Raw genomic sequence first — 52,111 nt, forward strand, 5'->3', positions numbered from 1 at the left:
CCATAATGTAGTAAACACCATTCCGTAGAGCCTTCGCTCTTCTGCAATCTTGGGGAAGACGTCTTTCTCAATTGAGGAGTGGGTCAATTCAATGCGATCAAAGATCGAGGGATTCATAACGTAGATACCGGTGTTGATCGTGGTACTGATGCCGGTTTTTGGTTTTACAAAAAATTTCTTCACCCTCCCAGTCCCCTGCTCCAAAGCCACGACTCCATATTTTGAGGGCCCATATACCTATCAGCATTAATAACTTACTTAGAAGTTTCTAACATGAATCCTATAATTGAATGATAAACAAAGAAAATTTGAATTACCTTAACCATTATGGATGCATCTCTGTCATAAGCTTTATGGAAGTGAATCAGTTCTCTTAGCGGATAGTCAGAAATAATGTCACTGTTCATCACCAAAAATGGCTCCTCGTAGCCATTAAGCAACGGTTCTTTTGCAGAAGCAAGTGCACGTGCATTTCCAAGCCGCTCAGTCTCAGGCAAGACTGTGATATTGATACCATGCGTATTTCCAAATTGGATCAGGGAATCCAATATCACCTAGAGATATACAAAATTTTAGGTGCCAATTGATCTTCGTGTTAAAAAAATAAAAATTCCTAGCTTATTTTACCTGCTTTGATTGGTCGACGACTAAAAGAACCTCCGGTTGGTCATTGAAGGCCAACAAAACTTCAGTTATGCCTATGTTTTTCAAAGCTTCTATCTAAAAAAAAGGTAACATATGCCGTTCAAAAATAAATAATAAAAGGAAACACATAAACAACAAATGGTTAGTATATAGAACTTGATCCAACCATAAAATAAAACTAGAGCATTGTGGTCCAAAACAGATTATTAGACTCAACATTACTTTTAATTTTCAGTTTTGGACTCACAAACGGTTCTTAAAATCCAAGAATAAACATAGAGCTTGGACTTTGAACACACAACAATGGTTTCGAAATATACCTGGTGAAGGATCAAGGGTTTGTTAGCAAATTCAACGAATCCCATGGGAAGGGTAAGTGTTAATGGATCGAACCGCGTGCCAAATCCTCCAACAAGAATGAGCGCCTTCATGGTGAAAATACCTGTAGATTGAACAATGTGATCTGAATCCTTCACCTGATTGCTCTTCACTTGTGAATGATGACGGCTAAAAATCACTCTATTCCACCATTTCTAAGTCCCTTTTTAGGGGAATATATAGATGATGAGAGCATCATGTGATTGTGCCACGTAGCTTAATGGATGGTAGAAATGGGTTATACGTGGCAGTGGATTGTGAGTGGGAACGGTCTAACTGACAGATAGTGGTTGGACCCAGTATTAGTGGGGGTTAGGTTGTTATTGCACCTTCAGGAAATATTGCATTCCATACGAGCGATTCCTTCTCTTGTTTTTAAACTTTGACTCTAAGCAAAGTGAGGATAAGTTGATTCGTGGGTTAGGTTGTTATTGCCCGGCCCAAAAATCATTTCCATTGGTTGATCCTAACCCTCCTCCTATCTATAGAGGGACTGAATATTAGAGGGTTAGTATCAACCTATGGAAATGATTTTTGGGGCACAACCTATTTAGGCTATGGCCAATTTAATGGATGGTTTGGTTCATCCTATGGTACGGGCCATGCCGTACTTTTTAATATAGTAAGGAGTGTGATCATCAAAATACGGTAGTGGTGATATCATTTCCCTATAATTATACCTTCACCCTTATGGATCTAGGGTTTTGTTTAATATTTTTGGGTCTAGATCTCTTTACCTTTGTGAAATTGGTCTTGGAGCTTTTTTTAATAGATGTTTTGATAGTATTCTTTTTATATCTTTTCTTGTCTTACTTTCATTTTCCATCCTATCCCAGTGGGTAAAATCTGAAGATAAAAGCCCATGTATTCTTCTAAATATACTCTAATATCTATTTCATTAGTTATGAATTTCTCATGAAATTTTCAAACTATGTATGAAGTTGACCAGTTATTCATAAAATTTGCATTTAACTCGGAAATTTTGTAATTAATTCAAAAATATTGTAATTTTTAATGGCTACTGACATTTGCACTGCCATGTTTTAATAATTACACAAAATCAGCTTGTCTTTTCTTTTTAAGTGGCTTCTGAGAGCTTTTTGGGAACTCTAATCACCTTTGACAGCTGTTTAAATAATAAAAGAAGGGATTTCTGTGTGTGTTAGTGTATCAAAATGTGGCTGTTTGAATTTGTTGTGTTTTTTTTAATTATTCAAGACTTTGAAAAGTTCAAAACAGCCCACCAAAGATTCCAGATATTTTTCAAAAAAAATTCAATTATTCAGAGAATTTTCCCCGAGCACTGATGCCTCGCTCGTACTGAGCCCTTTCAAGTCAAGAAGATGGTCTTGACAGTCAATCTCATTTGAAAGTTTTTAAGCATAAATCAGACCATTTCATGAAAAATCATTTAATTTATTTCAAGGGTGACTCTTTTTTTCTACAAAGAAGGGCCTGTAAAATGAAAATTAGGTAAGACCACTTATATGGGCACCACCATCTTTTGATAATGGGCAGAACTCACCTTTTCTTTTACGGAAAATTATTAAAAAAAATGCAAAGTTTTTGTTAAATTGTGAATGAAAGGTAGACATTTCAAAATAATGACAGAGGGGTTGTCAGGTACTTTCAGGGACGGGAAATGACAAAAATACCCTTGTCTATAAAAACCTCGAAACCGTTCATTTGTTGGGCCGCGACGTAAATAGGATGTCCCCCACCGATCATCTCCACGGAATGATCATAACCCTCCCTTTTGTACAACAACTGTACATTACAGAAACCTCGATAGATCAGAAGGTTAGCATCATTATATCCTGTGGAGATGATATGTTGTGTACAAACTATCAACATTGTGGCCTAACAAATGAACAGCTTCAGATTAGAGCCCAAAAAGATGGTGGGAAAAAGCAAGAGGGTATATTTGTCCTAAAAGGCATATTTTCGTACCAGACAACCCCTTTTTTATAAAATTGAAATGTCTCCCTTCATTCACAATTTAATAAGAGTGTACATGAGATGCTTGCTCGAGATGGAACTTAGACCAAGCCGGTCACCTGATTATTTTCTACAAGATCAACGGTCTTGATTTCACGTACATACACATCTATGCCAAAAAAAAAATTTGTCTTTCACCACTGATCATAAAAAGTGACTTTCTGCGTTCATACAGAACACTTATTGGATGGCTGAGATTTTAATTGCACATTGGATCTAAAGTTAGTATATCTAGATTGTCCACATAGTGGGCCCCACTTAAGTCATTTTTTTTTGGTAGGCTAGCTGAATTGAACCTCTGACCCCAGAGTTGAAGAACAAACCCCCCCCGGCCCACAAGCCCAGTCCCCCGAGATCAATATGAAGAAGATTGTCAAGGCATGGGCTATCTTTGTCGGGGCCCAATAAATGAATGGTTTAGACCACCCAATAATGTGGGCCCCACTGTAATAGGTGAAGACAACAATCAAATCATCCTCATTAAGCATGTGCAATAATACCTTTGATTTAACAATTTTGGAATAATACTCGCTACAAAGTATATGTGTAGTAGGAATTATGTGGATTGCCCGTGGGTCAAATATCTAAATGGGTGATCTATTCGTTGATCTTGGCTCAGTCGTAATGTTCAATGGTTATGATTATTCGATCTGGGTGCTTTTTGGGCTATAGCAATCTGGGTAGGGCCCGCCAAGTGGTCAATCTAGAATGGATGATGAAAAACAAACACATGTCTCCCTTTAGTTCCATCTCCCATCATTCACACTCTTGGAACCACCGCATTCACTCTTGGAACCATAATTTACACTCTTGGAACCACTATGTAACCTCTTGGAACCACTAAATTGTGGTTCCGAGGCCTACGTAATGGTTCCAAGATGTTTAAAACGACAACAATATAGTCATGACCACTTTGACAACCAAAAAAATAGTATTAAAATATAACAACCACTTTGGAACCATAATCTACAATCTTGGAACCACTATTTAACCTCCTCGGAACCACTAAATTGTGGCTCTGAGGCCTACGTAATTGTTCCAATATGTTTAAAACATTATTGATACAGTCATGATCACTTTTGCAACCATTTAAATAGTATTAGAATGTACCAATCACTACTTGGACTCTTGGAACCATAAGTTACAGTCTTGGAACCACTATGTAACCTCTCGAAACCACTAAATTGTTATTCCGAGGCCTACATAATGGTTCCAATATGTTTAAAACATCAATAATACAGCCATGATCACTTTTACAACCACTAAAATACTATTACAATGTATCAACCACTACTTGGACTCTTGAAAACCATAATTTACACTCTTTGAACCACTAAATTGTAGTTTTGAGGCCTACGTAATGGTTCTAATATGTTTAAAACACCAATCATACAGTTATGACCATTTTGACAACCAATAAAATAATATTACAATGTAACAACCACTTTGGAACCATAATTTACAATCTTGGAACCACTATTTAACCTCCTCGGAACCACTAAATTGTGGTCCCGAGGCCTACGTAATGGTTCCAATATGTTTAAAACATCAATGATACAATCATGATCACTTTGACAACCAATAAAGTATTATTACAATGTAGGACTTTTAGAACCATAATTTACAGTCTTGGAACCACTATTTAACCTCCTCGGAATCACTAAATTGTGGTTCTGATGCCTATTTAATGGTCCCAAGAGTCCAAGTATTCATACGATGTCCATTCAGGCTTCTCTCTACACACACACAGGGAGAGAGATAGAGAGAGGTCAAGATAAACATGGTAACCAAACAAAGAGGCTGGTAGAGACTATGAAAATAAACCAAAGCACAAATAACATGAAAACATGAAAAGAAGATGTAAAACCTATTCAAGTAGAGGAGAATAGACCTACTTGAAGCTATGTTTATCACCCAAGTAGAAATTTGTGACAAGTAATGTTTTTTTTTTTTTTTCAAAATACAATGAAAATGGAGCTTGCAAAAGTATGGCAATGGCTGATTTTCACGTTGGAAGGGTTGGCGAAGAAGAAAGAAAAATGTGAAATGGGTAGGTGAAAATAACACATGGATTAGAGACTAAAAAAATTGTGGGAAAAAGCGAAGGGGTTATATTTGTCCTAAAAGGCATATTTTCGTACCTGAAAGCCCATTTTTTATAAAATTGAAATGTCTACCCTTCATTCACAATTTAGCATAAACTTTGCATTTTTTTTAATAATTTTTCCTATCTTTTATTATTTAACCAGCTGTCAAAAGCTATTACAATTCCAAAAACCTCTCACCAGCCAATTAAAAAAGAAACAACAAAGTTGGTTCAGCGAATTATCAAAACACGCCCTATCTATACAAGATTATTTATCATTCCTGTTTAATGGGGCAAGGTGCGGCATGAGACAAGTTTGGAGTCCAACCCGTTCATGCTGACAGGCTTGAACAGGGATAGTAATCCTCGTGGTGAACAGTAAATATGATTTGTTGACGATAAACTTATCCAAGTGGGATAGCCAAATCAAACGAACAGCTTATCCAGGCGTAGCTATCCCCATGCAAAACAACCTCTTCAGCGAATACCGTATATGTAAAGATAATCCAAACAATTCATCCACCCAAGCAGACTAAAACTGCTTTCATGTCAAATACTTTGATAGTGAAACACCTTACCTTTTCACACCGGGCCATACCATCCCCAACGTAAGTAAAAATAACATTTTTATTATACAATTACTATCCCCAACACAAGCAACAGAGAAAGACAGAGATTTGAAATTACTTACAAGCCTAACATAGTAACATTTTCCCTTCTCTCATCTTCTTATTGAGTCTCCACCGTGTTCCTACAATCTAATTCACATCATTGAAACAACCCCTCCATGAGATTTGGAGGTGCTTCTCCCCCCACTTTAGATGTCCCACGAGCCTTTAGCCCTTCACCATTACCTCTTCTTCAGATCTTTTTGTACTGTTGCCCTGCATATGCTCTACACCACCAGTACTCCGAAACGGCAAGGGAAACCCAGTTCATTTCATTTAAACAAAAACCCACCAAATCAAACACAAGGGTGGCCCTTTTTTTTTGAATTTGCTGTTGAGAAATTGATAATGGCAGCTGAACCAAGAGAGAGCCCTTACCACCATAGGGTGGTCCCCACCTATTTCCATATCTTGACGGATTTGTCATGGCTCGCAGACGCGACCATCCCAGTAACTGGCGACTGTGCCAATGCCGCAATCACACCTTCGTGTGCAGCAACTGTCATTTTCTTGTTCTCTGTTATGTTCCAAAACTCCAAAGACTGCAAAAATTATTACAATAATCAGAATCAGCAATTTAGCATAAAACTTAATACAAATTCACAAGGTAAACTATCATTTTTTCCGTGCTGGTTATGAGTTCTGACGTGTTTTCATCAGGTCAGTTGGATGCTTACTAAATAAGTTTTTTTTTTTTTGAAAGGTAATGCTTATTAAATAAGTGAATATACACTCCGAGCTCATCTATCCATGGTAAGAAACGAATTTGAGGGTTTAGCTGAAGTAACTTTCATAAACATATTCTTAGATAGATAGCAAAACACCGCATACATTTATATGCTCAATGCAACATGACCACTGATACCGAATGGATAATTCCCACTGATGGGTGCATGCCAAATGAAGGATCTAGTGCCGTATTACGGAGATCCTCCAAGTTCAAAAATCCTAGAATACGGATATGGTAAGGATCCAATATGTAAGTGTGGACTACGTGCAAGAATTCTTAAAGAGTATTAAAATAGGGTAAAAACTGAATGTGGTTTAAATTTTGAAAAGCACATGCATCTCTCCCTTACAACAAATCAGCACCTCATTTCCTCTCTCTCTCTCTCTCTCTCTCTCTCTCTCTCTCTGGATTCTTGTTTGCTTGATGATGCAGAAGCTTATGATTCTCGTTCCCTTTATGATGAGGAATATTAAAAAAAAAAAAAAAAAGATTTATGCTCAAAAGGTCATCTTAGTTTTCTCTATATATATGAAAGACAAGAACGGCAAAAGCAAAATCCAAAAATAAGGATACGGATCAGATGTATCCACCCCTATCCCACACCCTTACGGTATCTTGAGTAGGGTATTATGCCCGTTTGGAAGGATCCTGGTTTCATAGGAGGTTCCCAAAGAAGCTAAAGATCTAGTGTATGACATAATAGGTTTGTTCACTTGTTGGTGTTGGGAGACTTGACCAACTGACCAAGTAACTTAAAAAACCCAGTCAACTAGGTCTAAATCCATAATAAGGTCGAGTAAAAGGTGTAACGTAGTTTTATTGGCACCTAAAAGGACTTAATAAATCCTTGGAAGAACTCAAAAATGACAACCGGGTGTGTTGAGCTGAGCAATAGATCTTTTATTATAGCTCTACACTCATGCAAGGGCCACTTGAGCTATTTCGGGGAACGCATGTTTGACTTTGGTACTGTTAAACAAGGTTGCCAGAGCGGGAATCGAAAGCTCCCAGAATGGTCGGAAGTCGCCGGAGAGTCGCCGGAGATTCGCCGGGAATCATTGGGGAGTTGGGAATCGCTAAGGAATCTCTGGGGAATCGCCGAAAAATCGTGTTTCACATAACATTAAACTGAGGTTCCCAAAAGTGGGAATCGTGTTTCCAGGGAATCATAAACCGTGATTCCCAAAAGTGGGAATTGGGTTTCCTGCGAATCCGAACTGGGATTCGAGAAGATTCCAGTTTCGGATTCACAAAACGGGGAATCGCGGTTCCCCACTCCCAAAGAAGAATCCTGCTTCCTTGCTATTAATTGCACTTAGGTGGGGTAGGCTGAAAGCTCCAAAACCACCATGGTTTGAAATTTCGGTTTCGGCAAAAAATTCGGACCTAGCCCAAACCGAAATTTCAGCCGAAACCCCGAAATTCGGCAAAGACATGAAATGTTGATTTTTTGGGCCGAAATTTCGGAAAGGAATAAAAAATTAATATATTTTTTTTCAAATTTCGCCGAAATTGATGAAATTCCGGAAATTTCAAATTTGATACGTTTCGCCAATTTCGGTTTCGAAACGTTTAGGTTTCGGTCTTGACTGAAATCCAAAATTTCGGATTTTGGACGAAATTTAAAACCATGTAAACCACTCAATTGACTACTCGCAGAATGAGACTGAGAAGTAAAAACACAACCGGGTGCACAAAGAACTCAAAAAAGGACACAATCAATTCAGAAAATTGCCATTATGATTCTCACCCAGGCCAGCCCCTTGTAGTGTAAAAGGAGAGTCATTAATACACTAGAGGGGGTGGCCCGGGGAAGAAAAGGGGGCAAATTTATCACTTCCTTTTTTGTTATCATCAGAGTGATTACCTGGTACCCTCCAACAACCAGAAGGGCAGGATGACTTGGATGGAAAACACAAGAATAGAACTTGTTCCCATTTGAGCTGAGCTCATGAATGCATTCACCTCTCCCCGCTAACGACCATACCCTCACAGAGTCCTGGCTAACAGATGCTAAATAATCCCCATTCGCATCCCAGCAAACAGAGTGCACCTCTCTGGTATGGCCCTGAAAGTAATTAGAATTGTGAGATAAATTCAAAGTAGAGAATCAATAACATGTTCCACGAAAGTTGGTTTGTCTCTGAACTATAGGAAATGCTGGGAAAATAAAAAGAATGTGTTGACAATACCTGTAATGAGTGAGTAATTCTATCTGTCTCAACGTCAAAAATGGATACCACTTTATCTGCTGCTGCTGCCAGTAAAAGTCCGACTCTAGGCTGAAATCTCACTTGTGTTATACCACCCTGTTCCATCAGAAATACGGATTTCAAAACAAGATAAGACAACAAATTCCAATGCCAAGAAGGCGAAGAAGAAGGAAAAAGGATCAGAAACCAGCCTTGGAAACACGTGTGGATGAAGGCTGATTGACATTCCAGAATCGAATTTCCCCGTTACCATCAGAAGAGCAGAAAAGATCTGTCTTCTTTGGATGGAAATCTAGTGACATCACATGTGATTGGTGTCCAGTATATACATTCAAAGAATATTTCGGCTGCAAAACATAAGTCAAGTCACATGGCCAGTTTATCAGAGTCCAGTAATCCAGAAATTAGAGATGCATTTATCCGTTGAAGCCAATAAACTTAATTTCTCTATATTCAAAACTCTATATGTGCATAGAGTCAAGGACCCAAAATAAGCTTGGGTGAGTGTGGGAGTGTACCAGGTTGATTGGAAATTGCTCATATGGGTGTCAGAGCAAATGACAATTGGATTTTTTCTCACACACAAAAAAAAACTATAAACCTTGGGTCTAGTAAAGAAAATAGAAATGAGGTTAACTCTCCACCATATAAACTTCTGAATACTGATCAATGGGGGAACCTTTTAGTGCCTCTTGGAGCCTTGGGCAGGATGATCACATCTCGTACTTGTTTCAGAAACCATTGATTTAGTGGCACCCTAGCAACCCGGTTAATTCATTCCTCCAACATTAGTGGTAAGACACACTAATAGCATTCATTGAGTGATTACTCATAAAAAATATGATTTGAATTTAAGGCATGATTCATACAATTCCTTGTTCTTGGCTTTCAAACATCAAATTTGAAGTCATCTTCAAAAAAAAAAAAAAAAACATCAAATTTGAAGCAATTAGTATTGTATTTTCTTATTAGTTTATTAAGTGAATAAGTAGCATATCATTTTCATATAATATGCAGCCAGACATAGATCCATTAGTAAGAGGGAGAAATAAAGTTTTTCCAGGGTTTATTACGGCATGATAAAATCCTTTTGTAGTTGTTTTCCTTGCCTAAGAGAAAAGTGGCCTTTTGTCCTTCTACGGATGATACTTACCAACCCTAATCCCAAATGGTAGCCAAGGGTCTAGGTAACAGCCTGGAAGCCGAGGAGACCTCCTGAATTGACTACACATCAACATATAGATGAAAATTACTTGCTTAGAGACTATAGTTATCATAAAAGGAAGGTAAATGGTAGACATTTAGGGTGTTATTATATCAATTAGAGGGTCATTAATGGCGTATGCCTCAAATTGGAAGAAAATGATGTCAAGGCAGAACTAATTAACAATCCACTTATAAGTGAAGTTATAACTTAGAAGGCATTCTTTGCAACTAACAGTAAGTAAACATGCCTTGGGCTTGAAGTCACCACAGATGTATAAGATATAACTAGAGAGAAAAAGAGAGTAGAAATCATTACGTCTGATGCACTCCACAGACGCACTGTCCTATCAAAGGAAGAGGTTGCTAGTTGAGTTGAATTTGGCATGAAACGAACATCTGTAATGATAAAACTGTGCTCTTCTGAAGTGCTCACTGTTTCCAACGTGTCCATGTTCCAAAGAACAGCCTGGTAACACAAAGAACAGATTAATATGCATCCCCATCACCTCTAGCGGCATTCGGCCCTGTTCGTTTCAAATTATGGCAACCGATTGTCAGCCCTAAACCTATTATTGGACTCAAATTTAGATGTAATTTTGAGTCCAATAATAGGTTTTGGAGTTACAATTGGTTGTCAAAATTTGAAACGGACAGGGCATTAGCAAGAAGAAACTTCAATCTTCATTGAAGACATATCGTCTAATACCAGCTTCATAAATAAGTCTGTATAACTTGAACATAAATAGTGTGTCAGTATCCCATACTGACACAAAGTGTCACAGAGGACAACCCCAGCAATCAAGTTATATCAGTTAGATGAGAACAAGGAATGATATACAAATATAAAAACCAATATAATGCAAACTGAAAAGGAAGAATACATTAAAATTACATTTGGTATATAAATAATACTAATTGAGAGGAAAGGAAAACTATTAGGGGCCGTTTGGATACACGGATTTTCGAATCTTGGATTTCCTAAAAATCCTGGATGGGAGACGAGAGGAGACCCTCTGTCGTTTTCTGATTTCTCGCCCTTCTTTCCGTCGAGCGAGAGTGTAGGAGATCATCCCGTTTCCAGGTTTTAGAAAACTCAGGATGGAGGAGAGATTTCTAAAACCTGCGGGAGAGATTTCTAAAACTTGGATTTTTTACTTAAAATCCAGGATAATGGATGGTAAAATCCAGAATTTTACACCGCTTTCAGACTAAAACCTGGATTCTAAAATCCACGTATCCAAACAGCCCCTCAAGGTATTGTCCTAATTCCCATACACACCAAAAGAGTTTGGCATGGCAGTAAGTCAAACAATTGAATTTCCTTATTACATGGGCTATCATGCACTATTAATTGACAGGAAAGGAAAACTATTAAGGTATTGCTTTGATTCCCATACACTCCAAAAGAGTCTCTGGCATGGCAGTAAGTTAAACAATTGAACTTCCTTATTACAAGGGCTATCATGTATTACCTTCTTCTCATGTCCAGCACTAGCTAACAATTTTCCATCTGAAGAAAAATGGCAGCAGACAACTTTGCCATTGCTTGAACGCGTACTGCCAACTTCACTAAAGGTAAAGCCTGACATGGAGAATATGAGCATGGCTTCAGTTATTTGCACAACTACTGTACAGAATAGATTGATAAGATCTTAGATACCCTTTGAAGACTCTTTTTTCTGCTCCGTCGGACTTCTTTTTAATGTGCCAAACAGGTCCCTTGCATCTCCATCATCATGCGATGGAAATGATTCCACATTATCCTCTAAGGAACCGCCATCTGCAAAATGTTCCATGTCTTCCTGCCATATGATACATAAAGTGATGAGTAGGCCATGTTGAAACTGTGCGAAGAGTGTTTCCAGGGACTGTAAATGGTGTGGCAGGAGGGGGGGAATAAAAGTTACCAGCTGATTTGAAGATGAAGCAAGTCCGCCTGTTCCATCTGAACCATAAATCATTAGACTTTTTGGCATACTATTAACATGTTGCAGACTTCCTGTCATGGCCACCCCATCGCCAGGTGTATGACTGGACAGAGTTGATGGTGGCGAATTAGGAGAAGGACCCACTGTATTTCCCGTACCAGTACTGTTTGCAGCTCCAGAAGAAGAAGGTTGTTTCCTTTTTCTGTTATTCTGAAATTATAATAAACAACAACCAAATAAAGAAAATAATTAGCTTAGAGAAAGGAACATTAGATAATATTGCATAGCCTGAAGTTGCTATAAACGAAAGGAACGCATATCAATGTTTTCACATAAATATTTTACTTCCTAAAATTTTGGTAGCAGTCATGACCCAGACCCACGTTATGGTCTGGTTTATCAACGCCCATGTGTACCTGCTGGACAGGCTAGAAGATCTAGAGGATCTGCTTAACATGCGCCTTCCTAGTTTGTTTATTTCATGCCATGTGTAGTTCCCTTAGCTTGGTTGGTTTCCCTTTTAGAGTTTATTGTTTTTGAGACTTCTACATTAGTTGTTTCCTTTTGTAACTCTCTCTATTTAGGAGAGATTGTTTCCTTTTGTAACGCTCTCTATTTAGGAGAGAGAGGTTGGTCGACATGACAGATTTTCTTCAAACTTTGGCTTAGCAGACTGGGTTCCCTCGAAGAAACCATTATAATCATAATACAACTCAGGAACCAACCTTGAAAAATATAAAGAGATGTCATGGAAATATTTCTACACAAGAGTACAACCTGTTGTAGTTGCTGCTGCTGCATCTGGTCCTGTTGTTGCTGAGACGACGACTGCTGCATCTGGGCCATCTTCACCTAATTACAAACAAACCCATGAGAGGCTCGGAAAGATTGCAATACAAATACAAGCAAAAACCCTTTTGACAACCAATTTAGGACACACAGTCACTAAATGTTAGCAAAATGAGACGATCAATCCAAGAAACTTGTAGAATTCTGTGACTAGAAAAGATATCAGAATTTGATGAGCTAATAAAGCCACAAAAGAATATAGAATTACATGCATATTCTGTAAACATGTTCACAAAGTGCTTAAGGACATGCATATATAGATGCATTTCCTTGTATGTATACATATTACATAGTATGGCATCATGTATATGCAACACATTCATAGCTATGTAGATGCCTACATATACATATATATGTGTACACGCATATATGAACATTCATATAAAAGTGCATGTGTGAACAGTTGCATCAATTCGAACAGAAAGAAGCACTATAGATTCACCATAATTATATTTATTACTTCGAAAAACTGCACTAATCAGCTAATCCATAGCTATCAATTTCCAGTTCTTTTAGGATCCCATGTCAACCTGACCCATCAAGACTGTCTGGGAAACAAAATGTTTCCAGTTAATTAGTCTCTATGTTTGAAATTAGTTGTTTTTTTTAATCAACAAAGTGATATATATGAGTCTCATAAACTAGAAATTCCTTTTCATTTTTTCTCAATTTCTAAAACAAATGAAAAAAAGCACTATATTTGAAATTGGTTGTTTTTATCAACAAAGCGATAATACGTGAATTTCATAAACTAGAAAATGCTTTTTATTTTTCTCAATTTCTCAATCATACGAACAAAAGGAATCCCAATGTGACACATCAAAAAACTAACCTTCATGAGATATTCTGCTTGATCCTGCGATGATATTCTGACCTTTGGTGAACTTGATTGAATTGGGGAACCTAGAGATCCATCATTTCCTGTGGGCTGACCATCTTTCACATTCAAACTGCCCCTTGGTAAACCCCTAAATCTCCGGGGATCCATATCTCCATAGTTAGGTGAATTCCCTAGGTTGCCTTGTGCCTGAGCCTGTGCTAGGAGCTGTTGTTGCTGCTGTGGTGTCAATAGCTGAAACTGACTTGGTGTCTGCAAAAAAGGCTTCTGTAGTTGTGGGCCTAAATTTGGGCGTAGATGGTCGATTCCCTGTATAAATTCATATATATTTGAAATCAGAAAATATGTGATCCAAATTAAAAGATGCCAACACTCGCACCTTCAGTTCAAATGAATTTCAGTAAACAACTTACAGTTAAAGGCCAACCCTTCAATGGAAGACCACTGACACCTTGGTTTAACCCTGATTAGAAAGACCAGGCAAAGATATTAACTTAAAGTAAAATCCCTAGAGGTAAATTAGCAAAGGGGTGACTAGTGCATCCCTTCTTATTAGAGACCACGTGCCGTTATAGTTGTAAGGCTGGATTAAATAGTATAGCACTCGCATATTTCTATTTTGAGCCCGATCATCTTGATCGGGACTTTTGTTTCTTTTGCTACCTAATGAAACTCTGATACTCTCATATAAAAAAACAGATAGTGTAACAAAGTTGTTTCTCCAAAAATTATGCATAATCATGATCCAATTTTAAAACTAAATTTTGTGCAGATGTGATTCCCATTCATGTCAATTCCATGGCACTTCCAAACAGATTTTCATGGAAATAACTGCTAGAAATATTTCCTTGCATTAATAGCCTTAAATTGTTTTCATTACTATTACAACATATTATCTCATGCTTGAACATTAAGTCGAAATACAACATAAGTGAGCTAATAAGGTCCATGACAAGCTGTGTTTGTCCATTTTTCCCCATTTTTCCCTCCACTGTTACATGGGTTAGGATGATCCTATGGGGCTGATTTTTTGTGGACACCCTATCTAGGTAAGGGCCTTTCAAATGAATGGTTTGGATCACCCCAAAAATGTGGGCCCCCACTGTTTTTAACCCGACCGAGTAGATAAGCTTATCTACTCGACCGAGTACGCACACCTTTCCCATATATATATATATATATATATATATATATATATATATATATATATATATATATATAGAGAGAGAGAGAGAGAGAGAGAGAGAGAGAGAGAAGTGTTCCTACACAATCATCTAGATAAGTTATCTACTCCGTCGGCTTAAAACACAGTGGGCCCACATTGTTTCGGTGATCCAAACCATTCATTTGATAGGTCCTCACATAGATAGGGTGTGCCATCAGTTCCATAGGATCATCCTAACCCTTCGAACTGTGGAGGTAAAAAATGGACAGATTTGTGAAGGTTTATACCCGTCCATTTTAACCTCCACAAATCGAAGCGTTGGGATGATCCTATGGAGTTGATTTTTTGGGCACACCCTATCTAAGTGAGGGCCCATCAAATGAATGGTTTGCATCACCCAAACAATGTGGGCCCCCACTGTATTTTAAGCCGACGGAGTAGATAACTTACCTACTTGATCTTGTAGGAACACTTTCCTCATATATATATTTGAATAGTGGGTGTTAATAATACTAGATTTCACAATGAGCAAACTGATAAAATATGAAATGCATCTTATGTCACACACAAGCTGCAACCAAGAATCCTAAGAAAAAGAACTCTTAAAAAACTGAGGCCTAAACATCTTTATCCCTCCTTGGAACAAACCAACATTTTCAATCTCCTCCACTTCCTGAATGGATGTTCCAAATTGAGCTCTATCAGATATTCAATAAGTAGAGTCAAAGCAGACGATTTGTAAAAATAAGCCTCCCAAAAGAACCTAGAATAGAGAAAGTAACCACCTAGATTTAGGCAACGAAGAAGGAAGATACATACGATAACTAAAAATAAAAACACCAATATCATCGCTAACCCTGCCACAATAAATAATCGTACCTATACTACATTATAAAGTGAGAGTGTGAGACCATCCCTCCCCCCCCACCCCCCACCCCCTCTTCCTACTTCCTGGATGGAACGATCATCGACCATTTAAGAAAATATAAAAAATTTATTACATAAATAAGAGAGCAACATCAGTAAATCAGATAGAAAGAGAGACGCATGAAGAGACGTGTTTCCATGAAAAGCAAAGGCATTTCCACAAATCAAATGTAACGCTAAATAGCAACCTTCCGTCAAAAATAAAAGCAACTCACTTCCTTCTCCCCAGTCTTCTTCCACAAATGGTTTTTCGATTCGATTTCTTTTCATCTCAATTCCCTTTCCAAAAGAATGATACAAAACCAAATGTAGAAACAAAAGGCTGCAATTTTCCTACAATTTTCTCCAACAAATAATTAAGAACCAGCTTCTAATTCAATTGTATGAAGTAATGATAAAAAATGTTGAGAAAATCCGCCGGGCAAATTAGATCCAATCGTGCAGAAATAAACGGAAAAGTAAATAATAAAACCAAGCCACGGGATGAACACCGAGATTTTACATGGTTCGGCCAATGCGCCTACATCCACTGGCGAGAACACAATCTTCACTATGAGGAAAACATATACAAGGATTACAATGGATTAAACCCAAGCCTACGAACCCGCAACCCTTTCCTTGCCCTCTCAACCAAGACCGTACACAAGAGATAACCCGAGAAAAAACCCAAGAGAAAACACGGGAGAAAAACACAAGAGAGAACCCCAAGAAAAGCCCTTCTTCTCCTTCTCTCTTTCTCTGTCTCTCACTCCCCAAATCATAGCCTCCTCTTGCCCACCATACAAGACTCACTCCTAATGGGCTTTTAAACTTGGGTTTTAGAAACAAACTAAAATACAGAATTTCCATTTTTTTGCCTTCCCACTATTATTACTGTTGGAATATGTAACTTGCCTAAGGGCATTTAGGACTTTATACATTCCTTTATGTTTTAGTATAAAGATATGAGTCAGGGGGAGATAACCCAAACTCATTTATTTTCTCTGTCTAAACTTTCGTCTAACATGGTATCAGAGCCTTAGGGTTTTCTGATCCCTAGGGTTCTCTAGCAGCCTCCATCTTCTCCGCCACCCCCCTCGCCGCGAAACCCAACTCCGGGCCAAGTTTCATCGGAGGCAGACCGGCACCACGTCTCTCTTCCCCTGCGCAAAGCTCCTGCTCCTGTACCCCCGCGCAGCAACCACCACCCCACATTTTCCACCTAGGGCGGAAATTATTTTCCAAGAACGAGGATTTGCACCCTCCCAAAATTTTCCAGGAAAATATTTTCTTCCTAGCTTGGAAAACTTTTTCCAGGACCGAGGATTTTGCACCCCCCAGGAAAATATTTTCTGACCCCCCCCCCCCCCCCCCCCCCCCCCCCCACAAAATCACTTTCCTGGAAATAAGTTTCTAAGGCTGTGTTTCACCTCGCATCAGATTTTTTTTTTCCAGCCCCAATTCCTAGGTTTGCTGATAAGCCTCACACCCCAAGTTTTTCAACCCACATCACTTTTTTCGCCTCTTCCTTTCATCCCTTGGTAAACCCTACCACTCTTTTCTCCCTGTTATTATGTGTTAGATCTTCATCTCTTACCCTACTTTGATTCTTGTTTGTCTTTGCGGCTCCCCTCTGTGTCTCATGGCTTCCCTCTTGTCAAGCTTCGTCGATGCCCGTCATTCTTGGAGCCGCGTCTAGCTTTCTTGGCCTATCCTAGTTTGCCCACCTATTCTGTTATCTCCTGTTATTCGTCTTGGTTTGGATTGTCTGTTTCTTTCTTGCTTGTTGTTATGGAGGAGGTGCTTGACAATCCTTCCACAGGAGTGGCTCCTGGTGTTCGTCCGACACCCTCTTTGGCGTCGTCATCATCTCTCTCTGTGGATGGATCATTCCCACATATCACTACTGTTAAGTTGGATGGGGCAAACTATGTTACTTGGAAAGCAGCCGTCGAGAAGTATCTTATTGCCCGTGGGAAAGCCCACGTCATTCGTCGTGATCCTCCTCCTACGACGGATCCCACCTTTGATCGATGGGAACAGGAGGATGCTCTTGTTTGCACCCTTCTGTGGCAGAGTATGGCCCCTCATGTCTCTGGGCCCTTGATGCTTCTGCCTACTGCGAAACGGATATGGGATCAGTTACTCTTCTTTACTCTGGCGTGGCAAACATTAGTCAGATCTGCTCTACCTATTCTGAGTGGGTGCGTTTCCGCCGTGGTGATCTTCCTCTTGCCACCCATTACAGCCAATTCGTTGGCCTCTGTCAGCAGCTTGATGTTTACATGCCACTTACCACGGATCTCACAGAGGCTGCCCGTCAGAGGGATCAGATCCGTGTTGTGCAGTACCTTGAGAGTTTGGGTCCAGAGTACATGCATCTTCGTCAGCAGATTATCGGTTCTAGCGCTATTCCTTCCCTTACTGAAGTTTACTCCCGCGTCCAGCAGTGCTCTCCTGGTGATCCAGTGATATCTGTTCCTATTGATGGTTCTGCTCTCGCGACCTATAATGGCAGTACTCGCCCGCCTCGTGGTGGAGCCTCCTCTGGTCGTGGTCGTACCGGCCGTGGTGGTGGTCGTTCTGGTGGTGGCCGTGGCCGTTCTTTTTGTACTCACTGTCAGCGCGAGGGACATTATATTGACCATTGCTATACCCTGCATCCCGAGCTTCGTCAGGCACGCTCGGCTCACATGGGTGCTGCTACAACTTCGGTTTCAGATTGCGCTCCCTCTGCTTCTGTTCCTGCACCAGCTGATTCCACCTATACATTATCCCGTGCCGATTATGAGGAGTTCCAGCGTATGCGGCTCAGTTCTCGTCCTCCCTCTGCAGGTTTCGCCCAGCCAGGTAGTTCACCCACTACCCTTCTATCTAGCTCAGGGTCATGGATCATTAACTCTGGGGCATCCAATCACCTGACTGGTAACTCTTCTCAGCTTCATTCTTTTCGCTCTTTCTCATCTCCCTCTTAGTCTATCACCCTTGCTGATGGGTCCATTACACCTATCACTGGTGTTGGTCATATCTCCCCTCATCCTGCTCTTACCATATCTTCTGTTTTATGTGTTCCAAAATCACCATTTAGTTTACTTTCAGTTAGCCAAATTACTAAATCTCTTCATTGTTCTGTCTCATTTTTCCCATCTTACTGTTTGTTTCAGGATCTCTCGACTGGGAAGATGATTGGAACGGGTCGTGAGGTAGATGGACTCTATCGTCTTGACTGCCGGCCGCCTACTGTCTTACATAGCTCTATGGATACATTTCAGTGGCATTGTCGCCTGGGGCATCCTGCGGCTGCAGCAGACTTCTCTGGTTCCCGGTTCTAGTTTTCAGTGCGAGTCCTGTGAACTCGGGAAGCACCGTCGTGTGTCGTTTCCGTCCCGGATCATTTGTCGAGTGTCTAGTCCATTTGAATTAGTCCATTTTGATGTATGGGGACCCTCTAGGATCGCGTCTAGTACTGGCTTTCGGTATTTTATTGTGTTTATTGATGACTTCTCACGCATGACCTGGTTATATTTACTTAAGAGTCGATCCGAGGTGTTCTTTGCTTTTCGCATATTTCATTCTGAAATTAAGAATCAATATAATTGCAATATTAAATGTCTTCGTACTGACAATGCTAGAGAATATTTTTCTGATACTAATAGCTTTCAATCCTATCTCTCCCAACATGGGATTTTACATCAGTCTTCATGTGCGTACACCTCTCAACAGAATGGTGTTGCTGAGAGGAAACTTCGTTATTTGCTTGAAGTAGGTCGCACTCTTCTTTTTCAGATGAGTGTTCCTAAGGCATACTGGAGTGATGCCCTTCTCACGGCGTGTTTCTTAGCAAATCGTCTTCCTTCCTCTGTCTTAGAAGGTGCCTCTTCTTTCGAGATTTTATCTCCTAGTAAGGAACAGTTTCCTCTGACACCCCGTGTATTTGGATGTGTTTGTTTTGTTCATCACCTTGGACCTGGCCGTGACAAACTCGATCCCCGGTCTGAGCGTTGTGTCTTTCTGGGGTATTCCCGTACGCAGAAAGGCTATCGTTGCTATAGCCCACATCTCGTACGAGATCCCGTTCCACTGCACATCCTATTTCGAATTTTGTTTCTTATGATAAGCTCACCAGTACCTTCCAGAGCTTTGTTTCCTCCTTGTCTTCTATCTCTTTACCACAGTCAGCGGCTGAGGCTCTTAACCATCCTGACTGGCGTGATGCTATGAACCTAAAAATGGGCGCTCTTCATAGTAATGATACATGGGATCTGGTTTCCCTACCCGCTGGTGCCCGTCCTGTTGGTTGTCGGTGGATTTTCTCCATCAAATACCTCCCTGATGGTACTGTCGAGCGCTTAAAAGCACGGTTAGTCGCGAAAGGATACACTCAGACTTTTGGTGTTGACTACACTGAGACATTCAGTCCCGTTGCGAAAATTCCCTCTGTCCGTGTGCTCCTGTCTCTTGCTGTTAATCATAGCTGGCCCCTTCATCAGCTGGATGTGAAGAATGCTTTCCTCCATGGCGACCTAACTGAGGAGGTGTATATGGAGCAACCACCAGGGTTTGTTGCTCCGGGGGAGACTTCCTCCTATGTGTGTCGCCTACGCAAGTCACTATATGGCCTCAAACAATCTCCGCGTGCGTGGTTTGGGAGATTCATTGAGGCAGTCAAGCGCTTTGGCATGAAACAATGCGCAGTGGATCACTCAGTCTTCAGTTATCACTCTTCAGCTGGGTGTATTTTGTTGATAGTTTATGTGGATGACATAATCATCACAGGGAGCAATTCACAAGGTATACAACGTTTGAAAACCTTCTTGCAAAAGGAATTCTCTACTAACGATTTGGGTCAGCTCAGGTATTTCTTGGGGATAGAGGTTGCTCGTTCCTCTAGAGGCTTGTTCCTATCACAGAGAAAGTGTGTCTTGGACTTGCTAAAAGAAATAGGCAATCTTGGAGTTAAACCAGCTTCTGCACCCATGTATCCTAATGTGAAACCCGTTCCAGAAGAAGGAGAGTTGTTGGAGGATCCTGGCAGGTATCGCAGGCTTGTCGGTAAACTTATATATCTCACGGTTACTCGGCCAGATATTTCATATGCTGTTGGAGTTGTCAGTCAGTATATGAGCTCTCCACGTACTTCTCGCTGGGCTGCAGTGACACAGATTCTTAAGTATTTGAAAGGGGCTCCAGGGAAGGGATTGATGTTCAAAAGACATGGCCATATGAAAGTTGAAGGCTTCTCTGATTCAGATTGGGATGGATCCCCAGCAGATAGACGGTCCACCACTGGGTATTGTACATTTGTAGGTGGCAATCTTGTTTCATGGAAGAGTAAGAAGCAGGATGTTATAGCTAAGTCAAGTGCAGAGGCTGAATACAGGGCAATGGCACAGACAAGCACGGAACTTATTTGGCTACGTTCACTTCTTTCTGAAATTGGCTTCATTTCATCTTCTCCTTCGCAGCTTTATTGCGACAACAAAGCTGCAATATACATTGCCAACAATCCAGTCTTCCATGAGCGCACCAAGCATATTGAAGTGGATTGTCATTTTATCCGTCAAAGAATCCAGAAAAGAGAGATTTGCACTGTGTTTACTCGGTCAGGGGACCAATTAGCTGATATGTTTACAAAGTCCTTAAATAAGTCAAAATTGAATGATATATGTAACAAGTTAGGAATGTATGATATCTACATTCCAGCTTGAGGGGGAGTGTTGGAATATGTAACTTGCCTAAGGGCATTTAAGACTTTGTACATTCCTTTATGTTTTAGTATAAAGATATGAGTCAGGGGGAGATAACCCTAACTCATTTATTTTCTCTGTCTAAACTTTCGTCTAACAATTACCATGGGAAACAAGGCAACTTTCCCAACAAAAAAATTTCAACATGTTTTGCGAACACTCACAGGAATGTAGGTTGAATAGCATCAAACCATTTATTATGTAGAATCAAACCACGCTGGATTTGAGCAGCACACTCACATAAGTGAATCTTATTCCAAAAGACAAATTTTAATTAAAAATTTAAGGAAAAAAATAAATAGATAGCATCCCCAATAAGCTCAATGTAACCAAGACCAATCCTAGCTCCTACACCTAGCCCTTGATCAAAAGAAGTATTCAACAATAAAAGGATGTTCCCATACCAAGTTACTCCTAAAAATTAAATCCAACCCACTCTTTTCAGCTCCAAACCACTGTTTTGGGCGGGTGGGTAGAAATGCTATGCAGTTGGATTACATTTGCATGGTGAAGTGAAGAAAACCTTGTTATCTATGTAAGGGGATCAAGCTCATAGGCCCAACGATCTGGGGTGACTTGATAGCAAATTTTGGGGGAGTTCTATGAGGATATCAGCCTCAACGGGAGCATTGGTGCCATGTTTATCTCACTTATTCGATTAATCCTAAGCAGATGCAGCTGAAAGTTTGACAGATTTTCAGTTGATTAGTATTGTGGGCTGTCTACAAGGTGTTGAGAGAATGTTCTTGTGGATTGCTTCCTTTCGGTGCTTGGGAGTTTGATTCCAAAGACTCAAAGCGCCATTATTCATGGTAGGCAGGCGCCTTTTTTCATGGTTGGCAGATCCTCGAACGTACAATGATCGCCAATTGAGTGTATGGACTTCTACCACAAAAGCAAAATCAGTGACATCCTATGCAAGGTGGATAAGGAGAAATATTATGAAAGAGTGGAGTGGGGCTGCTTAGATTACCTGCTAAAGCATATGGGTGACGAATGGAGTTGGAATGGTTGGATGCAATGCTATGTGTCTTCTGCATGATGCTCATGGATCACCTAGATGTTTTTTTAAAAGCTCCATGGGGTCAAGACAGAGCGACCCACTTTCCCCATTTCTTTTAACCACAATGGCAATCACTTGGTGAGATGATCAACAAGGCAAAGATTTTTGGTCTCATTGTGGGCATCAGATGAGTTCTACAATTATGGAGATAACTCACTTCCTGTATGCAGACGACACTATTCTCTTCAGTAGAATGAAGAGACTATTTGTTGATCATGAGGTATGCATTAAGGTCGTCATGAGGTATAAGGAGGCAGCCTCGGGTCAATAGATCAACCTTGTCGTGGGTTATGAGCTATGATTTGTGGACACGGAAACGAGTGTCACAGGTCGACATGGACACGAAGTGTCCGACGCGGCAAACCACCAAAATTTAGAAATGAGGGCAAGCCTAAAACTGAAAGTACATATAATCATGATTTGTGGATATGGATTCGTGTGTTGAGTTTCCACACGGATACAGGTTGTCTGATATGGCAACATCTAAAAATCTAGAAATGGTGATTCGTACGTACATATGAAATTACTTATTACTATCATAATTTGTAACAATATAAATATGGTATTCCTTTAATAAACTAATAACTCTTAGAATTAATCAACTGTAATCTAAAACAAACATGAGATAATCAAATAACAACACATTCATCAATTTAATCTAGTTATCTTGCGTCTCCAATATACAATTAACAAAGAGAGACCAATATGATATGATGAATATATTATTGGAATAAGAGTTTGTTTAGGATGTTAAATTTAGGAGAGGGGATATAACAACAAATATATTTTTTTTTGAATATTAATATAACACCAAATATTAGTTAAAGAAGAACTAAAAGAAGAGTTTATAACAAAAGAGGATTTAATAATAAAAGAGGTTTACACAATATTCAAAAAACAAAATGTCACACTTGATACGGTACAAAAATGTGTCCACACACACATTATGTTTAACACTTCCTACCAATACGTTTAAAAGTATCCAAAAAGAGTGTCAACACGTGTGGACATGCGTGTCATGTCAGACACGGAACACATTTGTCAACAATAAATTCAAAGTGTCGCTAAATCATATATTATGAGAATGATGCTGGATAAGGGAGTAGTTCATAGATTTTATGTCCCCTTTCCAATGCCTTATTAGTGTCATTGACAGAAAAATTTCATTTAGAATGACAAGGAAGAAAGTAGGAACTACCACAGTGTTAGCTAGGTCATATATAAGCTACAAGCTAAGGTGGGGGCTAGGAATCCATATTCTCGGGGAAATGAACAGTCTCTTGGGTAAGTTGCTATGGAGGTTTAGGGAGGAGCGTGAGCAGCTTTGGAGGGAGGTGATTACGGAGAACGGTTTTGCTTTAGATTCAGAGATTGGGAGCCGGTGGACTCTTCCAGGCACCAAGTAGTGACAATGTGGAGCTTAGTTATTAATTTTGTCACAGTGGGCATTTCGCTTTGCTCATTGAATGGAAGGTTACGGTGTTTCGTTTGTTAAGTAAAAAATGCCTGAGGCACAATAACCAGTGGAAAGATTATTAATTTTTTTTTTGAACGGTAACAATTTCTTAGAAAAAAAAAGAAAAGGAAAAAACACCGACATGGTCCGCTAAAATCTAAACAAAAGAAAGAAAACAAAATTACAAGGGAAAATGTCCTAGAGCTCCAGCCCTAGACTATTCTCTCCAAGACGAGCCAATCTATCAGCCTTGGAATTTCCCGATCTCCTAACATATTGGAAAGAGACGAGATGGCCTTCAACCCGGTCCAGGACTTTCTATATAGTGTTGGTGAACCTCCAAGGATACGTCGTTCTTGAGGTCATCCATCAGATCACCTTTAGGGAGTCTACTGGATCACTTTTAGGCGAATCCTAGTAAAGAGTGCTGCACCTACGCATCTGTTGCATCAGTAGCTCCTAATGGACCATAATAAGCTTTTTTCTGTGGTGTTGTCTGACGTATGCAAGACTGCAAGAGACCTCCCAGTCCTGCTAGCCCTGGATTGCCAAAGCTAGATTTGTCAAAATTAAGCTTAATTAGGTCAGGAGAGGGGGATTCCATCTCCTACGAATGCATAAGTGATCTACCGTCAGGATTTTGTGGAGGCACGTCCTCCACGCGAAGGCGCAAACTCTTGGAGGGGCCGAAATCTCCTAGATTTTGCGAGCCAGGTAAGGGTCCTAAAGCAGCGACCGATGATAATAAAAAGAATGAACATACAACTCTCCTTTATGATTCCAGATCCACACTTTCCTATCCTCCCCAGACCTAAAATTTTTAAAAATAAAAAAAATATTTAAAAAAGATACAAAAACCATTACATAAATCAAATTCAACAAAAAGATAAAAGTCAATGCAGAGAGAGAGAGAGAGAGAGAGAGAGAGAGAGAAATCAAGTGTCAAAGATGGCTCCGAAGTCTGAACCAATCGAAATAAATGCTCATTCAAGTATCTTATAAAGTCTTTAGCCTCTAGGCTATTTCAAGAAGGGAAGCGATATTTACGCCCCTTTTGATTACTAGGGACGCCCAGCGCCAGGGTATCAATGACTAAAGGGAGGCTGATGTACTTGATGTCAGAAGAATCCAGTGGGTTTGATTGACACGTCCACTGGCGCTGGGTGTCCCTGGTGATCAAAAGGGGCGTAAATATCACTTCCCTTCCAGAAATATGAACTTTGGTGTCAGACAGATTCACAACCCTGAGAAATGGGATTGGTTAATAACAAGAAATAATGTACAATTTATTAAGAAAATTGCAATAAGTAAATGTGGCCAGCAACAAATAATCATATTGACAACTTGGCTGTATCATTTCACAACCTCACAGCACAATAGCACATAGATAAAACCGTTAAAAGTTAGTCCTTATCAATCTGCCATTAACAAATGAACAAAGTTAACGTACACAGGTAAATAACTAACCTTATGCACTTCCATTTTTCAAGACATAGTAAGAACAGATCTATGCAGATAATCTATTATTGGTAACATGAATACAAGGAGTCCAGAAACATTTGTGTAGATAGACATGCGGGGTTATTGTACTGATGCTATAAACCCATCTTTAAAGACGTATTTATTTTCCAGTTTATTTTCTGGTAAGTATTTAAGCCATCAACTGCTCATGATGGCCGTTCCTACTTCCTATTTCATATTTAAAAGCCCAAAAGTACTTTCCTTCGTTTATTGTTGAAAACAAGTAACTTCTTCCTTATAAATAGAATAACATTTCAACGACATTTATTTCTTTTTTTTTGAATATTGGCGAAGATATATATTAATAGAAGACTGAGGGGGTCCCCCAAAAACATACAAGAGGAAAATAAAACTCCCTAGGGACAGAACCTGACCCGGGAAATACAAAAAGGATTAAGGAGGAAGAAAGTCGAAAAGATCTAAATCCTGCTTCGATACGCCCTCCTTAGCCAACTTATCAGCTACAGCATTGGCACTTCTCCTCACATGCTGAAAAGAGACCTGCATGCCTTGTAATACGTCTTTCATCTCGTCAAATAAGTGAAGAAATCGCCACGGAGGGCCCCTTGGGCCCCTCAGCCATCTTATGACGTTCAAAGAGTCGCCCTCCACAATACACCTTACTGAGTGGCCCCTGGCCTCACTCAGGATCAGGATGCCTCGATGCACTGCTTTTACCTCCGCTTCATTCGAGTCTGCTATGCCAATTGGACCCGAAAAAGCCTTGAGTACCGCACCATGACAATCTCTCAAGACTCCTCCGATTCCTGCCAACCCAGGGTTGCCTAAACTTGACCCATCAAAGTTTAATTTGAGGTTACCTGCAGGAGGAGAGCACCATATCTGTTGCGGGACCGGCACATTTTCGTGACTGTTGCAAACAACTCTCCATCCTTCCCACAGATCAAACGCCGAAATGAATCGAAATAAAGGGAGGGCTCGCGCCCAAGATATAGAGAGGGCAATGACCTTAATAAATAAGAAGTGGGCAGATTTAGCCTTTCCCTCAAACAGGCGAGAGTTCCGTTCGACCCAGATGACCCATAGAAAAGCCAACAGAGAGAGCCACCACAGGCGCTTGCCTTTTTTACCCCAAGGTGAACAATACCAGCCTTCGAATAAGTCTTGCAGAGAGGATGGAAAGACCCAATGTAGTCCAAATCTGTCCAAAACTTTCCCCCATACTTCCCGAGCTACTCGACAGTGAATGAAAATGTGGTCTACCGATTCCCCAGACGCAATACACAGAGCGCAATGGTCAATTATTAACATATGACGCTTCCGCAGAAAATCCACCGTTTGGATCCGATTTTTTAACGCAGACCAGGCAAATAGACATACTCGTGGTGGAGCCTTGATGTGCCACACCTTTGCTTCCAGGGCATTAACCTCAGACGGCACCAAACTGTGATAGAAAGAGTTGACCGAGAACCCTCCTGACGAGGTAAATCTCCACAATCTTCTGTCATCCCCTGATGAACTAATATAATTCTGCTCCAGCAACTGAAATAAGCTTATCACCGATGGCATCTCGCGATCAAAGAAGTTCCGACGAAAGAGTGGGTTCCAGGTAACTTTACTCACAGAGCGCTCATAGCACACTTTCACTAAAGCTGACTTATCCGCCGCGACTAAGAAAAGGTCCGGGAATAAATCTTTTAATGGGGAGCTCGAGCACCATTTTGAGAGCCAAAAAGAAATTCTGTCACCGGAATACACACGGAATCTAATTCCGAGATCAAATTGAGGGATAATGCATCTGATATCACGCCATAATGTCACTCCAGGTTTATTGAATCTGTTGAGAGATACCCACTCCCCTGAATCAGCCCCATATTTCCCTGAGATGACGTTGACCCACAATCTGTTTTTTTCTTCGCCAAACCGCCACAACCATTTTCCCATCAGTGCTTGATTTACCTGTTTTATCCTTCTAATTCCAAGGCCTCCGCCTTTGGTTGACTTACACACCTCTTCCCAGCTCACTAAGGCCAGAACCCGCTTCTTATCAGATCCCCCCCACAAAAATCTGCGCTGAATTTGTTCTATACGCTTGATCACAGACACAGGGCATTTACATAAGGATAACTGATAGAGGGGAATGTTGGCCAAAGCGGCCTTGATCAATGTTAATCTCCCTCCTTTAGATACCAATTTCCTTTTCCAAGTATCAAGACGACGTTCGATACGTTCCACAATAGGAACCCAAGCCTCTTTAGGAGGTCTCCCTATACCTAAAGGCAAGCCCAGATAAGATGCCGGCAGACTATCCAACGAGCACCCCATAATACTGGCGAGTCGAGAGGCCCCTTCCTCGCTTAGATGCACCGCATAAAGTCTGGATTTGGAGAAATTCGATCGGAGCCCAGTCACTAATTCAAAGCACCTAAGAATAGCCTTAAGATTAAGAATCTTTAAGGGCAAGGGAGAGCTAAAAAGGAGAGTATCATCCGCAAACTGCAAATGCGAAACTTCGACTCCATTGACACCACATTTAACCCCGGAAATCAGCCCCTCCACTTGCCCTTTCTTTAATAACACGCTAAGGGCTTCCGCAACAATAACGAAGAGAAAGGGAGATAAAGGATCCCCTTGACGCAAGCCTCGGGACGATTTGAAGAATCCTTTAGCAGAGCCATTAATGAGGACGGAAAAATATGCTGAAGATAAACAACTTCGGATCCACCCTCTCCACTTCTCACCGAAGCCCATTCTTTGAAGAAGATAGTCTAAACACTGCCAATCGACCCTGTCATATGCTTTTTCCATATCCAACTTACAAATTACTCCTTGCTCACCCGATCGTGCCATCCAATCCACCATTTCGTTGGCCACTAGTGCACAATCTAATATTTGTCTCTGGGCTACAAAAGCACATTGATTCTCTGAAATGAGAGATGGAAGAACCCTCTTTAACCGTTCCGACAGAACTTTCGACAAGAGCTTATACAGACATCCAACCAAGCTAATAGGACGAAACTCCGACACTCTCACTGCTCCTTTGGTTTTTGGGATTAGAGCAATAAACGTTGCACCTGTGCCGCGATCCAGCACCATGCCTGCGTGGAAAGCTCGAAAAAAAGCCATTATGTCGCCCTTCACATACTCCCAGCAGGACTGAAAGAAAGCGAGACAGAATCCATCTGGCCCCGGAGCTTTATCACGGCATATCGAGAAAACCCCCTTCTCCACCTCCTCCTCTGAGAACGGGCTTTCCATCCCCATAGAACTAACATCATCAAGAGAATTGAAAACCGCCTCGTCGAGCCTCGGCCGCACTATATCATCTGCAGAATATAATTGCTTGTAGAAATCTAGGATTTCCAATGTAATCTTCTCTTTGCTATAAGATAGGGATCCATCCACTTCTAATACCTCGATTCTATTGTTTCGACGCCTGGCACTGGCCATATTATGAAAATAGGCCGTATTTTTATCACCTTCCTTTAACCAAAGAACGCGGGACCTCTGCCTCCATGAGATCTCTGCCTGAAGTATGCAGCCTTTATGTTCCTCTTTTAGTTTACCCAGTTCCGTCAAGTCATCTTCTGTAGCATGACTTTCCTCATCAGCCATAGATATTTCTCGGATGCGTGCTGAGAGCCAAATATTGCGCTCCTGAAGAGCCTCTAGACGGAGAGAATTCCACTCTTTAAGTTGTTTTTTAACATGACGGAGTTTCGCTCCTATAATCCAATCTGAGGCGCCTTCCACGTTGTATGATTCCCACCACCCCCCCAATCTCTCTACCATGTTAGGGATTTCTAACCAGGCTAGCTCAAATCTGAAGGGAGCCGGACCCCAGGACTCTAATCTTGGATCCAACAACAGAGGGCAATGGTCAGAAACAGAATGCACAATCGCTTTCTGACACACCTCCGGGAACAATGAAAGCCATCCAGAGCAAAACAAAAATCGATCTAGGCGACTCTTGCTGGAGCTCCTGGACCAAGTGAATTTAGCCCCCATAAGAGGGATATCAATCAGTTCATTATCAGCAATAAAATCCGAGAACTCAGACATATTTTGGGATGATCTGCGACACCCCAGCCTTTCTTCGACTCTTCTAATTTCATTGAAATCTCCCCCTAGACACCACGGGTGCCCCCATTTACTCCTAACCAGGGTGAGTTCCTCCCACAACTGTCTCTTGGCCGACCCCTCTGTTGGACCATAAACTCCCGAGAAGGTAACCACTTCTTTATTACCCAGCTGTCTCAGAACTATTGAGACGGAAAACTGGCCTACCCAAGAATCCTGGATCTCCCATTTTGTTTGATCCCACATGACCAAAATACCTCCGGCAGCACCTTCGGATGCCAAAAAAATCCACTCCCAATCGGAATTTCCACCTAAACTCATGATCAGAGCACTGCTGACTTCCCCCATTTTTGTTTCTTGAATACAAACTAAATCTGGTTTGTTCTTTTTAACTATTTCCTTGACCTGTGCTTTTTTTTCCAAAGACCCCAATCCGTTAACATTCCAAGAGAGAATCTTCATTTACAACCGGGCGTTTGCTGAGCACTTCCCCTGGAGCAATTTCGTTAGTGATTTACAACGACATTTATTTCTGTATCTCATTAAATAATATTTTCCAGGTGAAGAAATCAAATGGAGAACACTATATATGAGTTGAATGAAAAAACAATAGTAAAAATATGAAAAAAGTGATAATTCTTTAAACATATTAAAAAACTAAATCATTAAATAAAACATAAAGAGGAATAAGAAACTAAATCACTAACGAGGAATAACAAAACTAATGGCTCAATACTAACTATAAAAATCTTTTACATATTCATGAGTGTGGTTCGCATTCCAAATGACAGTTTTTCACCATGTAGAATATGTTCTTGATTTTTTTACATGAAAAGGACTTTCTGGTGTTTTTTTTCAAGGTATAATTCCAATACTGCAAAGCCATGGAAATTTCTTCTTCATTTGCAAGAACATCGAGCAATCTTACCGGCACTACCAAGGCCAGGTTTCGACCTCATAATTCCCTGTCCATAGATTGATGATGGATCCATGGGCAGGGATCTCTGAGCTACACCCAAGTTCACTTCACCTTTCATGTCCTACAAATTTCAAAATATAAATGCATATAAATATCAACTCATGCATGATAGTAAAGAATAAATTAACAATGACAATAGAAAGAAACAAAGCTAAATGAAGGAAATACAGTGCAAGTAGTTACAGTGGACTGTTGAGTTCGTGCTTGAATTTGCTGCAGTGCTGCTGACATACTACCCGGGTTACCTTGGACTAACTGGCTGTGTCAGCAAGAAGTGCAATAAAAATGATCAATCTATTTCTATCAAGAGGGAACCAAGAGAAATACTTTAGTGTACTATGGAAACAGGTTACAAAGGGGGGAGAGAGAGAGAGAGAGAGAGAGAGAGAGAGAGAGAACCCTGGATGGTTGGTAGCTGATTTTGGAAGGGCAGCTCGACTGGCATCAAGGAGTTGTGGGGATGAATCTAGATCCATCGAGTGAGGGTGTTTCATACGTTCCTCGTACATTTTTGCTGCCAAGACACTGGCAGTAGACTGCCCCAACATTCCATCAGAGTTTATACCATTTATTGGACCACTGAGGGAAGGAAGACCAGGATCCCTCAGCTGCATTTGAGCTTGTCGTTGTTGCATTAGTTGCAATTGCTGCATTTGCATCTGTTGTTGCTGGTGCTCCCTAGCTTTGATTTGTTGTGACTGTACAATACAGAAATTTTGGGTGGGTTTAGAAACCATTCTAACCAGTAAGATAATCAAGAAGAATACCTCAAAAAAAAAGACAGAAAACTACAAATTTTCCAAAACAACCTCTATATAAGCTGCAGCAACCTCAGAATGCTTCTCATTTGTCCTTGCAATGAAGATGTCCCAAAAGACGGACCACCATTCAAAGAGAAATCCTCCAGGAGCATCAATTGCTGCATATTCAAGCAAGATGTTACATACATTGATGGTTTAAATTCTCTATTAACAAACTTAGATAGATTGCTATTTGCAAACAAAAAAAAAAAACTTATATAGATTGCCATTTTTTCTTTTTTAAAGTTTTGCTTATTTTCCCAATCCTACACAAAGAAGGAGAGATTGAAGAGGATGTTAACCACAGGATAAGAGCAGGTTGGTTGAAGTGAAAGCATGCTTCAGGAGTTCTTTGCGACCATAAAATACCTACCAAGTTGAAGGGAAAGTTTTATAAGACAGTTGTGAGGCCAGCCATGCTATACGGCTCAGAATGTTGGGCCCCAAGAAGCAGCATGTGCATAAGATGAGTGTAGCGGAGATGCGAATGCTTAGATGTGTGCGGCCACACAAGGTTAGATAGAATGAAAAATGAAGACATCCGTAAAAGAGTGGGGTGGCACCAATTGAGGAGAAGAGTGGGGTGGCACCAATTGAGGAGAAGATGGGAGATGACCACTTAAGATGGTTTGGGCATATCCAACGTAAGCCTTTGGATGCTCCAGTGAGAATAAGTGACTCGTGCCAAGTTGATGGAGTAAAAAGAGGTGAGGACAGACCGAAAACAACTTGGGTAGAAATAGTGACAAAAGACTTGATGGCTAGGAACATAATAGAGAACATGACCTTAGATAGGAGAGAATGGAAGAAAATGATCCATGTAGATGAACCCAACTAGTGTCAGGATTAGACTTAGTCAATTTGAGCCAGGTAGATTCTTTCACCTTCTTCATGAAAATTTTCATTAGCCGGCCCCAACTAGTTTGGGACAAAGGCTTAGTTGAGTTGAGTTGAGCTGCTTATTTTCCCAGAGGCAATTAATTTGTTGGAAGGAATCCAGAAATAGCAGTACATTAAGAAGGGCAGAGGGACAGTAAGAAACTCAGTTCTTATTGAACGCTTAAAAATATTGATTCTCCCTCCCTCAAAAGTCACGCTATAGCAGACACCTGACTATGGTACAAATGCGTGGATACAAATAATATACTACAAAACAATTTGGAAATTTTGAACAAGAGCTGATCACAAGCCACATTAATTTGGGCATTAATATGATTATATTTTGACAAAAGGGGAAAAAGAAAGGTTAAGAAAAATGTGGTTTTGTGAGTGTGACGTATTATCTACATGGGCATAGAAGCAAAGCAGCAGGCATTACTGGAATGAGAAAACAATTTTCCGTATTTGTTGGGCCATGATGGACATATGCTCAGATTCGCATATTAAATGGCCAGATCTCTAGGTTTTAGATGCAGAGAAGAGAAACATGAAGAGAGAAATCAGGGTTTTCCTACATCACTTAGACAGGGGAGAGAAGAACAGACACAAGTGAAATGGTGCAATGCTTTCCAGATTGTTGGACGTGAACTGGCATAATTACATCTATTCATGTACTGGCAGAATTACATCTATTCATTTACAAATGTAGACTTGGTTTTATGTGTAAAAAAATAGATACGAGAAAATTGTGGTGGTTTTAGTCAGTGCAAATAATTGTATTGCATGGATTTGTAAGAGAGAAACAGAATAAGTGTACAATGCAACAATATCCGGATTTTTAGGACTGAGATATATTACATCAATTAAGTTTAGATGCAGATATAGTTCTACAGATAGGAATCAAAATCATTTAAGAAAATGTGGCTTTTCATAAATGTTTTCCATCTTCGCTTCAAATCTGCAACATGGGTATGAACCCTAATTCCAAGACATTAGAAAGTGGAAAGTATACAACAAAATGGCACAATTTGTAATTCTCACGCCATTCAAAAAAAATTGTAATTCTCATACCTTACATCGATTAAGTTCAGATACAGATATATTTCTACAGGTAAGAATCAAAATCATGTAAGAAAATGTGGGTTTTTCATAAATGTTTTGCTTCTTCACTTCAAATCTCCTACACGGGTATGAACCCTATTTCCTTCATTTAAGAAAATGCAGGTTTTTAATAAATGTTTTTCATCTTTCCATCTCCACTTTCTATCTCCAACATGAGTATGAAGTATGAACACTACTTTCCAGACCTTAGGAAGTGGAAAGGCTTCAACAAAATGGCACAATTTGTAATTATATCATCAAGAACAAAAAAAATAGGGAAAGGAGAAACAATCCAAACCCAATTGTGTTACATTACAAAACATCATAAGGCAGGAAAGAGTATACTTGTTTTTCATTTCCATAAACAGGATTATTCTTATGAGAATTGAGAACACAGCAATAAGAAAAAATACAACCCAAAGCATGCAAGTATACTATGCTCAACTCAACTCAACTCAACTAAGCCTCTGTCCCAAACTAGTTGGGGTCGGCTAATGAATCCTTCAGAATATTTTCATGAAGAAGGTGAAAGAATCTACCCAGCTCAAATTGACTAAGTCAAATCCTGAAACTAGTTGCGTAAGTATCTTCCAAAATTATTACCTACTGGATCTGCGGCGACCTTTCCTTCGCTCATGAATGCTTTCGCAGAAGCGTGCAAATTTCTTTTCAATAAATAATCATAAATATAAACATCCAACCTGTAAATAGAAAAAAGAAACAGCATTTCCATGAGAATAGCAAAACAAAGATAGAAAAAAAAACTTGTACAGTAACATATACATCTTATCTGCTTCCCAATTACTCTGCGCCATGATTTGATTCGATCTAAAAGAAAAAAAAACGAAAACAAAGGGATTATCCGAGTGCAATTCACCACTGTGATCATATCAAAAGATCAAATTACCAAGTTTAACCTAAACAAACAAAAGGAAATAAATTTACGAAAAAGACTACATAAAGAATTAGAGAAAAAAATGACAAGAGAGAGAGAGAAAAATAGAAAGATCTTGCTTCGGAACTAACCTCGGATCTTACTAATGCGAAGATCAATCACCAAAAAACTCGATCTCCATATCTGAAACCCTAATTCGAACTCCAACGAGTAAAATTACACCAGAAGGAGAAAAAACAATGAAATTCGAATTCTTTAAATTCCGATCTTTACGAAGGGGGAAATTCTTTAAAGAATCGAAATTACAAATGAAATTACACCATTTCTACTGTTCGAAATCTTGAATTTTTCTCAAAGCTCGAAAGTTTTTGTAATTACAAGTGAAAAATTACACGTAGAGTGAAGAATTTCAGAGTACGCAAACGTAGAAAAATAATATATTCCTTGAAATTAGGGTTTTGGTTCGGAAGCAAAAAACAAAAAAATCATAACGAGAACAGCCCGATCTTTAAACACAGAATAATAGGTCTCTTCTCACTCTCTTTAGAAAGAAAGAAAACCAAAAGAGCTGATATAAATTCGCACCCCTTGTATGATGATTCGCACCCTTGTACACGTAAAAAAGCGTTAAAGTCACAATTCTCAGTGGTTCGAATCATCCTAAATAGGGGTGCGACTGAATTTTACAGGGAGCTTTTGATGGGGAGGTTCGGAAACCGAAGCTAGAGGTTCGGAGAAGCTTCGATTTAGGTAAGGAGCAAGGTTCGGATAAAATAAAGAGGCTGGGAAGGAATTTTCTATAACAAAAGTATTTTAGGTTGTTAAATAACGAGCAGGATGGAGGAGTGTGGACGGCCTCTGTTTTATGATCGGGCTTCCGTACTCAGCTTTGCTGACGTGGACGGTTGAGGATGGATATAACTTGCTCGAGGTTTAACGTACTGGTTCGTAAAGTTAAAAACAAGTTCAGGTGAGAACGCTTTGAGCTTTTTTAATAAGACTTTGAAAATGACCCAAGTCAGGAGATTTATGATTTTTACCAAAAACTCATTTATTAGGTCACCGTACCTCCTTTCTTTGGGATTTGCTAGCGTCCATCGCAGAAGGCATTTCGCGGATGGTCTGTTGCATGTGAAGCAGCCACATATGCTCACTTTTCAGCAGATTTTGTCTTCAGCGAAATGCCATTTTCGATCACCTTTCTTTAAGGCATTTTGTGGGCTACCTGTTTCATGAGAGTGCAGCCACATAGGCCCATTTTTCTACAGATTTTGTCTTATTCATTTCATTCATATGAGGTGGCTGCACTCTTGTGCAACAGCCGGTATTCCTTCTGCGTTGGTCCCTAGCAAATCACTCTAAACTAATTTTCCAAAGAAAGTTCTATCCAAAAAATAATAATCCATACAACCTAACATGCCTTAAATACAAGGAAATGATACCAGCACGACCATGATTTGTCTTTTAGCATCTAAAGAGCTGTCAAAATGTTATTACAGTTCCCAAAATGCTCTTACTAGTCTGAATCTGAAATTATTTTGAATCATGATTCAGACAGACATAAACTACGGTGGAGCATCCTAAATCCAAATAGAGGGAACCAATGTACAGAAATGCCTTCCATATGTCTGTTTATTCATGTCTATGAGGGGTTTTATTAGCTACTAAGGGTGGCAAAATTGGCCGAACCGAACTGGAACCGAGCCGAAACCAAACCAAAAATTTGGTTTCGGTTTGGTTAAACCTAACTAATTCAAATTTCGGTTTGGTTCGGTTTGGGGATCAAACCGAACCGAAACTGAATATTTCCAATTATTATGAGTAAGGGGTGGCAAAATTGGCGGAACCGAACCGAAAATTCGGTTTCGGTTCGGTTCGGTTTGGGGGTCGAACCGATCTGAACCGAACCATTGCCACCCCTATTAGCTACCCTTCTTAAAACCACAAATAAAGTTTTACTTTCCCCTCTCTGTCTCTCTCAATGCTTCCCTGACCGTAAACCCTGATTATGTATATCATAACTAGGGCCTAGGACACTCTAATGGACGGTTCTATTTGAAATGGATTGTCACTCAGACAAAGAAAGTAAGACCCCTACTGATATCGGCACGACCAAAGTTTTGATAATAGGAGGAACCACCTTATTTTACACATGAGTAAGTGTAAAACAAGGTGAGTCGTCCCATTATCAAAACATGATCGTGCAGATATAAGTCTCCTAAAGAATATGAGAATAAAATTATATAGGTGTTTTAAGTATCTAATATTCAAGCCATTCCCAAAGTCTTCAAGAGGTCAATGGGAGCTCATTCAAGTTAAGAATAATGACTGAGTCGGTGGCCTTGTTCAGAGGGTATTTTTATGAATTCATCTACCTGGATGGTCTGGATAATTCTCCTTTATCCAGGGGCAAATACTAAACAAAGCAACTTTACACCAAGGGCAGAATATCTCTCTTTCAGCTGGTGGGGGATCCAAAGGAAGACCTATTAATTGGATGATTTGGACTAATAAGAAGTGGGACCCACTACTTAATTTTTCTTTTGAAGACGACCCACTACTTAATTTTATCTTAAAACAGTGCACTTATTTTCAGAATCCGCTAAATTGCTTTCTGCAAAATTGCCTAGCAAATCCCAAGATAAAATGACATTAAGTGTAAAAAAATAATTCATACGGGGCAATCTTTGCCCCTTACCTAATAAAAATGTCATTTTGGTAATTGGTACGTGTTTTCTTAAACCACCCATAAGAACCATGTTCTGACTCTTATCATCCAACAATGGTGCTGCTGAATGGAAGGATCTTATCAACGTCCATGAATGATAAATCATAGATCGAACTGCTGAATAAAGATTGGTATTACAATTTAAAAACATATATACCACCAACTTTAAACTCATTGAGACATGGACTAACCTGAACTCGTCAAGTTACTAACTCAATGAAGAAATCTCTATTCCAAAAAATAGGTTAAAGAGCGCTTTATTGTATCAGATGAGTAATCAAGCTCAGCAGAGGGTTCAGAGTTAATAAAATCGTAAAACTCACATAAATGGATTAATAAACTGCAAACTAAGATCCAAACACCATTTGAAAAAGGCTATTGATATTGGAACAATTATATTTTAATAATGAGACAAAATCACCTCGTATTATATGTTTTAAGCAGCTGGTTACAATTCCCAAAAAGTCTCATCACCCTTTCACAGCAGCTCAAAGCATAAGAGACTAGAAAAGTCCATCACATTATCAAAACAATGTTTGTGCCGATATCAGCCACCTTGAGCCTGCTTCAAATTTGAGGTCATTCAGACAATGTTTTCAGCATAACATACACTTAGCATTGAGAAAATGTAACCAACATTGTTCCAAAAAAATCATAAACCTCTCAATAATGTTTTTAACTCTGTGGCATTGCAACATTCATAAGCCCATGTCGTTCCATCACTCTCCTAGTAGCAAGAGCTGCTGCCTCACTTGCTCTCAGTGTTCCAGTCGCCATGATGGCCGCAAACTCACGCCCGATCTCTTCTTGCACCTTGCTTCGAGCTTCTCCGAGTGGGTCTCTGGCAACTACATTCACCATTTTCTCTTGCGTTGTTTCTGAAAGATTTTCAGAAGGGTTGTTTCCAGTTTCCATGGCAGGGCTATCAGATTTAGCAATAGGTTTTTCTCTAGGTGTCGTTTCTCTTGATGAAGAATCAGAGCTTATGGATGTGTTGGGAGTGGAAACAGTAGTCCTGGGATGAGAAAGCTTGGACATTGCAGTAGGCCTGAACTGGGGAACTTGAGGAACAGCATTTGCTCTCAAGGTCATTTCTAATTGCTGGATCATGGGTACTGCAACACCAAAATCAAACATAAGCAATGCGTATACTACTCACAGATATCCTAAGTAACATAACAATTCTTGCCAGGTAAAGTAAGACTGAGATTTCAATTCGAACCACCAACGTTGAAAATGACAACAGTATGAGATCCAAATGCCACAAACAATGTTCACTTTGGATACCTCAAAATTATTTGCATATAAACTGAAATCCAAATGGTTCCAAAGTTAAATATGACTATTTACAAATAATGCTTTTAATAGTTCTAGAAATGATATAGTATGCTGGCTTCCAAAGAGGCCTTAATGTCCCATTTTCAAGTGTTTGGTTGCTCATGAAAAAGAAAATCAGATAAAAAACAGGCCACTATTCCTCCAAAATTTATCTGGTTAAAACTTTAAAATTTTATTTCCATGTGCTAAGAAAAAAATACTCTCATATCATGAGAGACATGGCTTGGCCATTGATTCCACCACTCTGCCTGCAGTTCAGGTAATCCCACTCAACAATTTGAAAAAAGAAAATCCCAGTGAACCAAATAGCTGAAAGCTGATTCTTAGAGAATGATGACAATGAAAAGAAATCATGAAATATTTGCTTACATAGGGCCATGTTGGGCCACCATGAAAAATATTCCATGGAATATTTGTGGGGGCAAGGTAGGAGGGAGGGGAGAATTAAAAGCTCTAAAAAACGGTTCCTACACACGTGTAGATAAGTTATCTACACACTAGCTTAAAATACAGTGGGGCCACATTATTCGGGTGATCCAAACCATTCATTTTTAAGGCCCTCTCATAGATAGGGTGTCCACAAAAAATCAGATACATAGATCATCCTAACCATTCGAACTTTGGAGACAAAAAATGAACTAATTTGTGAAGGTTTAAAGACATCCATTTTACCTCCACAAATCGTAGGGTTGGGATGATCCTATGGATCTGAATTTTTGTAGACACCCTATCTATGTGAGGGCCTTTAAAATGGATGGCTTGGATCACCCAAACAATGTGGGCCCCCACTGTATTTTAAGCTAGTGTGTAGAGAACTCTCTACACATATGTGTAGGAACCGTTTTCTCATTTTCTTTTAACTGTTTTGGGAATCTTTTATGCTATCTATACTCTGGACTACTCAGTTCTCTTCCTCTCCTTCCTTCTCAGCCTCTTTCAACAATTGTGCCAGTGAACATTCCATGGAATAATTTTTCAGGAGCTCTGAGCGACCGTAAAATCCCAACCAAGTTGAAGGGAAAGTTTTATAAGACAGCTGTGAGGCCAGCCATGCTGTACGGCTCAGAATGTTGGGCCACCAAGAAGCAACATGTGCATAAGATGAGTGTAGCGGAGATGCTAATGCTTAGATGGATGTGTGGCCACACAAGGCTAGAGATAATTAAAAATGAAGACATTCGTAAAAATGTGGGGGTGGCTCCAATTGAGGAGAAGATGAGAGAGCACTGCTTAAGATGGTTTGGACATATCCAACGTAGGCCTTTGGATGCTCCGGTGAGAAGAGGCAACCCGTGCCAAATTGATGGAGTAAAAAGGGGTAGGGGTAGACCGAAAACAACTTGGGTAAAGACATTGAGGAAAGACATGATAGCTAGAAACATGACAGAGAACATGACCTTGGATATGATAGAATGGAAGAAAATGATCTACGTAGAAGAACCCAACTAGAACCAAGGTTAGAGCCGGGTAGATTCCTTTAAAATGGATGGCTTGGATCACCCAAACAATGTGGGCCCCCACTGTATTTTAAGCTAGTGTGTAGAGAACTCTCTACACATATGTGTAGGAACCGTTTTCTCATTTTCTTTTCACTGTTTTGGGAATCTTTTATGCTATCTATACTCTGGACTACTCAGTTCTCTTCCTCTCCTTCCTTCTCAGCCTCTTTCAACAATTGTGCCAGTGAACATTCCATGGAATAATTTTTCAGGAGCTCTGAGCGACCGTAAAATCCCAACCAAGTTGAAGGGAAAGTTTTATAAGACAGCTGTGAGGCCAGCCATGCTGTACGGCTCAGAATGTTGGGCCACCAAGAAGCAACATGTGCATAAGATGAGTGTAGCGGAGATGCTAATGCTTAGATGGATGTGTGGCCACACAAGGCTAGAGATAATTAAAAATGAAGACATTCGTAAAAATGTGGGGGTGGCTCCAATTGAGGAGAAGATGAGAGAGCACTGCTTAAGATGGTTTGGACATATCCAACGTAGGCCTTTGGATGCTCCGGTGAGAAGAGGCAACCCGTGCCAAATTGATGGAGTAAAAAGGGGTAGGGGTAGACCGAAAACAACTTGGGTAAAGACATTGAGGAAAGACATGATAGCTAGGAACATGACAGAGAACATGACCTTGGATATGATAGAATGGAAGAAAATGATCCACGTAGAAGAACCCAACTAGAACCAAGGTTAGAGCCGGGTAGATTCCTTTAAAATGGATGGCTTGGATCACCCAAACAATGTGGGCCCCCACTGTATTTTAAGCTAGTGTGTAGAGAACTCTCTACACATATGTGTAGGAACCGTTTTCTCATTTTCTTTTCACTGTTTTGGGAATCTTTTATGCTATCTATACTCTGGACTACTCAGTTCTCTTCCTCTCCTTCCTTCTCAGCCTCTTTCAACAATTGTGCCAGTGAACATTCCATGGAATAATTTTTCAGGAGCTCTGAGCGACCGTAAAATCCCAACCAAGTTGAAGGGAAAGTTTTATAAGACAGCTGTGAGGCCAGCCATGCTGTACGGCTCAGAATGTTGGGCCACCAAGAAGCAACATGTGCATAAGATGAGTGTAGCGGAGATGCTAATGCTTAGATGGATGTGTGGCCACACAAGGCTAGAGATAATTAAAAATGAAGACATTCGTAAAAATGTGGGGGTGGCTCCAATTGAGGAGAAGATGAGAGAGCACTGCTTAAGATGGTTTGGACATATCCAACGTAGGCCTTTGGATGCTCCGGTGAGAAGAGGCAACCCGTGCCAAATTGATGGAGTAAAAAGGGGTAGGGGTAGACCGAAAACAACTTGGGTAAAGACATTGAGGAAAGACATGATAGCTAGGAACATGACAGAGAACATGACCTTGGATATGATAGAATGGAAGAAAATGATCCACGTAGAAGAACCCAACTAGAACCAAGGTTAGAGCCGGGTAGATTCCTTTAAAATGGATGGCTTGGATCACCCAAACAATGTGGGCCCCCACTGTATTTTAAGCTAGTGTGTAGAGAACTCTCTACACATATGTGTAGGAACCGTTTTCTCATTTTCTTTTCACTGTTTTGGGAATCTTTTATGCTATCTATACTCTGGACTACTCAGTTCTCTTCCTCTCCTTCCTTCTCAGCCTCTTTCAACAATTGTGCCAGTGAACATTCCATGGAATAATTTTTCAGGAGCTCTGAGCGACCGTAAAATCCCAACCAAGTTGAAGGGAAAGTTTTATAAGACAGCTGTGAGGCCAGCCATGCTGTACGGCTCAGAATGTTGGGCCACCAAGAAGCAACATGTGCATAAGATGAGTGTAGCGGAGATGCTAATGCTTAGATGGATGTGTGGCCACACAAGGCTAGAGATAATTAAAAATGAAGACATTCGTAAAAATGTGGGGGTGGCTCCAATTGAGGAGAAGATGAGAGAGCACTGCTTAAGATGGTTTGGACATATCCAACGTAGGCCTTTGGATGCTCCGGTGAGAAGAGGCAACCCGTGCCAAATTGATGGAGTAAAAAGGGGTAGGGGTAGACCGAAAACAACTTGGGTAAAGACATTGAGGAAAGACATGATAGCTAGGAACATGACAGAGAACATGACCTTGGATATGATAGAATGGAAGAAAATGATCCACGTAGAAGAACCCAACTAGAACCAAGGTTAGAGCCGGGTAGATTCCTTTTACCTTCTTCATGAATTTTTTCTAAAGGATTCATTTAGCCGACCCCAACTAGTTTGGGACAAAGGCTTTGTTGAGTTGAGTTAAGGTTGCTAAGCATGGCCCTAGTGTAAGAGATTGGCACAGACGTGAGAGTCAAAAAGAGATTTTAGGGGCTGGTCAGTCAGAAAACAGCAAAAAATAAATAACTATTTTAAACAGGGAAATTTTTTTCTCTATTTTCCAACCCCATCACTGCTGTTGTCACACCTTCCTCTCAATTCTCTATTTCACGCTCACCTATCTACCCCTCTCACCTTGGGTAAACACATATTCCTTGTATTTTTTTTAACAGTTGCCAAACATTTTTTTTGAATGGTAATAGGTTTTTTTTTCTCACACCTATCTAACCCTTACAATTGCCAAACATGCCCTAAGATAATTTAATTTACAGTATCGACTAAATGTTTATGGCATCAAAAGAGGCCTTACAGGTTTGAGTTTGGAGTCCAGTTGGACTCCTTTCCCAGGTGAGCTCCACTACCACCACATCTTCCTCTTATTTACCATAAACTGTGCTGCAATTATCATTTCCAGGTTACCTCCACTACCACTACATCTTCCTCTTATTTAGCATAAACTAAGCTGCAATTATCATTTACCATGTTCCACCGTTATTTAGATCATCCCACTCCATCTTCTCTTATCTCTATCTACCGTTACACCATATTTTTTTACCTTCAATAATATAAGAAATTTTTCTCAATATTTTTATCAAAGAATTTTTTTATTTTTTATTTTGAATGTTTATCAAAGAATTGTTAAGGTTTTAAGCATCAACCATAAGATATGAGATGCAATTGTCTTATTCTATCACGGACCCAATTCAGTGGAAAATTATTATTGGATGCAGCAGGATATCTACTTTGATTGGATTCGTCTTGACAGGCACCACTGCAATATGCTACAGAAAGCAACTTTATGGAATATACCAAATCAGGGAAAATAAGAGCCCAGTGATTAAAAAGGTCCGCAAAAGTCGCAACTGACTCTGTAGAATGTTTGAATCTAATTGTGGGTATTTCAAAACTTTCAGAAGAAAGTATGAAGCATATAAGACCACAATTCTAATATTTCATACTGATAAAAGAACAAACTGAACAAAAGAAAAAAGTAAGATGGCAAGAGAATAACAACTCACAAATCATAAGACCCATCGGGCTGTTCATGACCTCATTAGGGAGCTGCAGGATGTAGTCCGGAATGGTGGCCCCCACCAAGAACTGAGCAACTTCATTGCTGAAGTTGTTGCAGTTGTGGCTTAGCAAGCTGTAGGTTTCAGCCGTGTACCGTGGGCTGATCTCCTGTAAGTACTCCTCAAAGAACTCTTTGGGCACATGTGTCACACCCAAGTCCACTACCCTCAGTGGAGTTCCATATTGAGTTGTTCCAACAGGTGCTTGTTGGATGCCTCCACCAAAGTAGTATTCGTTTCCATACACTACCACACCTGTGTGCCTGTGCCATTGACCTAAAAGGTAAAAATCTCGTACCATCAAGGTAGAATAAATCTCAACTCATGTGAGATCATATTTGTGCATCTTGTTCAAAAGATAAATATAAAATAAGAAAACAACATGTTGCAAATATTATTTATGGACATGCAAAGATTAAAAACAACCTTTTAGCACTCCCCTTCACTAGTGATACAGTAGATTTTTTATCCGGCTGAAACCGACCACATATTCCTTTTACAATTCACGCTTTACCAACTTGATTCACCATAGAGAGCATCAGATTATATATTCTACAAACCTTTCAACTAACTATTCCAATTAGAATACACATATGCCAAGACAATCAGTATATCAATTTTAGAAGGATGCCCCTAAACATAAGCAAATTATTTCCTACAACAGCACAGTTTATATCAGTCTAATGGCAAAATATGGCTTCATTTTCTATTGACTTTTTGTACGTCTACACTCAAACATGCATGCCTAAGCTAATGCCATTTCGTAGGTGCTAAGACATATGCTTTGACTAAGTGATTTTACAACACTTGATTCTTCACTAAATATTCTTCCAAATTACATGTCCAGTAAAGTGTAGAATTCTAGACAGTTGTAGCCAGAGATGGATCCAGGAATTTACACTGGGGGGCGCGGGGGGGGGACTATTACTATTACACTTTGCCTTGATAGGACTTGGGGGGGGGGGGGGGGGGGGGGCTTACTATTACCGGCGTTCATGAACGCCGGTAAATGTAATTCCCTCTTTTAGCGGCGTTCACGAACGCTGGTAAAACCCATATGTATTCTAGGGTATAGAATGGATTTTTCAAGTCATTGGGGGAGGCATGGCCCCCTCATGCTATATGTGGCTCCGCCCCTGGTTGTAGCTATAATCAAACAGATAAATTATAAGCCTTTATAGTATCCAAGTTCGGATTAGGGAAAATTTAACAAGATAAATTTTCAAAATATTCAGAAGTTGGAAAATGATGGGAAATTTACAAAAGAAAAAAAATCTTATTTTTGTTGAGTTGGATAGATGTTGTTCCGGTCAGCTTTCTCCGTTGTGCGTGATATTCTTCTTGTTGTTTTGTGTAGATCTCTCTACACAGATGAAAAATCCTTCAAGACATTATAAAAATGGCCCCATGGGCAAGGATGACCACAAGAACATATGAAAACAGTAAAATATTCAGTACACACATACAGGTTCAAACAAAAAGCACATTTTCCTAGATATCTGTTTTCCAAAAGAATTAGAAATCTAGGTCTAAAGAAAATGGAATGCTTGCAAATTCAAAAATATATATTTCATATAGTACAATGTCATCGTTGTTGGGAATGGGATGGTTGCCTTGTTTCCCACCACTAGTTACCTGATATAACTTAGATGTGGGTTGTGGTGGGAAGCCAAAAACAAGAAAGGGTGTTGTTTTTAGGTTTTGGAAAACCTAGTTATAAAGTCTCTCCTTTACCTATGACCAAGAAGTGATACAACCAAGGAGTGACGGCTGCAGAGGTGAGGCAAGAGAGACACCTTTTGATGTAGGACGTTCTCTCTCTTTACTTAGTTTGGATAGGATTAGGAATGGTGAGATAGAATTTAGAGATGATGTTTATCCTTATCCTTAGAGATAGAGATAAGGTTGAATAGGATTCTTGTTTATTTTCTATAAATATTGGCTTTGTGTATGTAAAAAGAGATCTTAGATGGAATAGAATATCAGTTTTTATCTCTTCCTTGTGGATTCAAGGTTTTCTTCTTTTCCCCTATTGGATTCAAGGGCCACTATATCAAAGGAGACGGTGTTTTCTTCTTCTTTTTCCTAGGCGAGACGGTGATCCGCCTTTTCCATACGCTTCCGCCCGCGTCACCTTTCTTGGCCGAACCACGTAAAATCTTAGTGTGTGCATCTTGTGGCTTGTCTATTTCTACTATTCTGTTTCTTTGCACGCGATCGAATCGGATTTTGCCCAATGGATTTCTCAACAAGTGATATCAGAGCCATGGTTGGACCAATCAATGGTTGAAACACAGTTGGAGCAATCATGAGTCCCGTGGTTGGATCGCAGTTAGATTGATTGTCAGAAGAGAAGATCAGAAGTAGAAAGATTGTTTAATGAATTCCTGTTCGAGGTGGAACTCCACAAAGAGGCATTTATTATTTGGACATTTTTCTATAATTTGGAAGGTTATTGTATCAATGTAGGATTGATTAAATTGGCCCGTGAGTGGAAAGGGAATTCCCTAATCGTCTTTCTTATGTTTTCTACTTTGCGGAACAATCAAATTTTTAGTGTTATTTAGAAGTGCAGGGTGATCTAAAACGGCGGTAAAACCGGCTTCTACGCAGTTAAACATCGATAGGTTTGATGGAAAGGACATTTTCACCCTATAGCAAATGAGGGTGAAGGACATGCTTGTTCAACAAGGCCTGGCAAAGGCATTGAAGAGAAGGATGAAAAGCCGGAGAAGATGCAAGAATGCAAAAATCTTCTAGAACACATGACAATATTTAATGGGCTTGTGGATCCGCTCCCACAAGGTTGATAAAAAGTTGAAGGACAAAGACAAGGCCCTTATGCTTCTTCGCACGCTTCCAAATTCGTATGGCAATCTGGTGACAACCCTTATTGTATGGTAAGAATAGATTGAAGTTAGATGAGGTCATGGGGTCACTCTTATCTAATGAGATGCGGAGAAAGCCAATTCTTGATGGGAGTCAAGGAGCATGGATTAGTTCAATGTGGAAATCAAAGAGGAATGTCGTTTGGCAGAGGATCAGGAAAAAAAGGTCCGGATCTAGAGTCAACAAAAAGGGTGTGCAATGTTTCCGTTGCAAATAATACGGTCACATCAAGCGAGATTGTCTAAAGCGAGCTAGCAAGTCGGATAATGGTGAAGCACATCTGATGGTGGCAATATCGAATAAGCAAAATGAAATAATCTACGGTGGGGAGGACGGATCGAGATTCCGGAGTTGACGGGGTGAGTCGACTCGTTGGCAACTACACATGTGCACTAGCAGTATCGATCAAGTCAAGTAGAGTTAAAAAAAAACAAGATGATTCCATGGTGTGTAGCTGATATTTGGTAAGGCCAATGTTGGTGGTTTGTGACGATAGCGGACCAGTGGTGACATCAATGGAAAATCCCCAGGTAGCTAGAAAAAAAGCCACGATTGAGATTGTTAGAATAGTTGTCCTGTTTCCCACTATTGACCTAATATAACTTAGTTGTGGGTTGTGGTGGGACAAAACGAGAAGGGGTGTTATTTTTAGGCTTTGAAAAACTTAAATATAAAGTCTCTCCTCTACCTGCGACCAAGGAGTAACAGTTGCAAAGGTGAGGCAAGAGAACGGCTTTCTTTTGGGCATGAGAAGAGAAAAATTTGAGTGTTTCTCTTGGTATGGGTGATAAAAACAAGAGAGGAAAGAGGAGTGTTTTTCTCAGTTTTCTCTTGTAGTGATAAAAGCAGTTTTTCTCTTCGGGTAGCTCTCATGTAAGATAAGATGTTGGTTGAGAAGAAGCGTAAGGTTTCAATTTACACGGTTAAGGTTACACTTACCAAATAGCTTCAATAGCTTTCCCCAAAAATGTCGTTGAAAGCTGGCGAGCAAGCCCCTGGCTTAGATCATACACATGCAAGGAAACCTTGTAACCATCCTGCACAAAGCAAGCAGTCATAGCACATATGTACATGCATAAAATGAGGAATAACATAGAAGAGAGGGCAGATAGAAATCAAAGATAAGTTCTCACCTCTGCCATGCTTCCTCAAGGCCCAATGCCCACTCTTTTTAATTACAAATACTATAAGCCCTTTAAGAGTTTTGATGAATGATGCTTAGTATGACCTATTAAACACATTCAATTTCAGAACAAAGTTTGAGGTTAGGAAAATTGGGTGATGAATGCTAACAAATAAGTGAAGATATTATTCCATTTGCAAAGAAAAAGGTAACAAGGAATCAACAAGAAATTCAAAAGGAGAGATCTTCTGCTGTTGAACATTATTTCCTAATTGCATGACAGAGACATCCGCATAAAACAAAGAACAAATATTCCCCTAGGCTTCCAACAAAAAATAAAATGCAATTTCACACAAACACAAAAACATGGGAGAAAACAAAAGAATTAAAAAATCTATATTTATAAAGCGAGAATTACCAGAAGAGGCAAAATGCAGAGTTCTTTTCTTTTTTTTTTTGCAGAAAACGGTGAAAAGAAAAACGGAGGAGTGAAATAAAATTCCGCGTTTGGGGCCTTTTTATAAGCGACCCCATGTCTCCTCTGGTTCATGGTCGGTGGAAATTGGGGGAGAAAAGTACGGAATGTAGGCTAATGTTTATAGAAATTACGGATTGTGGGCATCTTTTAAAACAAGAACGAAAAGGGCTAATCTTCAAAATCAGGTGGGAAAAAGACCCTGATACCTTTCTGACATCAACAGAAACATCATTCAGCTTCATTTTTGGTTTTTTTTGGTTCGTCTGAATGTGTATTTGAACCGACAGAACCTTGGGTTCGTTTCTATCTTAGCCGTCGGAAATAACTAGAGATTGATGGATGCTTGACAAGTGTTGGAAAACTTTTTGGAACACTGACAACCCAAAGTCAATCATTATCTTTTCTCACTTCTCTTTTGGCTTAGAACAGTAACGTTCTTGAATTGTCTCTTTTGGCTTAGAAACTTTTCACTTCTCTTATGATTCTCACTTCTCATTTGGCTTATAACGGTAACGTTATTGAATACGTCTCTTTTGGTTTAGAACGGCGAGGTTATTGAATATGTTATTATTTCTCACGTCTCTTTTAGCTGAGAACGCCGCCGGCATTTTAAGGGGTATGCCGGCGGAATTCAGGCATACGCCGTCAGAAATAATGGGCACGCCGGAGTAAATATTGGGGTGCGCTGGTGGAAATAGGGTGTACGCCAGCGGAATTTAGTGGTACGCCAGCGAAATTCAGGGGTACGCCGTCGGAAATAATGGGCACGCAGGAGTAAATATTGGGTGCGCCGGCAAAAATTATGGGTATGCCGGCATAAATAATGGGTACGCCGACGTAAATAATGAGGACCAAAAGAGAAGAGAAAATAAGCCAAAAGTGGGTACGCGGCGGAAATAATGGGTACACCGACGGAAATAATGAGGACCAAAAGAGAAGGAAAAAGATTCTAAGCTAAAAGTGGGTACGCCGGCGAAAATAATGGATATGCTGACGGAAATAATGAGGAGCAAAAGATAAGGGAAAAGAAGCCAAAAGTGGGTACGCCGGCGGAAATAGAAATAATGGGGTACGCCAGCATAAATAATGATGACCAAAAGAGAAGGAAAAAAATTCTAAGCTAAAAAGTAGGTACACCGGCGGAAATAATGGGTATGCCAGTGGCGTAAATAATGAAGACCAAAAGAAAATGGAAAAGATTCTAAGCCAAAAGTGGGTACGCCGGCGTAAATAATGAGGAACAAAAGAGAAGGGAAAAGATTCTAAACCAAAGTGGGTATGCCGGCGGAAGTAATGGGTTCGCCCAAAAATAGGTACGCCGACAGCGTAATGATGACCAAAAGATAAGGCAAAAGAGACGTATTCAATAACGTTACCAAGAGAAGTGAGAAAAGATAACGGCAGAGTTCCAAAAAGTATTCAATAACGCCAGCGTTCTAAAAAGTTCTCCAAAACATGTCAAGCATCCATTCATCTCTAGTTATTTCCGACGGCCAAGATAGAAACGAACCCAAAGTTCTATTGGTTCAAATACACACTCAAACGAACCAAAAGAAGCCTCGTGAAGCGCGCCAATTTAATAGGCACCAATGAAAAAGGAGGACTTTGTCGATGTCATGAGGGTATCAGAGTCTTTTCACCACCCAATTTTGAAGATTAGCCCGTGTTTCATTCTTTTTTTAAAAGCGACCCGTAATCCATATTTACTCGAAACATCAGCCCTCTTTCCGTACTTTTCTCAAATGGGGGAGTCTTTCTAAGACGTTCTAGAACTTATTGGCCACCACGATTTTGACACGTGGCAAAGATCTGCCGGGCTCTCTGGCTCGTGGTGATCTTGGTGTTGAATAAAGGCAGGTGGATCTTTAATAGAAGAGGGCCCAAATATTAGAGTGAGATCCACCTTGTCCAAAGATCTAAACAATAGTTGTTAGCCCTGAGTAAATAGGCTGTGCCCAGAAAATTATCTCCTAGGATGATTCTAACCTTCTGATCTTCGGAGATTTTTATATGGTGTAATTTGTTTATAGATCAATGGGTTAGATCATCCTACGGAGATGATTTTTGGTGCACAATCAATTTATATTGGGGACTAACAATTGAATGGTATGAATCTTGGAACAAGGTGGGCTCCATATAGAGCGGGTTTCACCTATTATATGGCACGAAAGAGGAGATATTATATGACATGAGTAGGTTGACTACTTTTTAAAACATACACTAGAGCCCCATCATTTGCAAATCCAAAACCAGTTCTTTGACTTTAATGTAAATAGGTTGTGCCCCAAGAATTATCTCTATCAGATGATCCTAACCGTCCAATCTGTAGATAGACGACTCCATATATAAAGTTAGGATCGTCTTATGGAGATAATTTTTGGGGCAAGGCTTACTTAAGTTGGGCCCAACAAATGAACGGCTTGGATCTTCGAATATAGTGGACCAGAGTGATATTTTAAATTATGTGTTATGTGATGTCCGCACAGGTGCAATTTTATTTTAAAATATAGTTGGCCGGCCTTGTCCAAAGTTCTAAACAATTTGCTCCATCATAGGGACTATTGGTTGCCACATGCCTGGCATCCTCAAAGATTTTCCCAGCAAAAAATGCACTTTTTAGTAACTTTGTGGTGTTTGACTGCCAATTTAGCATTGAAACCCTGGTGAACCATACAAGTTTCAGAGGCAATAATTGCATGTATAGTGACGTGGCATCAATACCCCTTCTTGTACTTTCCAAGCCAAATTTCTCAAAAAAGAGGAATTTGGCTTGGAAAATTTTGCTCTCTCTCTCTCTCTCCCTTCTTTTCTTTCTATACCAGTAATGCCACCCTCTCCCATTGATTTACAAGGTTGGCAACCAAACACTACTTATCATTAGTCTACAAGGCAACTCCTAGGTAAATCAAATGTTTGTCTCCTCCCTACTGAGTACTTATACCACTAATATACAAGGTAAATACATGCAAGACTTCACAAACAGTAACAGGGGGCGAATGGGGCTTGCAGGGGCCGAATTTATTAGTGCCCGCTACTTTTTTTGTAAAAATTTCTGTGACCCACATCTCTCAATTTGATGATCTGTCAACTAAGATTTTTTTTAAAAAAATCTCAATATTTAAAGATCTTGACAATCCCATATGTTGTCTCTATTTGCTGATGTGCCATTATGAAATATACAAAAACATCACGTGCTACATGTGGTGTGATTCATAAAGAAAGCGTGCGTTTTTTATTAGAGATTAAACACTTTATTTACTGGAGGAATGCTAAACTAAAAAGCGTCCTTGCAAAAACTCAGCGACAAGGCCATCCCATTGGATCCATGTCACCCAACTGCATTTATAAAGCACTGAAAAATGTAAAATTAAAGGAATGATGAATGACCACTCAACTGCATTTATAAACAGGGAGACCGGATGGGTTTTGCACGTCTTTTTTTTGCTAATACATGCAATGTGAAAACTTGTTTTGTCATGAGCATGTCCTAATTTTTTTTAAGACCATATAAATTTGACCTTCTAAGAATATTAAATACCTTATAGATATATATCCTATAGTTATTATCAAACAACTATACTAATGCAATCTTTATATTGAGGCCTCTTTCATTTTGGATTTTGAGAATTGATTTTGAGTCCAAAACTGATTATTTGACTCAAAATTGCATTTAATTTTGAGCCCAGTAATTAGTTTTGGACTCAAACGAATTCTCAAAATCTAAAACAATGGGGGCCTATATGTAACTACTATTATACGAGAAATTTTATGGTGCAAGACCTTACAACAATAAGGCCCTTGTACGGTGGAAGTACCAACCTTGATGTTTGATCCAACAGCAGCTTCTCAAAAAGTGAGCTGTTGTTGGATCAAATATCAAGGGTGGTACCCCTACAGTATTCTTGTAAGGCCTTACACCATATAAAACTCTATTTTACAAATGACAACAAAAATTTCTAGGAAAAACTTTACTCTCTCTCTCTCTCTCTCTCTCTCTCTCTCTCTCTCTCTCTCTCTCTCTGTGTGTGTGTGTGTGTCTCTCTCTGTCTCTTTTCTCATACACACACACAAACACACACCAAAAAAAACATATAAAAGAAAAACAAATGAACCGTGCCTCTAAGTCCATCCTAGACTAATGCTATTTATTAATGGGAGAACTTGAGAGTCCCAGTTGATATTTAAAACCTTATAAATATAGAGTTTTGTTTCAGTGTAGCTATTAAATAACTTACATTATTAAGCTGTGGCTCTCTTTTTAGCTCATAAAAACTTAATCATAAAAACAAATATTTCATCACATGAAAAATGTCTGATGTTAGATGTGTCTTTGTTCTACTCTGATCACATGGCCTTAAGTTGTTGATGAGCATCTTAATAGCAAAAGGGAAATGATTACTGCGCTCCAGTGTTTTGACATGTAGTATTTAAAGGGATGTCAAAGGATACTACGGTTCTCAAAAAGCTCTTAAAGCCCTTTAAATACTACACGACAAACAAGTGAGTGCATGTTTATCAAAACATTTGAGCGCTGAAATCATTTCCCTAGACAAAAGG

The 52,111-nt window shown here is 39.8% G+C and overlaps 3 protein-coding genes across 4 annotated transcripts in view; all 3 read right to left on the minus strand.

The window, feature by feature from the left end:
- The window catches only part of LOC143889177 (putative mannose-1-phosphate guanylyltransferase 2), a 1,944-nt gene extending 781 nt beyond the window's left edge, over positions 1–1,163 (minus strand). The window contains exons 1-4 of the mRNA XM_077393376.1: positions 966–1,163; positions 628–720; positions 318–554; positions 1–237 (exon numbers count right to left, since the gene is read on the minus strand). The exon at positions 1–237 is cut by the window's left edge and continues 781 nt beyond it. Of these exons, the coding sequence (XP_077249491.1) occupies positions 1–237; positions 318–554; positions 628–720; positions 966–1,076 (678 nt within the window). The 5' untranslated portion in view covers positions 1,077–1,163. The remainder of the gene's footprint in view (positions 238–317; positions 555–627; positions 721–965) is intronic.
- Positions 1,164–5,664: 4,501 nt separating this feature from the next.
- LOC143890122 (transcriptional corepressor LEUNIG_HOMOLOG-like) lies at positions 5,665–34,611 on the minus strand. Its single transcript, XM_077394681.1, has 18 exons — positions 34,224–34,611; positions 33,981–34,025; positions 33,801–33,898; positions 31,227–31,336; positions 30,817–31,115; positions 30,601–30,676; positions 30,367–30,478; positions 13,953–14,002; positions 13,534–13,848; positions 12,630–12,704; positions 11,832–12,062; positions 11,585–11,726; positions 11,397–11,506; positions 10,241–10,390; positions 8,910–9,065; positions 8,698–8,814; positions 8,373–8,573; positions 5,665–6,317 (listed from the first exon to the last, which is right to left on the minus strand). The coding sequence occupies exons 2-18, from the start codon at positions 34,010–34,012 to the stop codon at positions 6,174–6,176; spliced, it is 2,418 nt and encodes an 805-aa protein (XP_077250796.1). The 5' UTR covers positions 34,013–34,025; positions 34,224–34,611; the 3' UTR covers positions 5,665–6,173.
- A 2,697-nt stretch (positions 34,612–37,308) lies between these two features.
- Positions 37,309–47,556, minus strand: LOC143889178 (uncharacterized). Of its 2 annotated transcripts, none has more exons than XM_077393377.1 (5): positions 47,495–47,556; positions 47,087–47,181; positions 46,893–46,990; positions 43,011–43,327; positions 37,309–37,935 (listed from the first exon to the last, which is right to left on the minus strand). In XM_077393377.1, the coding sequence occupies exons 2-5, from the start codon at positions 47,093–47,095 to the stop codon at positions 37,496–37,498; spliced, it is 864 nt and encodes a 287-aa protein (XP_077249492.1). In that variant the 5' UTR covers positions 47,096–47,181; positions 47,495–47,556; the 3' UTR covers positions 37,309–37,495. The 2 variants fall into 2 exon arrangements, with proteins under 2 accessions (XP_077249492.1, XP_077249493.1); XM_077393378.1 differs by lacking the exon at positions 47,495–47,556 and adding an exon at positions 47,301–47,411.
- Positions 47,557–52,111: the final 4,555 nt, after the last annotated feature.

This window comes from Tasmannia lanceolata, unplaced genomic scaffold, assembly GCF_043159265.1.
Source record: "Tasmannia lanceolata isolate RefF3 unplaced genomic scaffold, GAP_Taslan_0.1 ptg000013l, whole genome shotgun sequence".
Classification (NCBI taxonomy): Eukaryota; Viridiplantae; Streptophyta; class Magnoliopsida; order Canellales; family Winteraceae; genus Tasmannia; species Tasmannia lanceolata.

Bases quoted from the DNA above. Each gene is read 5' to 3' on its own strand.
- LOC143890122 (XM_077394681.1), bottom strand. From the start codon at position 34,012: ATGGCGCAGAGTAATTGGGAAGCAGATAAGAT. The intron at 31,116-31,226 runs GTTGTTTTGGAA...TGTATTGTACAG, and splicing joins TTGCTGCAGCTTATATAGAG to TCACAACAAATCAAAGCTAG. The intron at 10,391-11,396 runs GTAATACATGAT...TTGTGTTACCAG, and splicing joins GTGCTGGACATGAGAAGAAG to GCTGTTCTTTGGAACATGGA.
- LOC143889178 (XM_077393377.1), bottom strand. The intron at 43,328-46,892 runs GTAAGTGTAACC...TCAATGGCACAG, and splicing joins AAAGCTATTGAAGCTATTTG to GCACACAGGTGTGGTAGTGT. The intron at 37,936-43,010 runs GTGAGTTGTTAT...TTGGTGTTGCAG, and splicing joins CCCGATGGGTCTTATGATTT to TACCCATGATCCAGCAATTA.